The sequence below is a fragment of the Trematomus bernacchii genome, unplaced genomic scaffold (assembly GCF_902827165.1).
Source record: "Trematomus bernacchii unplaced genomic scaffold, fTreBer1.1, whole genome shotgun sequence".
Classification (NCBI taxonomy): domain Eukaryota; kingdom Metazoa; phylum Chordata; class Actinopteri; order Perciformes; family Nototheniidae; genus Trematomus; species Trematomus bernacchii.
In genome coordinates this window covers 53,814-125,902 of record NW_022987784.1, presented here as the reverse complement: position 1 = coordinate 125,902, position 72,089 = coordinate 53,814, and the positions used below count along the sequence as shown (strand labels likewise).

Sequence of the window (72,089 nt, the reverse complement as noted above, 5' to 3'; positions counted from 1 at the left end):
TTTTATTTGAGTTGTGAGTTACTGTAAAGTTGTATTCTGTGTTGCATTAAGGGTCATAGTGTCCATCCATCTATTTCCTTCAGGATAAAAAGGTATTGCATATATCCTTCAATACAGTACAGATCCTACATTAATGTCCATTTCCCAAACCCCTGTTAGAGTAGTATAGTGTATATCGTTGGGACAATGCATGAGTGTTTAGATGTGCATAGAATATAGAATTGGAAAGATTCATGCATGAAAATGTCTCAAACACCCTATTTTAAAGTTGTAAAACAGAGTTTATTTAAAAAATGATGTTCGTGTAAGGAGTATAGCTTTTGAAGAACACAGCTGTGGGTTTATTCTTCAAGCTCTTAAAAATGTTTTGTGTGATTTACGATTGTTTTAATTTGTACAGAATATCGACCCCAGCTGCGTTTTAGAGCCTTTCCAAACTGTTGTCGGATGAGTAAGAGAAGACAAGTAGGGTGAGAGCTTTTGAGCACATTTAAAATAAGTTGAAAACAATAATAGCATAAAATGACTCATGAACGTAATGAATTTCTACATTAAGCTCAAATCGCACACACAAGTTATAAACCACTGAATTAAACAGAATAACTACTACATGTCCGGTAGGCAGTTGAATGTCAGGCGTTGTCTCAAAGGAGTTTAACCAGAAATTGCCCTTTGACCCAGGAATCCACCGGAGCGAGGAAGCAGAAGGTTTGGTCACGATCCACTTCTTCTTCTTCTTGTTCTTCTTCTACTTCTTCTTCTTCTTCTGCTCTTTGTTTGGACACATCCTTCATTTCCTCCCTTGTTTCTCTCACCGTCTGTCTCATCCATCTCCCTCCTCTTTCTCAAGTAACAGGATGTGAAGAAATGTTTGTGGATCAGCGAGATAAACCATCCATTTACTTTAATATATGAAACAGGTCATTCCTTACAGCGATATAAGCTGTGTATACATTTTGGGGAAATTGCTGCCTGTATATTTCCGAATAAGGGATCAGCCAGTTCTCGGAAAAGAAAGCGAGAACTTAAATATAGTATATATAGGTATTTGGGTAAGGTTCTCTATATCAATGTAAGCAACTATTTTTGGCGTCAGTGTTTTTTAAACAGTTATGTCAACGCTTACATTGGTAAGAGTGTGTTCTTTTATCTGAACAGAGAAATTACAGGAACATGTCAAATACATTTCCCATACATTTGTAACTGTTTTAAAAAAAATGCTTTTGATTAAATTAAACTTCTCTGTGTGTGCTATAAACCAGAATAAGAAGTAAGACTAGAATCTGATCCGTATTTAACGGTTAAAATCTAAATTAAAAGAGTTGAAAATGAAATTAAAACAAAGTTTGGTTATCTACATGATTCTGCTAATTGTTTGAATCACAGGAAACAAAAATAATACTTTTAATTTATTTATCTTACTGTAATAGTGGCCAATTGTCCGAATCAGCCACTTAAAATCTACAATACGTCACACTATTGACTCTGTTATCATTGCAAGGGGTTATTCAAGGCCTTTTTTTTTTTTTTTCCTGTACAGTATTTACAAGTTCCCATTTCCCATAACTTGTATGATTAACCCCTGAAAAGAAAAAGTAAGCACAAGAGAGCAGACGTTTTTGTTCCCTTTTTCTTTCTTATAAACGCCCGTGCATTCAAGTATAAATCTAAGCTATCCCTGTCACACATGCCATGCTGCCATTGGACGTATAAGGCTGAAAAGAAAAGGAGAATGTGGGAACTGGAGGTTTTCTGCCCTGTCAGGGTCGCCATCTGCTCTTTATCCACGCTGGCACCAAGCCCTGGTCCAACCCTTGGCACCTACACCCACGCTCACACACCCACACACACACACACACACATATTGCATGCGTTGCATACGTGTAGCTTTGCAAAGTAGAGCAGTCGTGCTATGAACTGCAGAAGTAGTAAAACACCTGCATCTTAACAACAAATATGAGATTGTGTTTATGTTAACGTGTAACATGTGTGTATGTTTGCATATAGTTTCCCAACAACATTTTTATTTTTATTTTAAATAACTCAAAGCAAGAGTAAGTGTTATTTTGTGAATGTCCTCGCCATGAGTGTGTTGTGAAAGGGCTTGGGGGGTGCTTGTGTTTGCTTGTGTGTGACTGAGTGTTTATTTGTGTGCAAAACAAAGAACATGTCTCAGTGTTTGAGTGGAAAGACAAGAGGGCCGTAAGTATTTTGTTTGTGTGTGTGTGTATCTCAGTGTGAATGCTAACCCGAAGTGATTGGCTTTTGTTTTTCCAAGGAGTGGGTGGGGAAGGTGCGTGACAAGCGTGTTTCTCCCCTTTTGGGTTACTTGGCTCATTTGGAGCATGGGTGTGTGAATGTGTGGGTGTGTGTGTGTGTGTGTGTGTATGGTGATGATGTTGGTTCCCAAAACAAAACCAGCAGCTGTTTGTACAGGCTCACACACACAAACCCATTTATCTGTTGTCATCTTCGACCCACCCTTTCCTTCTGTAGCCATCTATGTACACTTTAAAATCAACAAAAGTTCAATATTATTTGAAGTAAAATGAATATAATTATCAGAAAGCACAATACTGTATACTGTAGCTCACAAGGGACTCTATATTCCATTTGAATTAGATGATGCTTTCATCAAACGCATCTTACAAAAAGTACAATCAACCACGAGGAAACAAATACTATAAACAGCTAGAATCCTGCACAAACATTAGCCTAGTAATAGCCAAACTATTTTATTTTTTATTTATAAACATTTAAATAGCTCAGGTGTAGTAAATACAGGGGGGTTTTAAGTCTTCAATGGAAGATGTGTATTCTTTCAGCAGTCCTGATATTAACGCTTCTATTGGCTAGCGCGCCAACACATTGCACGTGATAGGCTAAGGGGCGGGACATCTTTCAGAGCAGTTGTATAGTATAGAATCGGAGGGATGAAACCCCTCTTTTAATGGTCACATATGCAGAGCACACAGCACACACAGTGAAATGTGGCTTCTGCATTTAACCCATCCTAGTACCAGGAGTCTAGTACTAGGAGCAGTAGGCAGCTATTGTACAGCGCCCGGGGAGCAATGGGAGAGGGGAAGGGGGTTGTCCAGCGCCTTGCTCAAGGGCACCACAGCAGGGCCCAGGAGGTGAACTGGGACCTCTCCAAGTAGCAGTCCACACTCCATATTTAGGTCTGTTCGGGGACTTGAACCGGCGACCCTACGGCTCACAGCCCAAGCCCCTATATGACTGAGCCACTGTACCTATATGTTCACTTTGTTTTATGGGGTTTTATATTTTATAGTTTTGCATCGATTCAGTTGTCTTGTGTCTTATCTGTCAGAGATAAATCATTATTTATTTTATTTTATTTGTATTATCATACCTTTTACCTCCTTGTGTCTATTAACCTGATACAATGTTATATTTTGCTGCACGTACCTTTTAAAGTTCTTAACAAATAATCTGTGGGGAATTTCTTGTTGTTTGTTTTTCATTTGTGTCATTTTGTAAAGCACTTTGAGCTGCATGCATGTGTTGTATGAAAAGTGCTATATAAATAAAGCTTTATTATTATCTTTCAGAGCAGACTGGGCTCTGATTTCAGACAGAGGGTGAAAAGGGAGCAGCACATGCAGTATGATAATACAAAAAAAAAAACACTTCAAAAATGAAAGAATAGGGCCCCTTTAAACCCTTTAAACGACACCTACAACCCTCAATGTTTTTGCTCATAAGTCATTTCCAGTTCATGTTCACTGTACAGGAACGAGCAACAGAAGAAGAAAAGAATGAGCGCTCACTAGTACCATGGTGACAGGCAGAGTTGGCATGGCAACCAATGAAGCACAGCTCCCTGAGGATTACAGCTGTTGCCACATCTGTGACCAATCACAGTATTTGGCTAAAACTTCCTGTCGTAAAATGGCTCATCAAAAACTCACACGTGAAGGCGTGAGCAGTTTTGGAGCGGTATGACTTCAGCTATTTTGAAGAGAAATGACTTCTTTTTTTTTTAAGTTCAGGAAGATGTTGTGCGGCTGCTTCAACAACGGCTGCTTCCTGGTAATATTTTGTGAAGCTACAGTAGACACAGGATTGAAGGGTTGTTATGTAGAATTAGGACAAGAGAACGCATGAATACAAATATGGTAGCACGTAACAAATATTATTTCATATCTGCAAACAAACAGGTCGAACCATAACATCAGCTAAAGTGCAATGTAAATCTGAATATATTGGATTTACATAGAGACAAAATTGCGTTGTTCCTGTCGGCCAGCGTACATGTCAGATGACGTAGTATGAACAATCTATATGGATATAAAAATACGTCACAAAATATGTTAAGTGTGTTAAGTTAAAGTTTACCGGGTACACACACAAGCATTTATATATGCATGAACTCTGAGAACCATTTTGGATAAGCAACATTTTTGAAAAACCTTCAAACACAGAAAGTGGATAGAAAGCTGAAACAAAGAGAAAACATTCCTTTTGTTTAAATGTAGATATCTTGATGTGGTAGTGTACCCTCAGCTGTGATCACTGGGAATAATCTGGTTAAAACAGATAATCTCATAATGTGGTTTAGTGTTAAACCCTTTTAACTCGCAGTTTACATGTGGTCTATAATTAGATTCCCTGCAAGGCTCCTACAAATGTGTTTAATGTCATTATCAGTATCAAGTCTTCTTTGAACTGTTTCATGCAAAGATGTACTATCTAAAACAAATGTCTTATTTAAAGTGGTCTCTCTTAGATTTGTAAATGATCCTTTCCCATGTTCATGTGTTTATTGGAAAAGACAAAAATGAATGTTAAACTAAACATTCTTCTCCATCCAAATCCTGCTGCTTGATCCCGTGCCAGTTTCTTAACAATGCAAACAAAATGCATTTTTCATGATTATGTGCTAAATAAAGCAAAACCGTGCCATTGCCATCAGAAATCCCTGCTGTTAAATCTGCGTTACACTTAAAAGTTTCCTTAACCCAGACAACATTATTTTTTTAAAGTCATTTGCAACTCTACGAAATCAGATTTCAAAAGCGTGTGTGTTGGTTAACCAGATGACTACAGTATAATAAATCATACATATTAACCAAAGACAAACAAACAACAGAAAAACAAGTCTCTGACAAACCACATGACAACACATCACTGTTGTTGTTGTTGTTGTTGGTGTTTCTGTGTGTATATGGATGTGTGTGTGTTTATATGTGGCTTAGGAGTCAATCCTTCCAAACATGACTGTCATTAACCCTTGTCGCTTTTAAAGGACCACCCAGATGTGTGTCTGTGTGTGTGTGTGTGTGTGTGTGTGTGTGTGTGTGTGTGTGTGTGTGTGTGTGTGTGTGAGTGTGTGTGTGTGGCCTGCAGACTGGCATTGTGTTGTGTGTTATCTATCCACTCCAGCCTGTCCATTTGTACGGCTAAGACAACAATCCCCTTCAATGGAAGAGAGGACTGTGTTCTATCACCATGGTAACGTACATTTCTCATAATGTAGGGAAACATGTGACAAGGAAAATGTCATCAGCAATAAAAATAAAAATGACAAACAGCAGCGGTGGAGAAAGTATTCAGATCCTCCAAGTTAAAGTACTTTTACGGCTCTGTAAAAATGTTCTGTGACAAGAAGAAGTCCTGCATTAACAATACTCAAACATATCACTTAAGTAAAAGTACATTTGAAGTAACCAGTAAGAAAAGCTGTAAGATACGTTTAGTACAATATTTCCCTTTGACTTGTAATGAAGTAGAAATATAAAGTGGCAGTAACGGAAGTACTCAGGTAAAGTACTTGCACTTACGAACTTACACTTGTTCCTGTCCACCACTGTATATGATGATATGAAACTGGGATACTGCAGTTGCAACCTTCCTCTGCCCCTTTGTTTGACTTCTTGTCTGTCCCCTAATGTGACACTTCCTTGCTTCATTTTCTCCTAATGACCCACCAGCGGGACACTTTAGGGGCCCACATGCCCTCCTGTTGGCCCAAAGACCTCTTTGATTCGCTCAAACGCCCTCTGATTGTCCCATCTGGCCAACCTAAATGCCCTTCTGGCAAGAAAAACTTTGCTTTTCTTGAGGCAAAAATGAAACGTTCATCCTGCACATGCATGTCGTGACCCTGCCTCATTTGTGTGTATTTGGCCTTTGCACTGCACAAGGAAATTGGCTTGTAGCAACAGCACACCTTAACAATTAAGAAATGTGTAAAATAAGAAGATAATAGCCCACAAAGAAAGACAATAACTAACAATCTTTTAGGAACTTAAATTCTAAAATGTGGCATTCATGGTCATGTGTAACTCTTTTAGCACACACAAGCAAATTATAATTATTTGACAATGCAATTTAAATCTTCAAAGTCTCAGAATCTTCATTAGAGTGTCACTGGCTCTGACAACTAAAACACAATGTTCCCCCTTTTCAAAGGATCTCACAGCTGACTTCAGAGGTTTTTAAATCTCTCGAAAACGGTGTGACTGAAGTCCTTAAAGCCTCTTAGCAAAAGATTATCCCTGCTCAATTTAGTGAAAGGAGAGATAACACTGGTCACAACTGGTTTGTCTCAAGAAGGTTTCAGAAATTATGATTCAGTACCTATGGAAAATCTTGTAAATAAGAAGCCTGAGCGTAGTGAAAAACTTAGAGTGTAAAAAGTGATAGTAATAGCACTTAGTATACAGTAAAATAACTTTTAATCATGTGAATTACTTTTTAAAAGTTTTAATGTTGATCCAAATTGAGAAAATCTTTGTGTTTGGAATAGATTTTGACCGTTTAAAATGTATATTCATATCAGGTCAAATAGTAAATAAGGACACGCTATATATTTTACTGAACGCTACAATTGATATATTGTTGTTTATTATTTATATTTAGTATGTTTAGAATGTCAAGGATGAGCCCAGATATCCAAAAAAAGAAAGAAAGAAAATTATGTTCAGGAAAATTGTGGATCTTTTTTTGATTACGCCATTTTAGGAGACATCCAAGTATGTTTACATGCTGATTTTGAGCCCTTTTGCATCCTCAAGCGTGCCTTTATAGCAGGCTGTGAGTAAAAGGAGAGTATTCAGTTCATTTCCGGACCCTCACCTTGATTTTGTGCTTAAATATGACAGTGTAGCAGTAACCAGAGCACTTTAAGCCTCCTGCAGCTGCTGAAACGTACAAAGAGTCCCTTCTTTGTAACTTTATATTCAACACACTGGTCCTTTGCAGAGGATATGTACAAAGATGGAAGAAGAAAGAGCATTACATGGGACTTTCAAAGGGCAAGCTCGGCCGCAGGACCTCAGACGCACTCACACACACCTCTCACACACCTGTGCAAACTCTCCGTCAGACTTCCTCTCTCTAAGTCACACACACACACACACACACACACATTTCCTGTGGGCCCAAACACTGCCCAGTCTGTTCTCCAGGGCGTTGGCTGCTGGGCACTTGGTCAATGTGTACCCAAGTGTAATGCTTCAGCACTCTAGGACTGGCATGGAGACAACACAAACACACACAGAGAAGGACATGGATATAACATGGTTATACACATAGGCCTACTGTGTGAGGAGAGCAAGGAAACAAACATCTTTGAGGAAAAAAGTGCTGACCTGCGGGTTTCATTTGAGAATGTTTACTCGCAGATCAGATGAACAGTGTAGCCGTTAATATACCTCGTTTCCCGGCTTTTAGAGGACAGATAGACGAACAAACCAGCATGGACTTAGTAATAAGGTTAAACTTCACCAGGTGTTGTAGTAGGCTAAAACTAACAACACATAAATGACTAATTAAGCTCTTGTTGAAATGAAAACCCTTACATATCATCCTTTTCTTTATGGCTTATTATCTTAAAGTTGGTGAATTAGTGTTGCGGACTAGCTGACTATGATCTTGCCAGCAACATGCTAGCGCTAGCCTGTCACAATAGCTGTACAGTTAGCAAGCTAGTTATCCCAGAGGCTTACAGGATGATACATTTACACTATTTGTTCGATAGAGACATATTTGTACCGTCGACACTGTATATGCAATGGTAGCTTCCCCAGTTTGTATCTCTCCATAGACAATTCGATTTTTATCAAATGCAAGATTTCTCATGTTATAATTCAACAATGTTGCTTCATTTATTGCTAGATTCAGGGATTTGTTTCCCTTCAATCTAGATATCAGCAAGTTAAACACATGTGTTGATTAATCAATGTTAATTACTTAGGCACTTTTAGCACTTCCTAGTTGTCTGGTCAGTGATTGGGATTATTGTCCTTAAACTTGTAGACTATGAGTAAAACAAGCCCTACACTGTTCACCCAAAATGGAAGTGACAATCAAAACACACTCAAATTCAATCTGGCACTAAGTCAATGTTTCATTTCAGATCCAATGTGTGCTTGAGTTTAGTGCCAGACCATTGGAAAACACACAATTACCCAACAAAGTCCTGTTCGATACAGCGCTGTATCCACACAGCTGGGCAGCTGAGAAGGAAATAGGAAAGAGCTGGGGGATCTTTTAGACACACTTGATCAAACACACACACACCACCTCCACTGTTTACACACCCTTAAGCAAATGTCTGAAGAACGACACAGACGTGAAAATCTAAACAAAAACCTTGTGTTGTGGTCCACATCTCACTCAACATCGACACAACATCAATCCACACCACACAGGTGACATAACACACCATCTGCACACATGCCACACACAATGAACATACACACACACACACACATACGCACCACACACACACACACACACACACACACACACACACACACACACACACACACACACACACGCAAAAACATGTGTTTAATGCAATAGATTTAAGGGAAATAATAAAATAATGTACAATATACATGTTTGATTGGAATATATCTTAGGCTATGGTTCTTTCCTATACATTCTATACTCTCCTCTTTTTTATGCGTCTTCATATACCTAATTGGGCTTTATAGATGTTTTGTGTCAATCCATAAAGTGTGACGAGATGTATACAATGTAATTATGGATTTTGTTGATGACGTAGGGGTCTCAGAAAAGCCTGTATCAAAGACAAGCTGTGTTTTCTGAACTAACTTACTTTGCTCGTAAATCGGATTGTGATTTAAGTCATCGTTTAAAAAGTAGCCCTAACTCCTGACTCATTGAGTTAAAGCTCCAACACATTTATGACTGTTCCCTTTGCCAGGACACTGCACAAAGACCATGAGATATTACCTGACATGTACAGCATGTTTTACTATATATTATTAACTAGTAGTAAATTCCAAGGCACATACCAACAGGAACTCCAAGGTCATGCTAATAACCATTTTTATCTGTCGTCATTTATTCTCCAAGACAAAACGAAAACAAAATGATCTGATGAAAAATGGTTTCTCCATTTGTTGGCATAAAAATTGTGAAACAGAGGTCATTTACAATGCTTTTCAATTGAACAAACTACAGTTCCATGCACACACACACACACACACACACACACACACACACACACACACACACACACACACACACACACACACACACACACACACACACACACACACACACACACAGACAGACAGACAGACAGACAGACAGACAGACAGACAGACAGACAGACAGACAGACAGACACAGACACAGACACACACACACACACACACACACACACACACACACACACACACACACACACACACACACACACACACACACACACACACACACACACACACACACACACACACACAGACAGACAGACAGACAGACAGACAGACAGACAGACAGCCAGACAGACAGACACAGACACAGACACACACACACACACACAAACACCAACACACAACACACACACACACACACACACACACACACACACACACACACACACACACACACACACACACACACACACACACACACACACCACACACACCACACACACACATACACACACACACATACACACAACTTTAGTATTCTTGGCCAAGAACAGATTTACTTTTATTACTACATTTTATGTGCCAAAGCTTCTGCGATGATTCATAGCTGCATCAAACTCACTGTGAAGGCGAAAGGGACCGAAAGAGTAATTTCAATGTTTTAAATAAACAAAAATACAGTTTGCAACAAATCTACATACCATAAAAGATTATAAAACACTGACCAACTTCAAGTAGGCCTACTCTTTACCGTAAATAGGATGAGGTTTGTTTGAGTGCATACAATCCTCCACATCCATCTCACAGTATTTACCCGTCTGCCAGTCCTCTACTTCCTACGGACCAACACAATCTCTGCGTCTGACCCGCCCTCTGAACTCTCCCCTCGGCATCACCTGCCATAAACGCCCAGCGTTTGAACAAGGCATTCTTAGTTGGCGTTAGGCAACAATCTGTATCAGGAGGCAACAGCAGCCCTCAGGGGGAGCTGGAGCCGACCCCCTCTCTGCTTTATGGCGCTCATTTAAAACGACCGGCAACCAAAGTTGTGATGATTGTGTGTGTGCGTGCGTGTGATGATTGTGCATGTCTGTGTGTGTGTAAGAGCTGATTTAGGGCTGGAGGCAATGAGAGTAGACCAGTGCTGGAATCCAGCTGGCTCCACCGCTAGCTAACCATCAACTAATAATGAGTCTCTGAGACATAGAGACAGACAGATAAACAGAGAGACAGAGGGATGAAAAAACAGACAGACAGACGGATAAACAGAGAGAAAAGACAGAGGGATGAAAAAAAACGACAGACAGACAGATAAATAGAAAGATAGATAGACATACAGAAAGATACACCCCTAGCAGACCATAACTTTTGAAAGAACTTTTGAAAGAACATACATAACATTAATCTGTTTGCAACTCACATATTCACATATTCCAATTACTGTTTCTATTATATTCTATTTTATTTACTTGTACTATTTTATCTGTTTTATTGTGTTGCACTGTTGGAGGAGTCTGTGACCTAAGATTTTCATTGTCATAACTACACTATGCACACATGACAATAAAAGCCTTGAAATTTGAAGAACAGAACAGAAAAGAAACACAAAGAGATGGACAGAGCACAGAGAAAACATTCACAACCGACTCCAATAACTTGCATATAGACTCTTATTGCACTATTTCACTTTTTTAAACTATTTTTCTTTTGTATTTACTATTTACTTGCACTATATTTTTCTGTGTATCTGTGTTATGTGTTGCACTGTTGGAGAAGCATGTGACCTAAGATTTGTATTTGCATAACTACACTAGCTATGTTCGTATGACAAAATAAAGAACTTTGAACCTTGAACCTTGAACCTTGAACCTTGAACCTTGAAATGTTATTGATGTGTTCTCACTAATGTCTTATGTTTGAACAACAGAAAACATGTATTGCTGCATTTTTGCACAGTAACATCCAATGCAACATGATACCATATATGACCCTAAAGATCCATAGTAAATGCATGTAAAAGATCACAGGATGTGTTGAAACAACATTAGGTGACATTTTCTTTACATGAAAGCTCAGTGGATATTGTGCTTCCCACATCCTTATGACTAGAACAAATGATGGACTGACAGAGAAGATAAATATACAGTTTACAACACCATCCTGCATCATTTTAAAGTATTGAATTTGCCAACAATCTTCACGCTGATAGTAAAATCAAGTTAACTGAAAGATATTATATTGTAGCTTTAAAAGTTGTTTTGGTCAACCAAGCATAAGAGTTTAAGTTATATTTATCAAACTGAGATACACAGACAGTAAGATTTAAGATGTTGACTGTAAACGTACTCAAATGCAAGTCGTTTTGCTGTAATTAAGTGTTTTTTTTACGCTAAAAATAACTTTTTTCACTAATTTTCTGAAATCAATCTGCTAATTTAAGGTTTGTTTTGGAGAAAGGGATGGACATTTTGTTTATTATTAGAGAAGAAGTCACAAAGATGTTCAATTAGTTTGGTAACCTTTTCATATTGTCTTTAAACAAAGAGGAGGGGTTTGATAATTAGTGCTAGAGGTCAGATGCCAACACACAACACAGCCTTGCTCCATAATAGGAAGGAAGAGTTGCTGTAAATGTGTTACGCACTCAGCAGGGGACATCTGTTGGAGTTAAGGGTGGAGGGGGGTGGGGGTCTGACTACAGGAAACCAACCAAGAGCAGGAGAGAGGATAACATGACAAATGTATATATTTGTTTAATGTGTATTTATGTACATATACTACATCATGATTATATGTATTTGAATACTGTGGACCTTTTTGAGGCCAATATTGCATCTGATACTTTAGTGATGCTAACAATTAACTTGAACTGTAACTCACACTTGCCATATTGATGCCTTTAAAACACCAATTATGACCATTAAAATTGTCCCTACATGTTACATTTGTATCCCAAAAGAGCAGGTGTTGTTTATTAAAAATAAATGAACAGAGGAAACCAGCCACAGCTCAAGAGCAGGAGAGAGGATAACATGTGTATAATTTGTTTTATGTATATTTATGTACATGATATTATGTATTTCAATACTGTGGACCTTTTTTGAGGACAAAACTGCAACTCATACTTGTCATATTGATTCCTTTAAAACACTTATTATGACATGCAGTAGTCAAATGTACGGTAGACTAGATGTGCCATTAAAGTTGTCCTTACATGTTGCAACTTTTTTTGAGGGCAGGACTTTTACCTTTCATAATTGCGTATCCCAAAAGAGCAGGTGTTGTTTATTAAAAACAAATGAATATCTAAGCTAATTTTTCAGCAGTTCTCAGTTGACATGGCTATATAGGATGATACTTTCATGGAGAGTCCAACATCAATGGACAATGGATAAAACAAGATAAAAAAAGAAGCGACCATGAGGTGTAAAAAAAAAAAAAAACGACATGGTAAAAGATGGTGCAACATTATATCTTTCGTTGAGAGACAGTTCAGATTTGTTTTGTTAACCTTTGTTGGCTTATCTCTCCTGTAGGAGCCATTCAATGTGTATGAGGCTTTGGTTTCCATTTAGCAGCAGATGGTATGCATAGAGTTGGGAAGATGCCTTTAATCATGTAACCTAACACAGCATATCCACATGTAGACATGGATACTGTTTCAAATATCGGTTGAACCTTGAAATATCACCACTTATCCGTTTGAAATGGGGAGACGGTATTGTCTTAGTACAGTGGATTTCTCTACTGTAACTGATTCCTGCCAGGTGTCCAGGTGTCCAGCGACAGGTTAAAGCTTCTTCTATTGTCTGTAACACACATTAAGTCGAGATGTGTGATGTTCACCTTCACAATTAATTCCCTCTGCGTGATATAACCTTATTGCTCTTCTTCTAAAAGTGACCTTGACAGTTTGAGATGTAACTCTGGGTAATCCTCACCCACTATGTGTTGTTTGTCAAATGAATATCAGTTGTCAAATTGAGTCTACAGGGTTAAAAATAATTCACACTCATCCCAACATCATAAAAGCCAAACAACTATTTATTGGTAGCTGGTGTAAATTCCCGATGTATCCCTTTATCTTGCACTACATTTACAGTTATGATGTAAATGTGTTTTGTTCAGTCCCATTCAGTAACATTGAAGCAGGGATGATTTCTTTGTGTTGATCACCCTGAACATCTGGCTTTTCTTAACTGATAATAGTGTAATGCTTTTGTGAACCACAGAACTTAACTCGCTTTAACCTGGAAAGAAAATAACAAAAGCTGTGTCGGAATTTTGGCAAGGAGAGATAAGATACGTTGGGGTTAACAAAAAGAAAATTCATACAATGATTGCTCCCTTGAAAGGAAAACAGGATTGAGTGATGAGGAGAATAGACCCATAAAAACGTGTGGGTTGTTAACACAACAAGAAACGATTTCACTTTGTCAACAAATTACAAACCAAAAAGCTTTTTCTTCATTCTTAAGCATTTTTGGATGTCTGTAAAAAGTGAGAAACAAGATTTATTGCTCTTTGGGGGTCAAATCAATGGTAGTTCAAGCGTACAGTGTAAAGTTTAGCCATTTCACATCTGCACAGACAATAGTGCCTGCACTGCTTTTTTTTCTGCCTCCCAATCCTCCCAACCCCCACTGACTTCCCTCTTTCTTCGTGTGTGTGTGTGTGTGTGTGTGTGTGTGTGTGTGTGTGTGTGTGTGTGTGTGTGTGTGTGTGTGTGTGTGTGTGTGTGTGTGTGTGTGTGTGTGTGTGTGTGTGTGTGTGTGTGTGTGTGTGTGTGTGTGTGTGTGTGTGTAATCTCCCCTCTCAGCACAAAGCTGCCATTGGTTGGCCAGATTTGTTGGAGGGAAAAAAAGAGCGAGTAGCAGCGAGAGTGAAGCAGGGAGATAGTGCTGACTCAGGCACTCGGCACATTGTTCTCGTGGTCTCGTAACCCTACACCTCCATGCCTGCAGCCAGACAGCCCATTGGCCAGCCACAAGTGCTGGAGCCAGTGGGACTGCGGTGTTAAACAGCACCAACAAAATCTTATCTCTTCTTCCATTAGTCCCACAATGAGAGAATTCAGCAGCCAAAAATCACAATGGAGACAGGGCTATTCAGGTTGTGATGTCTGTGCTGCATCTTGACTAGACAGAGGTATTTTGGTGATAATCAGTACAATTTATGTAAGGGTATATACCTGTTTGTTTTACTGCTGTGACAATTATGCACACTTAATAACCAGGGCTTTCTTCAGGTGTAGGCGTGTCAGTCAGATCAGTTTTTTTTTTATCTGTGAGACCTTGACAATGACTTTTTATAGTTAAGTAACAGTTTTCTGCGAGCTTGTTGGCTGTAACCCCCAACGCAAATTGTAATTACTTATGGGTACAGGTTGAAACACGTTCGACCAAAGACACATTTTTGTATTCTTATTTGTTTTTCTTTAACACCATTTTTGGAGACCCACAAAAGGATTTTTGTTATTTACAAGAATGTGTAAGACATTTTCTTTTCTATTTTCCTACCTTTTTGACTTTTTACAACCCACCATATTTGTTTTGCCGTTTTAGACGCACGTTTCATGCTGACATTTAAGCCCCGGCCACACGAGGACGATAACGGTCGCATCTGCTACAGTTCACTATCAGATAGACGGTTCGGCCACACGAGGCCGACATGGAAATGCAGAAAACGATAACGATAACGGCTCCCAAGGTGGGTAGATCTGCGGACGGAACGCTCTGGGGGTTCAAACGGCTCTGTGTGTACGCCCTATACGCCATAGCCCTGCCTCTCCCCACCTCTCCTGCTCACCCCCGCGTCATTGCTGATGTGTTTCGCCAACAACAACAACAGTGTTCCGAGTGATTCGAGCCAGGTCCCGGTATCTCGCAGGACAGTGCACCCAGCAGGAGCCTCCAGCAGACCCCCACGCACGGTTCCCTCGTCCCTCGGAAAAGGCGGAGAGGTGGGTGTTTTTCATCTGCTGGTGGACTACTCAGGAGCCAGGCTCAGAGTTAGTGGCAGTGGGTGAGTTGCACCTGCCTTTTACAGCAGGAGCCCACGCTCGCCTCGGGGAGGGAGAAAAAGATAAACAGAGGCCGCCGAAACAGCCAGAGCTCTGCCTCTCCCCACCTCTGTTGCTCACCCCCGCGTCACCGCTGAATCCACCGCGGAGAATAAACAGAAGGGCAACCAGGCAACCATGGCGACCATGCTCGGGAGGTCTTATTCGCTGCTTTTGGTGTATTTTGTGGCGGAAGTACAGCGCCACTTACAGGGACGCGGGAAGTCAGTCAGAGTTGGGGGTGCGGCGCGGGGTGGGGGGGCGGGGAGCCAGTAGCATCTCGCAGCGGCGGAACTGTGACGCGCTGGGGGGGGGGGGGGGTGCTAGTAGCGCCTTGCAGCTGCAAAACTGTGGAGCGCTTACACCAGGGCTATTCAATTGGCGGCCCGCGGGCCAAATCCGGCCGTGATATTTACTGGCCCTTTGAGTATAATGTTAAAAAGTAATCAATTTTATTTTTTTAAGATTCTTTTTTTTTTTTTTTTTTTGTGCCATAGTGCCTTTATTCCAGAGAGGGTGTTACATTGAGAGATAGAGGGGTAGACAATGCCTGAAAACTTCGACGGGCTCGGGTTTCGAACCCACCTACTATACTGTAGTGACAACTCCTGTCATTGATTGCATCTCTGCGTGAATGATTAGATCATTTCACCTAAATGAAATCAAATGAAACATGTAGGCCTACTGAGTTCTGAACTTGCCATTTAGATCTATAAAGGCCTTGGAGCTATGTTGTTTGATTGAATTAAACACAATATATGCACTCCACTATGCTGTTGTAGTATTTACTGTATCTGAAGCTCTTAAATATGATTGCTCATATTTCAAGCCATCTTTTTCCCGGCCCCTTGCTTTGGATCATTTTCATCAACCGGCCCCCATTCCAAACTAATTGAATAGCCCTGGCTTACACTGTAGGTGCGTCGCGTTTGGGGGTGCGGGGGGGTTGCGGGTGCTAGTGGAGCCTCGCAGATGGGGGTGCTGCAGCCCCCTCAGCACCCCCCCTTCACGCCTCCATGGCCACTTACAGGCCCGGCATATGTACTACAGCGTTTCCAGCGGGTCGAGCGGTCTCGTGTGGACGGACACGTTTCATGAGCCGATTCCGTGTGGACGGAAGACTTTTTGGATATCGAATTCTGTTCGTTTAGTTTTCGTTTCCGTGTAAACGGAGCCTAAAATGGCAAACTCATTACCATGACAAAACATTGTTTTTTATAGTCCGTTTATATCTGTCTTTCCAAATTAAGAACTAGGAAAGCACTCAGACAACGTGGACCTCTTTCCATACATAAAAAATAATGGGTGACCTGCCCCCGTGATTTGGATCTGCTCCAAAATATAATGGGTTCTTTGGTCCATGCTAAACCCTTCGATGTCCTGGAGTCTTTCAGGATGTTTCTACTCTAACAATTTACCAAACTAAAAACATAACTTAATTGGCGGAGTAAATCATTATTAAGAGAATAAAACAGCAGCATCTAGCATCTCTTTTACAGTGATGTTTTACGAAAGACAAACCTTAGTTGCAGATTAATTTCCCCGAACTATTGATGAGATTTCCAACTTCCCCTTTGTTCTGGTACAGAGCACTGGCAGACTTTTAAAAGTGTAAACATAGCACATTTTGTCACGATACCACAGGATAAATGATACAGGGGGAATGTTCCCCTTAAGGAAAAGTAACAAATCAAAGCTTGACAGGGGAGGAAAGTGAGAGTTACAGCAGCGCCAGTAATGGGATCCTCAGTTAACTAGGCCATTTAGATCCTCAAGGTGATAAAGAGGATTTGTCTGCTACAGAGGGTTAAGTTCAGTGAGCTGAAACGTGTTATGAAGGAGCCAAAACTTGGTTGTACAGCATATTTCATGTAACTTTGCATTGTTTCCTTTGGTCTGAGGGGTTGTTTGTATAGATGATAGTGCTGACTGTTCCACACAACAGGCACACACAAAATAAAATAGAAATAAAGTTACTCATAATACAGAAGGGCCTCTCTCAGATTGGTCAATTGTTGATGCATTGAGTATCTTATTCCGCTCTGAGCAGATGAAACGACTCAGATAAAGTACAACTTCCTTACATTTGTTCTTATTCATGCATCGTCAATTCCTTCTCTTTTTAACCCTGCATTCAATTCCATAACAAGTTAACAGGGATACATATATACATATATATATATATATATATACTGTATTGTTGTAAATTATTCACAGAGGCACAGGACTAAACAGTCAAAGTGTTGCTCAAGGGTCAAGCTCACATAAGTAACTTAAATCTGCACAAGACAACCTGAGATAAAGGAACAGATGTGTTTTTCTGTCAATAAGGTAAGACACAATTCTTCCTTCTCTGAGGGCAGTAACCTGCCTGTGGGGGAAGTATAGCTATGTAAAAGTCTCAGGCTGATTATATTTCTGCGAAATTTCTATTATTAAACAGCAGTTTGTTGTAGTATTAGGAAAATGTTAAACCGTATTCATAAGAACCAAATTATAATATGTGAAATGCATCATGTTCCAGCAAACTTAAAATGTTATAGTTTGTGTGATTTTAAACAATCTGCAAAAATGTGTCAGGGAGAACCATGAGAGCTATATTTCTGTAGGCCTATGTAGAAATGTACGCCTTCAGGCACTGATCAGCCTACACGCATGTTCACACGGATATATCCACCCTCGTTGGCGTTCTTTACGTTCTCAGCCGTGAACAAATCACATACAGAATCACAACGTTTCCACGCTCCCATAGCTGCGACATTGTTTGCCTGTGACGCCGGACAATTAGTTGCTTTTCCCATGTGAGACAATTGATTCCCCTGAGCCTACGTTTATTAGATTCCTCCCTGGTTGTATGAATATGGAGGAGGGCTGGCGCTGTGGGCACAATGCCCCTCTCCTGTCCGAGAGCACACATCCAGCCTGGTCACGGATTGAAAAAGTTCTGCCCACGATCACTGCTCCGAACAACAGGGCTCTTTCAGCTGCAGGGCTGCCCAGACTCTGAATTGGCAGAGTAATCTTGTGCATTTGTGTGCACCTCTACTGGGAATGCTAGACAGTGGGTTCAGTGTCATTTTAAAGCAAAATGATGGGACGGTTTTAACGTACAATAACAACTTAAATATGATGTTGATGCTACTATGAAATGCAACAAAACGAATGTGCCTTTGTACCCCAAACTTCTCTGCTTTCACAATGTATCTTAGCCTTGACTTAGTGTTAGCTTTGTGTTAGCACGGCTAAAGTCATGCTAACTGCTAACAGCATTGGATGCTTGGAGCACTGGGAGACAGTTAGTTGCTTCCTGAAAAGTTTAAATAATTGTAAAATATGCCACAATATGTTGCTTTAATCCTGATCAGAAAAACTTCGATACATTTCCTGAATCTGTAAAGGTGATGAGACATTTTGGCAACTGGCTAGACTAGTTTCCCTCAGACTATAGCGCTAACAAATCAACAGAGTTGCTGTTTGTCTTTTGGCTATCCTTTCAAGTGAAGTTCAATCAAGAGGGATGAGCTGTGAGTGAAAAGGCCAAATTTAGAATTCTTTGAAGGTATTTACACTTTGAAAACTGAGCAAAGCTTGTCATGTTTGTGTAAAAGGCTGTACATACAAACCAAAGTGTGCTAATGTATTTGCATGCAAATAAAAGCTGGTACCATTGCATTTACGAGCTGTCAACACTTTCTAGATGGCTGATTTCCTAAGCGTCAAAATCAAGGTTTAAAAATGAGATAAGTCTGTTCCCCTTCTTTGGATTTCTACACACATCTTGGGTTCTAATCAGCTGTTTACAAAATATTTCAGACAGTATTGCTGAGACAGCAGACGTATCAATGCATCTTTGGAAAGGTCTAATAAATAAATAAATTAAGCCTCCCTAGGGGAAAGCTCTTTCAAAATGATGACACATTTGCATTTGCATTTATCAACCTTTGTCTTACTCAATATCATGCTCAGGATGAGTTTGGCAGTGTTTCGCTATGTATCCTAAACAAGGAAACAACACCTCCACGGAGCTCAGCGCGATTCACAACGTCCCGACCAATCAGAGCACACTGTGCTCACAGGGAGGGTGGGGGCTGGAGCTTTGGGAGCTACAACGAGCCGTTAAAGGCAGAGAGTGAAATTCAGTGAATACACGTAGTTTACAGAGATGCTGTATGAGAAACCAATGTGAGTTTGGAAAAATGCACAATATAAATCTATTTTAGTAGACCTCAACAATGGAATTATGATCAGTGGAAATGGCCATGACACCTCTCCTTTAAGAAAAGGCTGTGCTACAAAGTACTGCCAGAGATAAATGTGGTTAATGTCCTGCTGCATGTATAACTGGATGTACGGTAACTAGGTTACAGCAGTGCATGCTAAAGAATCCCTGCGTAACCTGATTTCTCGGAGTAACCCGGTGCACGTTTGAACCCCAGAGTCTCCTGTGGTTTATTTTCACCTCCTACAACCTGTACCATGCACATTACAGTCACTGTGCTCATTTGTCTTCTCTCCCCTTCCCCTCCCCTCCTCTTTTCCTCCCCTCACCCCTTGGTTCGGGGTGTACAATCAGCTGTCTGGCCCCCTTTTTATCCCCATGTTCCTTCAAAGAGTCAAAGCGGGGCCTCACTGAGGTATTAAATATCTTTATTAAACTGCTGCTTTGGGGGCTCCCCCTCCCTGCCCCCCTGCCTCTTCCTTTTCTCTTCTGTACACCCCGACTATCCCCACAAACTTGGCCCCTGTCAGCTCCTCTTCAAAGGCTCCTGCCATGCTGCTTCTGCCGGCTACCTGCTGCGCTGCAAGATCAGGCACAAAAGCCTACGTTGGTCCCCGCTGCGTTAAACCAGGCAAGCTCCACCACACTCGGCCGGGCCACATCTGACGGGGCGACTTCGACCCGGCGGAGTCCACTGGATCAGGGAGTTGAGTGAGACGGAGGAGGAGGGGGGAGTTAGGATAGTAGGTTAAAGCCGGAGTGGATTTCCTAGGCCAGCTGTGTCATGGTTTACTGACTGCCATCAAAAGAGGGGCTCCGGAGTAACCATGTTGTCCCCACACACACAACACATGCACATCCTTTTTGTGGTTTCACTCATGCACGTAGTGTCAATGTGTGAAACTGTGAGGCTTTGAGCATTCGCTGCTATGCTATCTGAACAAATATCCACACTCTTTAACAGATGGTTGCTACAAATTTGTACCTTAACAGCCTGACACCTCCTCTCTCTGAGGGTGACTACACTCTGGGGCGTTCCTCACTTGCATTATGCTTAATCCTTAAACCGTGAGCAAGTCATCTGCCAGAGTGACATCACAGGAAATCACATGTTTAGCTTCTATCAAATATCACAATTGCATAGCATAGTGCTGGAATGTGATGTTATCAGCAATTATATAAAATAAAACAAACATTTGGTTTGTGGGCAGCTTTCTACACTGTGGAACAAACTGTTCAGTGGAAATGTGTAAACTTAAACAAACTTATTCTAATGCTATAATCAATTATTTTCAGCACTGGTGTAACACTAACCCAATCACTGTGGTTGGACATTCTTACTTACTTTGCATATTGAGACATTTTGAGTTTTTTTCTATTTTCAGATTACCTGTGGCTGTGACAGTTGATGACACCTTTATCTGCATGAAAATCTCACCTCCAAATATGTGCATTCCTTCTATTTGGATTGAGGTCTGAAAGAAAGATACCTTAGCTTAGTAAACTAATCAATTCGTTTTTGTAGGGTTAGGGTTACCAAAACCTTATATATAATGCAGTTTAAATGTATGGAAAGGTTATTTTTAAGGACAAATCACTATCATATCAACTGAATTTGTTGAACTTCATTGTGAAAAAGTATATAATACCAGAGGTTTGATCTTTTCAGACTTAGGCCCCGCTCACACGGGAACGTTTGCGTTTATGCACAGTATGCGTATTCAAAAAAGTCTTCCGTTCACATGCATTCGTTTCATTTAACGTGTCTGTTCAAACGAGGCCGCTGGAAACGCTGTAGTACATATGCCGGGACTGTAAGTGGCGCTGTAACTTCCGCCAAAATACACCAAAAGCAGCGAAGAAGAGCAGCCCAGCAGCCCCGCCGCAATGTTGCCATGGCTACCCTTCTGTTCATGCCCCGCGGTGGATTTAGCAACATGTAGTTCATGTAATTCTCCATGTCCACTTGTTGCTGATGGTTGTGGTAGAGGAGCTGTATATTTTTGCACTAATATCTGTAGCATGGTCAGTAGCAGTAGCACTAGCAGTAGCTACTGACAGGAGGAAGTGTGTGTGGTGATTGCTGGTATTCAGCGGGATATAGTAATTTCCTCAGCATATGGATAAATGCAACGGGGAAGTTAACTGAAAGAAACCGAATCTGTGGATATTGCATCGACCGACCAAGAAGCACGTCTCCGTGGAGAGGACGCGCTCAGAAAGAGAGATATTCTCTACAAACACCGGGTGAGATCGCTCCTTTGTCAATATAATGGATCAATGCATGAAATCTGACTCTGTTTATTTTGTTTAAGGAGTATATTGGGCGTTAACAATTCTGGTTTGCCTTTTATAATATTATTTCATTCAAGAACCCCTTGTGCGTTTAATGAACACAGCTATTTTTGATAGTTGCTACAGCAGTGAGCAGGAGAGGTGGGGCTATCGCTATTTTTTCAGGAAATATTCGTATAGAGGTGATTACACGGACTCGGTTGACCCCCCAGAGCGTTTCGTTTGCAAATCTATCCACCTTGGGACCCGTTATCGTTTGTGGGGTCAGTTTCTATCGGCCTCGTGTAAATAATAGGGCTATACGCACGCGAAACTATGCAGATACAAGCCGTTTTCTCCTCGTGTAAACGGCGCCTTATTCCCCTCTCCTTGCACCTTCGAAATCCCTACTCTGCATCCACATTAACACACATCTGTAATTCTGGTTGATAAGACCTCCGTTAAGTTCTTGTTGGGCACCAATAAGAAGGATAATGGTAAAAGGCCCCGCCCCAACAGGTGCGACAATACGAACAGGTGAATCAGAGATATTAATCAGTCAGTGCAAGCCCCCTGAGTCTTGAGAGGAGATCTAATCAGCCTGAAAGTGAAAACACCTGTAAGGGTTAATCATGTGGGCGGGGGCTTTATAAAGCTCCTCTTTGAGAGTCAAGCCTTGTCAGATCACTGATAAATTATCTTCATGGATAATTCATGCAATCCTTATACAGACTCCAGTATCTGGCAGGTAGCTGTCACCTTGTGAAATATGTGTTACCTTTCTTATATTCTTGCTAGACTTTGCATAATGTACAAGGGTATCCGACTAGCATAATTTGAAGTATGATAATTATTCAATTTATATTTAACCCTTAAATGGTTTCTGTATCCTGGGGGATATTTACATTTGACAGGTTGCGTCAATGCATAAAATGGTTGTAATAACAGTGTAATTACGGTGTTATATTGGTGTTACATGAGTGTAATAATGATCTAATAACAGTGTAATTTAGGTGTGATAACGCTACAACATGGGTGTATCATGGGTGTCATATGTGTGTAACAATGGTATAACATTGAGGAAATAGGTGAGTATTAATGTGTTATATCGGTGTAATAACATTGTAATATGTGTGTAATATGGGTGTAATATTCCTGTTACATGGGATGCAATATGGGTCTAATAACAGTCTAATATGGGCACACCCATAATTGGGTGTAATAACGGTGTAACAAAGGGAATGTAATAGGGGTGTATAAATGTATAAAATGGGTGTAATAGCAATCGTTAAATATTTTCTATGGGAATCCCCATTTAGCGGTTAAAAGTATACATTTGAGGTAAATCGAGCAGTCACAAAAACAGAGCCTTCCACTTAAAAATGAATATGTAAAGTTGAAATATAAAATCATTTTTTTGGGATTACATTTTGTATTTAATCTTCGTACAGGCTATATTCACCGTTGAGAACAAATTAGGTGTAGAGCTCTTACAATTTCAATGTTTAAGATATTTAAGATAATTAAATCTCAGTCAGCTCCTCCGACATCTCAGTGTGTAATACAACCACCCAATCAGTGTCACTTTTTGCAGCCATTTTCCCCCTGTTGACAAACTTCTACCTTTGTGAAGTGGCTGCTTGTAAAACTACACTTTCAAAGTAGCCTCCCCCACACTGCCGGTTGCAGCGCCCTCTTTGTCTGCCACAATGTGAGCTGAGGAAACAAAGGCACTATTGCGGACCCTGACGTTTTTTTGGAGCCGTCTGTCACTCATACCCATTGTTGACGTGTGCAGGGCTCACAGGACAATGGCACTTTGTGTGAGGGGAGAGCTGACACACCCTGCTCCTCTTATATCTCTACCTCTTATCTGTCTCTCTGGCACATTTCTCTACAGTACCCTCTATTTCGTTTGATTTTGTTTTGCCTTAAACTGATTTTTTAAAGATCCTTGCCTTAACAGGATTTTTTAGATATGTTCTGTTCTGTTCTGTTGTGTCAGATTTTATTTTCGGCTCTGTGTCACTGTCCACATTTTTGCTAAGTTTCTATTAGTTTTCAGCAACATGAAAGCACTAAGATGAATGGAAAAAAAGAATCTCAGTAACACAGCGACAACTCTGCTAGTTGGGGAGCTAACGGCAAACAAACACGTTAGCGGTTTGCCGCTATCCACACATCCACTGCTACACTGAATTTCCTAGAAAGCACCTGCAGGAGCTGTATGTTAAAACCTAAATGTCCAAATAATTTGAACCGGACATTAAACTGACTTTTCCTTGCCAGCCTACTAGTACCAAGTCTTTGTCATGTCCAATTGAGCTTATGTGTGATTCAAAGTTCACGGGTTCACTTTACACGGAAGGCACCTCTCGCCTAAACTAAACAAAGTATTTCCACCAACCACTGTTGTGTGTGGCATGTGTGAAAGGGACCATGTCCGGACGTTATTCTCTGGACATTGTCCGGAGTTAATATGAGAAATTGCTTTAGTTAAGTTAACTAGTCACGGCAGCTTCAGATTAAATGATTTTTTCTACAACATTTCTCAGTTTGAAACACTTATGTGACCGGTCATAAAAGTAGCGGTTAAGGGGTTTTGTTAGTTCGTTTTTTCATCTGTGTTCCTCTTTGTGTTACACTGTTTTTCTTGGTGTTTCTCCCTGTTGTCTCTGCTCTTTCGTGGTTCTTCATTGCTTTATTGTGTTTGGTTTGCTGCCTCTCACTAGCCAACAGGCAACTGAACAAATATGTAGCAACATTTGCTTCAACCAGCTAGGAACGGAGGCTTCTTCCCGAAATCTTTCAACACAAAATAGACTTAGTAACATTAAAAGACATGAAATTGTAAGAGATTTGTGAGACAAAAATAGCTTTATAAAATATGTTACTGAAACAAATGGGAACACTTCTCCAATAGGAAAGTTGGTTCTGCTTTATTGCAGATGAAAAACGGCTATAGAGATTGATGTATTTCTTTATTAGACTCCATAACAAAACGTTACTTGACAGTTTTGTAGAAAATGATCCATTCTTTGTTTCTGGCTTCAGTTTCTTTGTTTCTCTACAGTCCTGTAACTGGACCAGTAGGTCAGGACGAATAAAGTTGGGGTTTGTTCGAAGACCAGAGGCAGTCTAGCTGTGTAGGCATCACAATCCTGCCCTCTGACCCAAATGACATCATATGACTGGCTCTCGTGCGTCTTTCGTGAACCGGGAAGGTCAAGATTATTCAGTGGACTCTCAAACAGGCAAAGAGTAAGTGTTGAGGAGTGAGAGGCTCTGGACAATCATGTGTGTTTGCTCTGAGAGGCGCTGCTTTCTGTGTGTATGTGTGGTCAAAGCCATTGACATTGAATGAATCAGACGTGTGTGGGTGAAAGAAAGACATGCATGTTGCAGTATGTGAATGTGTGGTTTGATCTTTATTGAAAAACTTGGTATTTCACATAAAATGAGCTATGATCTTTTTGTCCATGGCAATGACATAATTCAATAAGCTATTCATTTAATTTACAAAACATTTCCAATGGCCTGGGTTAACTTTCAACTGGATAAAAGTCAAGTTGATACAGTGGTGTACTGTTTACTGTCTTCAACACACTTATCCTTTTATCCCCCATCTTTTTTTCAGAATCCAATTATTTTTATTTTACTGTATGAAGCACACTGAAAATAAGAAAGCATACGTCAAACAATAACAATGACTCAGTTGTACTAACAAGCGGTGGAGTTACCCATAGCACTATGTATGAAATACAACAAAAAGTACCCAACATAAAGGCAAATAATAATAAAATGTACTATAAAAAAAGGTCATACAATATAATAGGAGGAAGAAAATACCCACTAAAGGCCCTGACACACCAGGCCGAAATCGGCCGTTTTCGTTAGTTGGACGACGAAGCGTGCCCTGTTGCCCAAACTCAATTTGGTGTGACACGCCTTATTTGGCCTTTCATGGCCAACGCACGGCCGATTCAACATGTTGAATCGGCCGTGCGTCGGCCACAGGCAGTCGGACAAAGAAATCACTCTGATTGGCTGTTCAGCTAGCGAATCAGTGCATGAGAAGCGAAACGGTTGCTTGAGAATGTCTTCCACAAGCAACACTCCAATGGCTGATAGCTCCAGTACCACACGAAACATGTTTTCGATGGACGAGAGTGAAAATGGAACGCACACGCTATTTGTTGTTTGTTTAGATCACGCAGTCTGTTCTTCTTCTCTGTCTTCCGGTTGTTGCCTCTTTTGAATGACGAATACACACTACCGCCGCCTGCTGTTAAGGAGAATTATTGCCACTCACGCATGCGCAGTTCGTACGTGCTCGGCTGAAGTCTTTGCGGTGTGTTCCAGTGCGACACACGGCCAAGACGCAGGAGAACACGGCGACGCAACAGTCGGCGTCGGCGAGTTCTCTGGTGACTGCTTGGTGTGTCAGGGCCTTACGGTACGTCCACACAGCAGCGTTAAAAACATCTTCCAACGCTTCTGCCCATTCACTTTGAATGGGGTGACGTCACTTTGCCCCACTTTTTCGCCGAACTGCATTGTGGGAAGCAGAGCGGAGCTTTCCAGGCATCTCAGGCTTCAAAAGTTGAGCAATGTTCAACTTTTGAAGCTTCTGAAGCTTTCGGTGGAAGCGTCAGCCAATCAAATCATATGCCAGTACAAGCTCTAGCCAATCAAACCACTGCTTGTGTCTCAGGGTCGAGCTTCAGACACGCCCGCCGGCAAGCTTTTTCCAAAGCCGCTGTGTGGACGGGCCGTTAAAGTTAAAGGTCACCTATTATGCAAAATCCACTTTTTCATGTCTTTTCTACATCAACATGTGTCCCCTCTGTGTAAAGAGATTCTGAAAGTTTCAGGAAGAAAGATTCCCTCACTTCTTGTCCTGATCCATTTATATAAAAACCTGTCTGAAAATGAGCTGATCAGATTTTGGCCACTTTATGATGTCATAAGGATTTTTTGGCTTGAGTAACCATTAGCCAATAACCAACCAAGCTGTTCGACAGCGGTGCGGTATGCTAATAGTAACACACGCCAAACATGCTAAATCATATCAGAAGGCATTACCCAGATTTGGCAATCACCGGAGCCCGGCAAAAGACAACAGCAGTTCAACAGCTTATCCCCGCTGTTTTTAAGAAGCCAATAGACATGAAAGCCGAGAGACCAAAATAAATAACGGAAGCTATTGGCATATGTTTTTCAACGGCTATGCTGCGCCCTTATGCAATAGTAGAGGACCCCGGCTTTTATTGATTGTGATTGAAAGGGATTGAAACACCATCTTATTATTTATTTTGTAATATTTTCAAGACATTCTTTTTAGTTTTACAGCTTGATGGAACCTTTTTGTTTGACATCAGCCATTATAGATAATACGGCCATCTGAGTGTGTGTGGTACTGTTTGTGGTTTGTTTTTAACTGTGTAATAAAGTTAATTATTCAAAATGTTAGAGTTCCTTATTTTTATGCAAACCGAGGTACATACCGAACCTTGAATTATGTGAACCGTTACACCCCTACAAATCTCTCAAAGCTTTTGTCTGACTGTTTGTGTAACAGAGACGTATATGTCGGACATCTGACTCCTGACCCAACACCTGACCAGGAAATACAACACTCTGCTGTTGTTGTTGTCAATAAGACAAAAGAAAAGTACACCACAGGTGATGGCTCGTCCATGATGTAATAAATAAGTTTCCCTTCCTTGTAATTTCCTCGTCTTTCCCTTGTGTCATTGTATCACATGGTGGTTTTCTGGGAAATCTTACCACACCTGCTATTATGTATATGTGAATCATGTCTGTTCAACAAGGAAGAAGTGTAGTGTGAGGTAAATGTGATCAAAAAAATTATGCAATGGTTTACTATGGACTTTGTAACTCAGTGTTAATTTCAAAAGCTTTAAAAAGTTGTGTTATCCGAAATGTTCAATTGACAAATCAAAAGTTCCCAATTGTCTTTCCTTACATCTCCTCCATAATCTCATTTTATGTTCATTGCACACACACACACACACACACACACGCACACACGCACACACGCACACACACACACACACACACACACACACACACACACACACACACACACACACACACACACACACACACACACACACACACACACACACACACACACACACACACACACATACACACACACACACACACACACACACACACACACACACACACAGTTTCTCAAAGCTCTATTTCTGGCCAGAGGCACGAGGAGCTCTCAGCGGCTTCTCCTGGCCTCTCGAGTCAACAGGGCCAAGAGGTCAGAGGTCAAAACTGCTTGAATGATGCCCAAGGAGAGAAGAGAAGGAGGAGGTGGTGGTGCAGGACAGCAGTGGGGGTGGGGGGAGGAACAAACACCGGGAGGGGGGAGATTTTTGGCGGGAAAACATAGACAGACCTGGAAAGTCACCTCTAGCAGACAGACGGTGAGTCAGAGTCTCAGCCAACAAGCAGCCTCTGAATCACACTCACATGCTCATACACAAGCATGGAGCTCAGATATAAAGGCGCACGCACGCACGCACGCACGCATGCAAACACACACACACACACACACACACACACACACACACACACACACACACACACGCACATACACACACAGACAAACCCGACACCTTGAAAGCACACTCAAACAATAGCCGCACCCCTTGCAGTTGCCCCCCTCCTGCACACACACTTTGAGATGATGTCACCGTTCTCTCCCTCATTGCTACACAAGCATGATTCAACATTTTGTGTGTGTGTATGTGTAATAGTTGTAGTATTCATGAGGTGAAGGTTCACATTGTGGGTCTGACGTTACTCATCATTGACTAATCCTCTCTGAACTATATTAACAAAACAAAATTACACAGAGCGGGAAGGAGGGTTAAATTGGAGGGAAAGAGTGTTTTTGTGTGTGATTATGTCACTGTGTGTGTGTGTGTGTGTGTGTGTGTGTGTGTGTGTGTGTGTGTGTATGTGTGTGTGTGTGTGTGTGTGTGTGTGTGTGTATGTGTGTGTGTGCGTGTGCGTGTGCGTGTGCGTGTGTGTGTGTGTGTGTGTGTGTGTGTGTGTGTGTGTGTGTGTTTGCTAGGCACAAAAAACAACCTTTGTCCCCTGCCATTAACACGTGCACATTACATCACCCCTTAAGTCTTAAATTATACACACACCCAGTAGCGCTCCTGCTAACTCATAGAAATCCAAGCACCTTTCTGCTCTGTCTCTTTCACACAATTACACAGAACTTGTAACAGCTTCCACCACAGGTATTTAAAAGTGTGCGAAGCCTAATCACATGCATGTTAGCTCCCTGGGAAAATAAGGGTACATTTAGAGTCCACACACTTCCTTTAAATGAGCAGTGTAAAAACACGTTGCCATCACCTCCACTTCAGTTAAATGATTAGAGCCCGGGGCCAAATTAAACATCCCCTGGACCCCGGCCTGGGAAATGAACTCATAGCTAAACCCATGACATGGCCCACTAGACATGAAAGCCCTCATAGAGCGGGACCATTCAGCAAAACGGGGGCTATGGCAGAGTGGCAGCGGGCCCGTACGGATGTGGCAGGAGGGCGTGATGGCAGCACCGTCCCAGCATGCTCTGCCAGGCAGCGTGGCGGGAAAAAGGATCAGGCGTGTAGTGTGATGCCAGCGCAGGTGCACTGAAACACACGCAAACAGTCACAGCCTGGCAGGACGTGGAAAGACACGTGGCACATTTCACACTCGACAGTATGTGAGTCTGTGTGCATGGAAGTACAAAATAGTCTGTGTTTGAGTATGGTATGTTTGCATGTGTGTTTTTTTTATTACCATTCATGAAATTTAAGGGGAAGTGAGATCTAAGGTGGGTCGCACCAGGTAAGATGTAGGCTGCTACTCCGAGGAAGAGAAATATCAAACATTATATCAGGAAAAAACATCATGTAGCAGTGCATGAACATAAACAGTATAATTATTTTTGGAATGATTGGCGTCACATCAACTGTTCGGGCTTGGTGTCAAAAAGGAGGCAGGATGTGTTACAGTATACACCTGATTGGGATCTCTTTTGCCCAACTTCTCTGACGACTGAGCTGTTGAAATATTCATGGCATGGCAAGAGGGGTTGGCATATAGGGAATTAAAGGAGTGGCACAAGAATATATGCTGATTTATTCGCTATCAGTCACATATATCAATATACGTTATGTCTGGCAAAGCAACCTAATGAGGATTTCTGAACTCAAAAACATTGTTATTGTGGATAATTAGTAAAGCATTAAATATAAATACCAAATGGTGGGATTAGAAAACTATTTTAATTTTTATTTCCAAATCTTTGCACATTCTTTAATTGAAAACATACATGGAATAGATGGTTAAATGTCACTGGATGGTTATTTCTTCAGACAAGAAAAAACATCATAGATTTTCTCAGATAAGCGGCCAATTAAATACAAGCGAAACAACGTCTCCATATCAAACAAGCTTCTGTTTTGCTTCCTGTTGTTGTGGTAACGTCAACGGTCCTTGTTACTAGCTGATGATTAGCAGAAAGTTAAAATAATTTACATGTAGCAACATGGAACATAAGAGGCCACCGAACAGAAAATGTACTGAACATTCTAAAAGTGAGTGGGGACCTGAGTGAGAGTGTATACACATACACATCCAAAGTGGGCAGTGACAAGAAGAAGCAATATGTCACTGTAGAACAAGCTGTAGTAAATGTCAGGTTTCTACAATAGTCAATCTGTAATTTGAGATGAACTATGACTGAAATATGACATCCCATGTGGAGAACAACCAATCATTACAGCGATGTACAATACATCTGGATCCCTCTGTTCCCCAGGCGTGATGTGGTTGAAACAAGAGGGTTTTTAAATCCCACACAGACACTACATCATGTTAACGATAGGGAGGCTCTCTTCAAACACTAAAATACCGTTTTTCTTACACAGAAACCGAGAAAGGGTGTGTAGCACAACCCTGACTCACCACGTTTACAGATGGCTGCTGCCTCGCCACCTCAGATAGACTCGTGCCTTGATCAATGATACACTGATTGTCAAGGCTGAAAACTGAAAATACTTTTACTTCAGGGAATGATCATGGTTTAGTTTGAAATAAGGTTAGGGAACATTGTGGTTTGGATTAAATGTCAACTTAACTAAAGGTTACGGGAGCTTTGCCTTCATAGTCACTGAGACAGTGATTGTGAGACAAAGTATGACACTAACTTTGTAACTTAAAAGGTCAAGTATTATTATTAGCAACCAGTGACTCTTTTGCAGTTTCCACAGGAAGTGAAAGTAGTGGGCAGTGGAGAGAATGAGTATATCCAAAAAAACACACCTCAGGACATATTATGTTGTTGAACACACATATAGAAACATTGTATCTTTAGTAGGAATGTTAATACATATATATTTTTTGTGTTTGGCCCCAAAAATCCAGTTTGAACTTAAATCCTTAACACTTACATGGTTCTTCTAACAAGTGTGGTTTGTGAGCTTAAGGTCAAAGAGGTCACAACATGTGAACATCTGTGATTGTGTGTGTGTGTGTGTGTTTGACTTTACTTTCTTTGCAAGATCTCAGTTATTCTAGTAAAGTGACATGTTTTAAATGCTTGTCCAAGGGCAGAAATAGCCATCTTGTTATCTCCATGACTTATCATTATGGGCCTCAGGTTGCGTCAATCAACACCATGTCCGCCCCCTGAGATCTCAAAAAACATATTTATCATTCTCCGAAGTAATGGCTTCCCCAAGGGCACTTTTACTCTCCACTCTTTGTCTTTCCAAACTCACTTATTCCATCACACACACACACACACACACACACACACACACACACACACACACACACACACACACACACACACACACACACACACACACACACACACACACACACACACACACACACACACACACACACACACACACACACACACACACACACACACACTACTGGTTTATGCGTGAACCTGCCATTAGCGCAGCTGTGACACAGCACGAGCGAGCATTTGACCTTCAACTCGTTAACGGGACAGTGCTCAGACCTGTGAAGAGGCAGGCCCTCCAGGAATCTGCATCTGGTGAAAACACACACACACACAAACCTACAAACACCCCCACAACCTCACACATTAATTGTATAATTTGTTTCGACCATGTCCTTGGCATCAGTCCACATTGTGAAGGGCATTGTTCAATTTGGATTTGTCGCTTTGTTTGCTATCTCAGGTGAGAACAATAGGTGGAAGGGTAAAGAAATAAATGTCTATTGACCACCCTGACCCAAAGTGTGCCCTGATTGGTTGTGACCCCTCCTGTGACCTCCTGGGTTGTTGTGACACATTCGGTCACATATAAAAATGTGAAAAGGGAGTTGTAATGGCAATGTTGACTTTTTTCCTGTTGTGTTGCCATTGATAACAGGCAGGTGGTCGTAGTAATCGTACGGAGACACAATACAGAAGATTTTCCAGGCTGTATATGCAGTTTGGTTTGTGGTTTATTGAAGTTGTTGAGCATTACTAGGGTTTTTCAATTCTGCAAGTGACTGATGTTCAGTCTCTGGGATGTATCTCTATAGGTCTAGTAAGAACTGTGTGCTCCCTCTGACTGTGCCTAACCTTTCATGTCACCAATGCCCCCCATTATCTATCCCTGTGCACATAATAACCATCACCAAGTATCCAATATATTACTGCAAGATACAACTAAACATGATAATATGACAGAGAGAGGCTCTTCACTCTGACAGGGGAGAAATGGCCCTCCACTGCCCCCTTCTGGTGTCTGTAACACTTAAGGAAATAGAGTTCACTATTTTCTTCTTCAGCAATTTTCATGATTTTAGAAATACCTCAGCTCAGGATCAAATCAAATTCTTGTAAAGTTTTTTTTTTTTTTGGTAAAAATACAGATATTGCTCTTTTATCTCAAATGAATCGCTAGTGTCTTTTAGTCAGTGCACAGCAGGTCACTTGAATACAACATTAATTTGTCTTCTCTAATGCATTTACTGAAGAGAACTAATCAATGAATCATTATTTACTCTGTTTTATTTTTTATTTTATTGGAACCTACAGACCTGTTAAATGATACACACACACCTACACACACAGACACACACACAGTGCACGCAGACACTTGAGGAATGAACCCTATTACCTTTACATCAAGTATGAAAAGGGCTACTAAAACAGCACAGTCACAGTTTTACACAGAGTTGCCTTTCAATGTTACAATCCATACACAATCTGTGCCTTCACGCACACATGGACACACAACCCTACACACACAGACACAAAATGTATACAGACACATATACACCCAAACAAAGAGGCAGTTCTCTCCAGAAGGGTGTGAGAATATATGTATACAAATATAATAATAAACCTCTATGTGTGTTTCTGCGCTCGGTGCAGATCCAGGATCAGCCCGCGGATCTCCTCGCGCTTCTGACGCACGCGTTGCTGTGGAAACCAGTTCTCCAATCGCAGCGGCAGGTCGAAGTGCACCACAGGGTTCTGTATGAAGCTCTCCATGTATTGCAGCAGGTAAACTCCACAGTCGCTGCAGTTGTTTTGTTGAGGAACTCTGCAGCCACTGCTCCTGATCGACTCCCCCAAAAACACCCTGGGTGTCCCCCGCCTCACCCCTCACCATACTTGCCAACCTTGAGACCTCAGAAAGCGGGAGCATTTCAAAACCACCACGGGGGGGTGGGTGGGTGCTAGTGGATCGCCGGAGCTGTTAGATTAACATTAACATGCTTATTGTTGTTGTAAGTGCACTGCCTTGCGGCCTGTAGCACCATCCTTGATGGAGCATATGGAAAGGAGTGAGCAGAGGGTAGAGTTGTCGATTCTTGTTCTTGTCCGAGTGGAAACAGTCCTGAGTAAATCTGATTTTGTCAGAAATTGGGAGAAATATGACCCCTGGAGGAAACCGAGAGAGGGCAATGAAATCGGGAGGGTTGGCAAGTATGCCCCCCACTCCACCTGCAGGTAGTCTCTGATCAGACTGCAGACGGTCTCTTTGTGCGACAGCTTCAGAGAATCCATCACCAGAATGCACGGCCGCTTCAACACCGTGTCCCTCCGCCAGCTCTGCTCCGTGCACTCCGGCGCTTCGGACTGAGGTCTCAGATCGTTGGACGAAGGTTTACCTGCAGCTGCAGGACAGGTGAACTCTTGGTGCTGAGGCTCCTCCAGGCCGGGGAAGCAGACCACCACCAGGAACCAGTGAGCTTGTTGGGTGATAGGCACGAACAGGAAGTCTTTGGAGAAGATGTCCACGTGTCGGGTCCAGCTGGGGCCTAATTTATAACGCGTTTCCACTACAGCGCGGAGCACGGTTTAAGAGGGCTGTGACGTCAGCGGCCCGTTTTTGGTTGCGTTTCCACTTGGCCTAGTACCGGCCGGCGGGTCCTAATTCACAGTTTTTCTGACCTCATAAAATCGTGGGTCTAGGGCCAGAGACAACGAGGCTGAGTCGGGCTGAGACTCTAAACTAGAGAGAGAATCGCTGGCAAGGGGGCTACAACTACAACAAGATGGACATATTTGACCGTGATTTAATTGTAATACACGTTTCAAAATGATGCCGAAGTAACAACATACTGATACCGGTTAGTAAAAACCATGAATTAATGCTTTGACAAGTCTGCAGACAGACGGCAGGCGAAAAACCTTTTAAAATGCGTGTTTTCTAAATGGAGATTGGCTAAGCTAACGCAGTATATGCTCCGACCGTCCACACTCACAACAACGGCCTATACAGACATAAATAAAGCAGCGACTGTATTCGCCATGACACAGGCAGTCTGTGGTTTGTACTTGTTTAACTTTTGTCTAGTTTCTGAACATATATGAGGAGCTGTGAGCTCTGAGTGCTAACAGCTAACGGCTGTGTTGTTTTTCTGGGGTTCTCATTGAAGATGACGTCACGGCTCCGCCTACACTGCGTTACTATAGATACTACCCCAGTTCCTAAACTGTAATGGAAATGCGCCATAAAGTGAGCCAGTCCTAACGAGGCCTAGCCATACCTAGCGAGGCCGAGCGAGGCCGTGTAGTGGAAACGCGCCATTACATTGCCCTCTCCCGCCTTGCGTAGGATTGACGTGGGAAGGTTGCTTACGTAGTACAAAGCAAACAAATAGGTACAGAAATGTTCCGACATTTTCCGATTCACAAAACATTGCGTACCGGCGAGGGAAGTGCGTACGGCACTTCCTACGCCTGTTTCCCTTTATAAATCACAATCGACTCGTAACGCCCATATTTGCCTATAAATAGTCAAAGAAACGCCCATTAATTCATTCATTTTGACTGACTGCATGAAGAAGATCGCAGGAAATGACGATAGAACAGCTAAAAAAGACATCTCACACCGTGTCAGATTTTGGTTATTTTGGGGAGGTCGAGATAAATCATATTGTTTGGTGGATGCAGTTTGAACCAGAGTAGCAGCATGGAAGTCGGATCGTCACCAAAATAAATAAATAAGTGGTCCGAAAAAAGTTAATGACAAAAAAAATACACCTTCCTCAGGCAGTGTGTTTGTACCGGGGACAGGAGACAGCCACTTGATGAGAAACTCTATGAAATGATTGGGGAATCCCTCCGGAGTGGAGTCATGACGACTGGATCTGAATTATTTTGTTGTATTTGGTGGTTTGTGTTCCAGCTTTCGATCAGCAACTATATATCCATAATCCACCAGTTAAAGGAAGTACAACTAATGTGTTGTGTTATATTAGCTGTACAATTTACCACATATGGTGTTCTTAGTTTCCATACCTCCTGTGTTTTACGAGCGACTTACCAAGTTTTGGCAAACGGCATAAAACACGATTAAACGTGATAGTATATAAAACCATGCTCGTATCTACAACCTATAGAAATGCAAAACGGCGTCAGTTTAGACGTAATTCTGTCCTCCTGCTTACCGCATCATTTATGAGAAAACATTTCATAACATTAACACAACATATTCGAGGTGGTTTTAAATAACATATCCGTATTTATTTATTTCTCCAAGTTACGTTTGTGTGTGCACTGAGGAGTCTCAAACAGGCGTTTGTTTAATCATTTTAAGATTGGCTTTAATCAATGTTTGAAAATGAATTCTTCATATGATAAATGAGAGGTAACATTTTATTTATGGTATTATTTCCACATATTTCTCTCCATTCTTCCTTCTGCCAACGGTGTCGCAGTTTCTCGTCTCTCCCGTTGTGTGCTTAGTGCGTACGCATGGGTTAGAGTTTGCGTGGAGGACCGCACATTTTCCCGTCAAGTTAGTATTTTATAAATCGCAAACATTGCGTAGAAACTGGCGTACGCCATTTTTTGAGCGTATATCCCTTTATAAATGAGGCCCCTGGTCTTCACCCCCTGGTCTTCACCCCCTGGTCTTCACCCCCTATGCTCTTCCATGCATGGCCCATCATCCATCACCCTTCTCTTCAGTATGTGTTCTCTCTGATCTCCATCTTTCCTGTAAACTCTTAAAAAGCTTCCTTTGGCACTGATGTTGCGGGGTTGCATCTCTTAAAAGGCTTCTTCAGGCACTAGAGTTGCTGGGTTGGAAAATGGAGACTGGGTGAACACCGATATGAAATTCAAACCGGTCAGTATGGAACATGTATATGTCATTTTGAACTTTGCATTTAAAAATGGTGTCGGTTGCTACGTTTGGACGGTGTTCCTAGGGGGAACCCCTTTTTTAAGTGGGGGGGTGTTACGACCCCCTCCACTCCACTAGGGGTCTCTGCCTTTGTGTTCTGCTTGCTGGCTCTTGTTTGTGTTTCAGTGATCAACCTGAACCTGATGAGCCACACCTGAGGGGGGCTCTCTGACTCAACTTCTCCTACTCCCAACTCTGCGCGTGTTACAATATCTGACCTGTTGTGCTGTGGGTGTAGTTCTACCGTATACCGGTCCTTTTTGTATATTTTGAAATCTTAGAAAGTTAAACTAAATGAACCTGTCTTCTAAGACACGCTTTGATTTGTTTAGGAGTGAGACATCCTCTTTTTTGTTTGAACCTTTTTCTCCTGTTTACTGGTAATAGTAGGTAAGAAGCCTGTACTTTATTTTGGTTTATTTTGGTTTATTTGGCAAGTTTAAGGAATACTCTGTAAAGACGATTTTTGTTTGTTATGTTGGGAATGTCTCACCTCTTTTTTAGTTCATTAAATCTCAAAAAGCTGATTTCCTGTGTCACATTGACCTGTTCTTGGGAGTGGGAAAAGTCGGGAGAGAGCAAACTTTGTGCTGCGCTTAGGTTCCCCTAGGCCTGGGCGTAACATAATTGGGAAGTGTGTTGCTACACTGAGGTGGCCTGTTGTCTGTGTGTGTATATATAAGTTCATATCCTGCTTACACATGTTTACGCAGACTAAGCTGTGATTTTGGGACACTGATTTGACCAAACACTAAAATGGAGCTTTAAAAAAAAAGGTGGTAAATGTTAACCTTTTTGCGTTATAAACAGTCAATTAAATTGTGAAATAAGCTTTCCACAAAGTGTTTCCAAACAGCATCAGCATGAGAGTTTCTGTCACCTTCTCTTTAGTCAATTATTTTCTCTTTCAAGAAGGCAAACACTAGATACAGGCGTTAATATTGGCACATCTTTATGTTTCAATACAAAATGACATTTTGAGTTTTAAATGTTAATTGGCATTTAGGGGAATTCAAAAAAATGTATGTAAGCACTAATATTTTAGAAAGAGTCACTTTAAATGCATGATGTGTTGAAGGGATAAAAAGTACTTTCCAGCAGTCTAACATCGCCTCCTGTTGGTGAGAGTGGTCAGTACATGAAGATTCAATTGCCTTACTGAATCAATGATCAGGGATTTAATGAGGAAGGATGGCAGTAATCTAAATACCCTAAATTAAATGTGAGTATTTTTGAAAAACACATGACACACTGTATTGATCACAAGGAGTTTTAAAACTGGTTAATACAAATAAAAAATAAAAGTAATTAGGTCATTTGAAGAGGAAGAGCATCCGTTAGGGCAAACAAATGTAAAGATGTGTCTTGGTGTGTCAAATCAAACCCTCTAACAGTAAAGTACAGTTTTCTTATGCCTCCAGTGTCATTTTTGTATATTGTTTGTTTGATAGTAGAAACATAACAGATATGTAACACAGCTCACAACAGAAGTAAATAAATAATCATAATCACAACTTGTTACAGCCGGTAAAATGCATTGTCTATTTCATCTGTACATTGTTCATCCAAAAGTCCAATAATCAGTCGGCAGATTACAGATTTCCGATTTGGATTGTGTTAGTGCTACAGCTAAGAAGATAATCTGTGATTAGTAGGGGATTATAGTTATTTAGAACAACTTTTCTTTTAACTGTTGATCACATCTTGTCACTATTCAGTTACAAAACCAAACAAAGTACTGCACTTCAAAACCTTTTTGATAAGGCCATTTTTGATTTTAAAACTCAATTATTGTTGAATTGGGAAGGACATTTAAGATAAAATAAGAAGTACTTTATTGATCCCAATTTGGGAAATATTTGTGTTGCAGCAGCATAAAAAGACATGGCATCGTACAATACAAATTAAAAGACTAGAAATAAACAAGAAAGTAGAAAATATACATGTTGAATTACAAAATATACAGTAACAAATAATAAAACAAGTTATTTTATTTACATAAGTATTTTGCTAATGGCATACTGTGAGATGTTTTTGTGTGTAAAGTGTAAAGATTAGTTATTTTTCACAAATAAATACAGAACACTGTTTGTAGGCATTAAACCGTCCTTACAGAGTCTTGAATCAAACCTATAGGGAACACTGATGGATCATTAGCTTTGCTTCAAGATAGAAAGTGATCACCATTCACAGTTTACCGCTCTTATCTCAAAGTGGCCAGGAGTAAACACACACACAAATTATGCAATCTCACACACAGACACACACTCACACACTGACTGTGGGACTTTCTCGCAGGCTAGGAGGGCTGATAGTTAAGGCCTGTATTTGATAGTAAACACAAACTGACGTCACCAAACACTGAGATTAATCAGCGGCAGGCAGGAAAGGACCGACACCTGACACACAGAGGTGTGTGTGTGTGGTCTTGTTTGTGTGAGAAAGAGATAGAGAGAGAGAGAGAGAAAAGAGTGTACTGTATGAAAGTCAACCAAATTCTAACAAAACACAAAGCCAATACACACTCAGACAAACTGTCTGTTTTAACTGTGTTAAAACATATTTTGATAGAATAGTTGTTGTAAACGTTCATCACTGTTTAGTCCAGGTCCAACTTTGCCATTCTGTATGTGCCATAGTCAGAGGTGGAAGAAGTACTCAGATCTTGTACTTAAGTAATAGTAGAACCAGAGTGTAGGAATACTCATGTTACAAGTAAAAGTCCTGCATTCAAAATGTTACTCAAGTAAAAGTCATAGCATCAAAATATACTGAAAGTGCCAAAATTAAAAGTACTCATTCTGCAGATTGACCCATTTCAGAATAATATTTAATATATGTTTTGATTATGATTATTAATGCATTTAGGTATTGTCACAGCTGGTAAAGGTGCAGCTAGCTTTTCTGCAAAGTAACTAAAGGTATTGCATTAATGTAGTCGATTAAAAGTACATAATTTACCTCTGAATTGTAGTAGGGTAAAAGTGTAAAGGTCCCATGTCATGGCCATTTCTACTGATCATAATTCCATTGTTGAGGTCTACTAGAATATATTTACATTGTGCAATTTTCCAAACTCACATTGGTTTCTCATACAGCATCTCTGTATAGTATGTGTATTCACTCTCTGTCCTAAACGGCTTGTTGGAGCTCCTGACCCCCCCTCCCTATGAGCCCACTGTGCTCTGATTGGTCAGCTCGCCCACTCTGTTCTGATGAGTCTACCACCGTTACAGCAGAACATCAGTGATTATGTGTTACAATGGCGTTAGCAACCAGAAAATGACACCAGCAATGACAAACAGATGAGAATGCTGCGTGGGGTCTGGGTGCCGTGTTAGTGGGACATTGCGCGGCTCGCTGTTGGAGCGGACAGTGTGAGCTGGCTTGCTGGTGTTGTTTCCTGGTTGCTGCGTGGGGTCTGCGGGGCGGTGGGACACGACGAGGCCCGGCCCGAGCTCGGCCGGAGCACACACACACACGGGCCGGGCCTCGCCGTGTCCCGCTGTCTAAGGCGGAGTCCAGGCTGAGAAATCCACGGAGCTGCAGCTGAGAAAAATAAGGCTGGCCGAGTGTGTGTGTGTGAGGAGCTCCGCGGATTGGTCCATTTGGATCGTCGTTACGTCACTTGGTTCCCGGAAGAAAAAAATGGAAAAAGAAAATCTCCAACGAGGCGTTCTGGGGCAGCATAGACACATCTTTTCTGTGTTAGAGTTTTACTCGCCACAGGGTGTACTTTGCAGACAGTTTACATGCAGACAGTTTACATGCAGAAAAAGCTACATAACACACAAGGGGACGGATAATAACCGGAAAAGCATGACATGGGACCTTTAAGTAGTAAAACATTGAAATACCCAAGTCCCTAAAATTTGTACTTAAGTACAGTTCTTGAGTAAATGCTACTTAACTCCGCTTGCCATAATTAAGTGCACTCAATTCTCTGTACAGTTAGGGTCATGTGCATAGTTTCATTATTACCTATTCATGCATTTCAATTGTACCATTGCTCCAATTGCACTAAAATATTCCACTCTTTTATGTATTTTTTTCTTCTTATGTATATTGTATGTTGTAATTTTATCATAATCAAAAACAGCCAAATCCATGAAAATGTATTTCAACTATACACTGAAACCTTTGGATGTTCTGTTTAGCTTATGGAGTGCCAGAACAAATAGTTTTAGTCCCACATCCCTTTAATATAAACATGAATTCACCTTACGGCCTCACAGTCTGTTTTCTTTGACGGGGTTGACCTCACAAAAATAACAAGAAATTGTTCAATATGTTTCAGTGGCAGTCTGGAATAAATTATGGCAATATGTTCAACTCATCGAGTCCATTGACACAATAAGCTCATTAAAATGTACAATGCAAACATCAGCACAGCTTTCCAAAGCCACTCAGTGCTCTGTCAGTCATCTGTCATCCATTGTTGTGCTCTTAATCCCACCATTGATGGTGAGGTTCATTTCCACCAACTGGGACCCAGAATTAATCAGTGGGCTTAAATTAGCCCAGGGCAATTAAAACACCCAGCAACTGGTTAATTAATTGACCTTGGTGGTCATTTAACAATTCATGGAATCAATAAGGGATCAATGATCAGCAGCGACCTTTCATGCTCACAGCAGATGGGCTCTGGCCACTTAGATGAAACCATAGCTGGATAACAGTGAGATGAACTTTGCTTTATCTCCCAGACAGATGGATATGTATAGCCCTCATCCTCCATCACCTCCGTCCCCCCTCCTCCCTTCTCATCCTCAACTCTCCCCCTATGGCTATGGGTTTTATTCTTTAACCCTGAGGATACAGTGAAGATAAACCTGAGTGCTTAAGTGCTTAAGATGTGTGTTTTCTCTTGTTGCATCCCAAATAGAGACTTATCTTTAGGTGTTGTTTCTTTTATTTTGATAAGGGCTGCAAGTAATGATTCTTTTCAACATGAATTAGTCTGGTGATTGCATGCTTGCTTGGTCTAATCATGAATGTCAGAAAATTGTGAAAAATACTGAAACATTTTTTTCTTGTTTGGTCAGAAATCGACCAAAATGTATAGATTTAAAAAACTGAAAATGTTAACCTTTGTGTTGTCTTCCCGTCAACTGCACACATGTTTCCCCTGGTTTGACTTTTTCTAAAGCATTTAGTAAAGATCATAACCCACATCTGTGTTACACCTTGTTCAGACAACTTTGTTTTATAGTGAATAAACCTCATCAACACAAAATGAAACATTATTAAATAGGTAAACACGTCCCACATGTTTGAGTTTCAGAAATATCCCTGTATGTTCAACTTCTGTCAGGACTCTGTTTCAAAAGCTTTTTTTTATGGTAGCACAAACAGACTCAAGTTAAAATATATTAAAAAAATATAAATTTTCTTGCCAAGAACTTCGTATGAAAAACATGTTAGATGAAATAACCTCCTTTCCGACATAAAGACATTTATAGACGGGTCGAATTTGACCCAAACACAACAGGAAGTTTACATTTTATAATAATAAATGTTGATACATAATTATAAATGGTATTTTAGATTAAAAAGAAACTCAAACAAGAAGTCAGCTGGGCAAACTGTAATTTAATTTCATTATTTTTTTCTATTCTTCAAAATGTGTTTCTAATAAAATCATTCACCATTAAAGAACACAGGATTTAAAGGCTGTTACAAAACCAGGTGAAAGGCTGTACAGGAAGTCACCAAGTTACAACAGGCATTATTGTGTTATATTATTTATTCGATTCTGTCTTATCCCTTGAATATTAAAATATTATTCGTGTTGGATTACTTTACATACACACAGTTAGTCTTCTCTGTAATTTCCAAAGAAATAAACAGTTTAAAAAGTGTGAAAAATTATATATATTTAAATATTTGTAAACATAATGTGACTGCTCTCAGTGTGACATCAGCCTCTCCTCATTTCTTTGCCTCTCTCTTGAGCCGAGCTCCTCTCCTGACCCCTGCATGGCCAGACTTCATGAGGACAAAGGAGCTCTGCTCTCTAGTACATCCACCTCCTCCCTCCTTCTCCTCCTCCTCCTCCTCCTCCACCTCCTCCTCCTCCTCCACCTCCTCCTCCTCCTCACCTCCTCACCTCCTCCACTTCTCCTCGTTTAAACTCCCCAGACTCCCCCCATCCCCCAAACACACCCAACAACGCACACCATCCCCCACACACCATTTCCATCCTCTTCAATGTCTGCTGATTAAAGTCACAGCGATGGGTTGTGGAAGTCAAAACGTTGGTTCTTACACTGGTAATACCAGCGGAGGGAAAATACAAAACTGATTTCATCATATGACATTTTTTTTAAACATTTCACATGATTTAGGAAACTAAAGCCATTAAACCTAAGACACAAAAAATAAAATAAATTGCAGTAATTAAACAGTTTAACCTAATTTGTAACTGAACATGTTTTAGCTTATTTGAAGTGAATGTGCCTGCACGTTTCCTGCTGAATTTGGTTTATTTAACTCATTTTTGGATAAAAACATCAGCAAAATTAAATGTAAATAATGTTATGATGTATGGAAACTAATTAATTTTAATCATTGTACATCAGATTCACACACATCAAATAAATATAGTCTTTTGTTGATCGTGACTCGTGAATGGACTACAACTTTTATATGAAAGAAAAAACTTAAGATTAACAACACATATTTTGTTTCCCAAAATACAAGGAAATCTTTATAATAAGTTACTTAAATAACTACAAATCTTGTCAGAAATATTGCACATTGTTCTTAATGATGTATATTTGATCTTTTTTGAACAGCAACGTAGCTCAATGACATGGAGGTATTCGACATCTCCTGGCTTTCGGTAGAGAGATACTTGTTAAGCATTTTTCATACTTCAGTGCAAACTTTAAAGGCAGACATGTATGCGCTTTAATTGATACTACAATCAAGGGTCTGCATACACCTTGCTCACACGAGAAACCTTATGCCAGCAGACAGAAAAGCTTCTTTGTTTGTGTATTTGGCTGAACAAGCAAAAGTAAAAAGGGGAGTGACATCCTAATGAGAATAAGACTAATGGTGTGGAATACAAACACTATGCAGCACATACATTTTTAATATGTTGGTTACATTCACCCACCTGGGTCTTTGCACCCATCATTGGCCTTTAGTGGGATGCATTCATTGTCCCTTTGGCAGTGATGTCATTGCTGATTGGTCTACCCCCACCCAGCTCCTTACACACACACCCTCACCCTCCTCTCTCCCCTGTAGCACCGGCCAGCTGTCTCTCCTGCTGCTCTCAGCTGACAGAGCACGGAGGAACTAGGGATGGAGGGTGGGGGGTGGGGGGGGTCGACAGCTGAGCAGATGCAGAAGCCCCTCCTGGGTTTGCCGGGGACAGGCTCTTTCCCAGCCACCCCGCAGCCGTGCAGCTGCCCAGGCACCAGCTGTCCTGATGAGCGCACCAAACAAACCCAGGACTTCCTCACTGCTGTGGTGGTAGTGCAGCAGCTCTGTTCCAGACCAAAACATGCATCGAGATGCACAATGTCTCCCCTTTGACCCCCGACTGCTGGCTCGCACACAACAAAACACACACGATTAGACATCGACCATCAGATCTGGGCATTTTTATGCAAACAAATTAATATAATTGATTCAACATGAATTAGTCTGGTGATTGCATGCTTGGTTGCTCTAATGAATGTCAGAAACATTTGAAAAATACTGACTTTAGATAGATAGATAGATAGATAGATAGATAGATAGTACTTTATTGATCCCAAATTGGGAAATTGTTGTTGTTACAGCAGCATAAAAGGCAAAATATACAAGAATAGAAAGAAAAATAAAATAAAATAGAAAATATACATGTTGAAATAGAAAATATACATGCAGATATTATATATACAAATATATATATATATTCCAAATATATGACATTATGGAATATGGAGTATAAATATTGAACAGATTATATGAGTAAAATGTACAACGTGGTTTTATTTCTAGAGAAACTATGGAGCAGAGAGTTGTCTTCCAGCCAGAGGTGATTTATTGTTTGGTCAGAAATCAACCATCGACATTTAGATCTTGGCATTTTTATGCAAACAAATTCATATCATATTAGCTTCTCATAAGACAGACAAAGGAGACATAAAGAAGCAGTGTATAAATATGAGATTTTTCAGATTTCGTATATCAGCAAGGTAACATGGGAACACCAGCTTTACTTCCCAAGGCTTGGCAAACATTTGAACACCTAAAGCAGGCCATTACTGGTAAGACAAGGACATTATATTTCAAATTTGTTCTATAATATACACTATACTTACCTTCTGCCAATGTATGTGAATGTGCAACTTCTAAATGTATTCTCTTTTTCTGAAAAAAATCCCCAAATGTTTAACATTTTAAAGATGCGAATATTACAGTCTGGCTACACAACCCCTGTCAGTGACTGTGAGAAACTCACAAGTTACATAAATGTCATTTTAAGGCGCAAACACAATGATTTTCTGAGTGTCTATTACACGCTTAAACAGTCTTATTCTTGTTTTTGTCTCAGTTTTGGGAGCAGTATTACACGTCCTTATGAAAACACGTTTAAGATGATATACTTGTTATATTCAGTTGCATAGTATTCAACACGTTATGTGTAAAACCCTACCAGAATTCACCCACTTCCAAATTAAACACACTTCTGTTTTCTTTCATTAAATTGTTTTCCCATACCCAAGTTTCATGTTAATCTTCATCAGTATATTTGTTCATGATTTTCCTAATCACTTGAATGTTTGTGTTTGGCACACATAAGCTCTGAATGACTGAATGTTCTCGCACTCCTCTCTTGGTCCAGAAAGCTGAATCACTTAAGCATCATCCACATTTCAAGATTGTGTCTGAAACAACGAAGCACATTACAGGCAACAACATTTTGAGATTTGTAAAGAAACCATATTACCATTATCAGGGTTCATACACTTTTTCACCAATGACTTTTCCATGACTTCTCCATGACCTTTACCTAATTTTCCATGACCAAAAAAATTACTCTTTCTCAGCGGTACCACTGAAAATGGTTTATTTGAACATGGAACAGGAAAATAAGGTCTGCATATGAAACATGTTGTGCCTATCTAAAACAAATCAAATAGGCTTACTAGCTTCTACAGGCTAAAGCAAATAAAATCTCTCACCAGCAAAATACCTCGTCAGTTAAATGCCATTTTACGTTTCATTACTATACGATACAGTATGTATTATCATTATAGTATTACTATTTCGGCGATTAGATAAAACATAAATTATATTTGATGCAACTTTAGTTACATTTCCATGACTTTTCCAAAACTTTGGGAAAAATATTGTTTTCCATAACTTTTCCAGGGCCTGGAATTAGCATTTTGAATTTCCATGACTTTTCCAGGTTTTTAATGACCGTAAGAACCCTGCATTATATAATTTAAAGTATGTGTTTTACTCCACTTTGACTTTTTATCTCCATTCAAAAACATAACCCTTGAACAGGAGTTACACGTTCCCCAGTCTGACCTTAGCTTATCCACTTAAGTTACACTTAATGTTCCCATTAGCACAGCTGGATAAACAGACCTGAAGTATGGACACAAATACATCAGGGTAAAGATACTTGATGGCTGCCAGACTGCAGGATTTATTTCCACTTTTATTTACCAAAGATAGTTAAATCACATCTTAGCCACGACACATTCAAACATCTGCTATTTGTGTAATCAGCAAATGTATTTGATACTTTTATACCTAAAATACAATTTATTTTCTAAATTATTCTCTTTATTCTAATAGGGTGATAACATAACATTTGTCCCTGTAATGTTATCCAGTAAAGTACTTCTGCAGCACATGTTGAGCCTTAGTTAATTTACGTTTATATTTATTCAGATCAATCACTAAAGTTCATAAGCTTTGAAAATACACTACTGGAGGGCTGTTGCTATGCTGGGCATGTTAGGTGGTGATGTGGTATTATTGAATATATACAAACATGGTTTTATGGTAGTTTTCATTAGCTTTTACCAGTATAAATGAATATAACAATGGGATAAAATACACATTTGAACAGATGTAATATTTGCCCGGGATTATTAATCTGAGCTTGGATGATACAACTGGAAGCTTCTGTGTCTCGATCTCCTCATGTGCGTGTTTATGAGTGTGGGGAGGGGTGCAGGGGCTGATCAGATGACCAAGTAGAGAAGAGTGAGTGTGTGTGTGTGTGTGTATGAGTGTGTGTGAGAGAGATGGAGGGAGGCGGGGGCCCCAGATGGGTAATGGATGGGAAGTGTGTGTGCGGTTTGGAGTTGGCAGAGACACAGCTACATGCCTCTGGTGGGAGAGTGAGGGTCAGAGCTGTTAACACCAACGTCCGTCCAGCTGACACTAAACCCAATTATTCTGTGACTTTATATATGAAAAAAAGTGAAACAGTAAATGAAATTACAGGCTAATTTGATGTAATGAAATTGTACATCAAAATGACACTGTAATTGCATTTCCTCTCCAACAGCTTTGCCTACAAGTCCGTTTGATGAATGTCAAAATAACCTTCCACCGTTGCTCATCAAAGGCAGCTCACTCTAATTGAATTCATTATTTATAATTGAATCCAGTCACTGGGCAGGACAGATGGACTTTTTTAATACATTTGAAACCAGAATGTTGTGTTTGTTCTCCCCATTTTCAGCTAAAATGAAATATAATAATGGTAGAGTTAGAAGAAGAATGTACACTTAGCAGGAAATGCTTCTATCATATAAGTAAGACCACTATGGGATGCAAAGAAACCGTGCACTCTCAACCAAAACATGTCAAAGCAAAGCACATGGACACATTTTCACAAAGAACTCTAATCCGACATCCAGATAATTAATTATTTCTTTATTTATCACTGACAAAATCGAGATTTGAAATGAAAATCAGAGGTTTTGAAACACATTTTAGAAACTCTCCGGTGTACCACACTAAATCAACGTATAGACAATTGTCTGATAACAGAATTTGAAACACTAAAATGTATATACAACTTCATTATTATAATTTGAAAGGCTACTAATGCCTCTGGGATCAGGTGGCAGCAAACACTGACCAGCAGATATCTGATATCTAGTAAAAAAAAAGGCGTGTGAACTGTCTGGCAAACTGATGCGCTAATGCTACCCTCCAGATAGTAAATACAATTAAACAAAACCAGAATTTCATGGTAGTTTTCACCCATTTTCAGGCTAAATAATGACATATGTCCAGAGTTTAAAAACAAATTTAGGCTATGAGGAAAATGCTTTTGACAAAGTTATAAGACCATTATAGGATGTAAGAAATCGAACCAAATAAAACCAGTTATATATTATGTATATTTTCCACTTTCTTGTTTATTTCTTCTTTACATTTTTATTGTACAATGCCATGTCTTTTTATGCTGCTGCAACACAAACATTTCCCAAATTGGGATCAATAAAGAACTTCTTATCATCTTATCTTAAAGTCAAAGCACATTGACACATTTTTTGCGGATAAACTTTAATCAGACACAGCTACAGTTTTTCTATTTTTTATGTCAGAGAAATGGAGATTTGAAAGGAAGGAAAGTCAGGATGCCTGGAACCACATTTTAGCCACTGTGAAAATATTCAAATGTAAATAAGATCATTTGTTTAAAGGGAGAGGGAGCAGTCAAAAGTGATATCTGATATCTTGTAAAAAAAAAAGGCATATTAACTGTCAAGCATCTGACTTTTCACGGGGAAAATACAATGAACAGAGAAAGCTGTCGGGGGTTTGCGGATAAACTTTAATCCGACCTATAGCTACAGCTTTCCATTTTTTATGTCATAGAAATTGAGATTTGAAAGGAAATTCAGGGGGCCTGGAACTTCATTTTAGCCACTGTGAAAAGATTAAAAATATAAATAAGATTACACTTCTTTAGGCAGAGGGAGCAGTCAAAACTGATATCTGATATCTTGTAAAAAAAAGGCATATTAACTGTCAAGCAGCTGACTTTTCACGGGGAAAATACAATACGTAGAGAACAGAGAAGGCTGTCGGGGGTCGGGGTGTCCTCAGGGTCAGGCCCCCGCTCGGCCCTCATTAGATCAGGAGAGTCTCAGCTGCTCCTCCCATCCATCACAGAGCCCCTGAACCAACACTTGAGGGACTGACCATAGGGAAAGGTGAGCTTCTGTCCCCTCCCTCAGTCACCTCTTGCTGTCGTCACACATCAGCAGCCCTCCGACTCCTGGCTACTAACTGTTAAGAAGTGGGCGGCAGCTGCCTGATGGAGCAGGCTTTGGGGTTGTTTCAGGGTTTAGGGGAAGTTTGTAGCCTGGAACCAGCCTCTAATCCTCTCTACAGTAAATTAAGAGTTATTTTGCCTAAGGGGGAGAAATAAAGCAACACAAAGGCACATGCAGCACTTTTATCTGAGAGGAAAAGAGGTTTGGAGACCTCAAAGCAAAAAGGAAAATGGATGTAATTTAGCAGGAGGGGGCGGCGATATGAGTCTTTGTTTGGTCCAGTGTCACTGATCAATAGCTTCTCATGCTTTGAAGTTACTCTAGGATTTGCTTTGAATAGCATTATACTTGAGGCATTTTATTTCTAAGTTTATGATCCTGAAATATGTGTTTACCAACCTTTTTTTGATAACAAATTACATGGTAAAGAGGACTTTCCTGTGTATGCCTCACAATAAAAGCGCCAATATAAGCATAATAATGATAACATCACGCATCAGTCACAAAGTGCTTTACAGGGGAAAGAAAAGGGAAACATGTGAATACGAGTAAAGAGTGTACAACCCATAAAAAAAATGAAGTTATTAAACTGCAAAAAGGAGAAAAGAGGTATTGTTTACTCTTCTGATTTCATAAATTCTGATGACAAACAAGCAAGATTACTAAAACACAATCAAAATTGAATCCCCTGCCGCTGAGATATCTTAATGTGTCTAGTATTATTTATGAATATGTGTTTGTATGAATTTGTGTATGTATATATATGTATATATATATATAAATATATAGAGACCATTGTCCTAACTTGCCTGTATATATTATATATTATTATATTATATATTATATCAATTATTCAAGATTATAAGTATACGTTTATATTGTATGTTAATGTAAAAAAATAAAAATAAAAATAAAAATAAAAATAAAAAAGGGAGAAGGGGTCGGATTAAATAAGTGTAAACTTCTTCCGACCCCTTTTCGGACGTGTAATTAGCTAAAGCTTTGTTGTTTATTGTTTATTGATATCAGACAATGATACTGCAGATTATCCAATTATTATTTAAATGTTTCGTTTTGTTATTGCATTCATTTGTATAGTACTGTATCATGTCTGTATCACCTTTTGTTTCATTTGTATTTTCTTTGGTTTTACACGCTCGAAAAAAAAAAATAAACTAAACTAGTACATACTCTCTTGAGTCTGGACTGTTTCCCATAATGCAATGTCCAAGTGTTTTCTAATGGGTGCTCCCTGATTATAGACTAATTTAGCCTCCTTGTTGCAAAAATAGTTTCATATTTTTCAACATTGTGATACAATTATCACAATGTTTAGGGTTCTGGATAGTGCCACTAGGGGGCGCAATAGTGAATAATTGTGAAATGATAGGGTTTTAAAGCAGAAATAAATCCCCTAAATTGTGTTTTAATGTAATCCTCCACTCGTAGCTGAGAGATGCATTGAGATCGACATTTGAATCAATGACTATTGTTCTGTAACTCGGTTTTCCGGGTGCATTGATTTCATGTTAAGTAGGTATTGATGCAATTGATCTAATGTAAGGCCCACATTAAGAACAGTTGATCAGCAGCTGGTTATAAAACAGGTGGATTCTTCTCTTCCTTTTGTTTACACAACAGATTATAACCCTGTCACTTCATAACAGAACATGAAAGGATCTCATCGCCTGTCTTCATAGAGCTCATGTTGTTCAGCGTGAAGTCATGGCGCTTCTGTTTCAGGACTCAAATGTTACTTCTCATGGCTGTGGGTTGGATTTAGTGTTAGCTTTAGCGCCAGCAAGTGACAAAAACTTCACGAGTGACAGGATCTGACTGTTCAAAGGAAGAATCAGTCGGGCCATTTGTAGGACTTAACTTTTGCCAATTTATTACAGAAGTTTGTAAGGATATCTGTGAGAGACGTGAGAGAATTTACACAGAAACAGAGCAAAGCAGGACACTTGTTTTAACTGCATTAGCACATGAAAGCACTATCATATACTAGTAAATCACCCACTAATAGCTTGTTAAGTTGCATGCTGGTCCATGGCTGTTTTGGCCACCACAGACTTTTCAAAAATGTGAGGTGCAGCAGGATGTGTAATTGTCAGGAGGGCTGACATTGAACATACAGTATAAAGGATCTGTGTGACTGAAATTAGGTAATCTGTCACGATGAAAATCAAATTTTAGCCCTCTTAAACTGAATAATCAAGGTAGAGTACAATATATGAGAGAGGATTTGATCAAACACATAAGATATTGTTACATTTGGTAGGAGCTGTTATCAAAAACAGTAAGACTTGCAAAAAACGACCAATAAAAACACACACACACACAGTTTTTTATCAGCCTGTGTTGTTGTTTGTTTGAGTTTGTGATGCTTCCTGTTGAAAAAGGTAAGTTTGCATTTCATTTGTTTACAGTCTGCACCTTGTCTGCCGTTGTTTTAAACCTTTCAAACCACTTAGTAACTTGAGGCTTCACATATGTTAATCTTACATTAAGCACTTAACACTGTCAACCCTATCCTATTGTTGGTAATGTTGTTTATATAGTGAAATTAAGCTAATGTCTTTAAACGTATGTGCTAATTATGGATTGATGTTAACATTCATGTGATTCTTTTTACAAGGAAGAGACAAGGAATACACAAATTCATCCTTCAATAATCAAGCGGTATTAGAGGAGGAAAGAGTGTGTGAGCAAATGTGGGTGATGACAGGAAATTAAGAGAACGTGACATAAAGAGGAAAAACCCATGCATACAACTGTTAAAGTGTCGTTAGGACCTCACACACAGACAAAGGGCCTCGAACACCTCAGCTGTCTGTTGACATCTGAGTGTCAGAGCCAGAAGCTAGAGGTCAAGATATCCAGAGGTATGCAAACAACACAGAGGAAATTAAATCCTCTCACCACCACAAAGGGAAAAATAAAGTGTTGGATGCCATCATCATCTCTGAGTTATTATTTGTTCTTCCCCCATTTCAGTTTGAACGAAAGTAATTTGAGCCATCTGGTTTACAAGGGGACAGAAGACAGCCCTGTTCCACACATACACCCTGCTCACACTGTTCGCTGTGTGGCAGTTCCACATAGGTGAGAAGAGGCCAGATGTTGCACAGTAAACACCAGAGGATGTCACTCTTGGTTGTTTTAGAAAGATGGAACATTTGCAGCTTCTCTGAACAAAGTGTTCACGGCATCTATTGCACGTCCGTCCTTCCTGGGAGAGGGATCCCTCCTATGTTGCTCTCCCTGAGGTTTCTTCCATTTCCCCCCATTAACTGTGTGGTTTCTTTCCTTGTACGATGTGAGGGTCCAAGGACAGAGGGTACAAACTGTGAAGTCCACTGAGACAAATGTAACATCTGTGATATTGTGCTATATACATAAACATTGATTGATTGAGAGTGTAATCTATAGTACAGAAACCGGCTGAGATTACAATTCAGCCATTTAATTGCCTGAAAGTGTGTTGTTCTTTGTTTTTAAGTCCAATTACTGTATATACATATCAAATGAACACCTCCTGTGGTTGGTTTGCTTGGTGTTTGTTCAGAATACCTTTATTCATCCCACAGAAGGGACATTTACAGTTGTTACAGTAAAGAGCCAAAGATAGCTTAATATCTCTCAAGAGGAAAATCTTGAAGTCTTGAATGGTAGAAACTCCATTTTATATGCGAATAAAGACATTTCCCTGTATTCTTTCAAATTATAGTGTTTCAATACAGCCTTAATTTAAATTATGATGAATTGAATATATTTCAAATAATTATTTTATAAGTTTAATGTAATGTTCTTCTATTTTATTTTTCTGCTTCTTTTTTTTTAACATGCTTTATTTTTTTAAATGTAATTTCCTCTTTAATAATTCATTTTGTGTTATGCACCAAAACACCAAAGAAAATTCAAATGAAGTATGTGAAAACCTACTTTGCAATGAGCCGGATTGTGAATCTGATCAAAATGAAATAAAGTGTGAAGGACAACTTGCGACATGATCACTTTTGGTTCAATAATGAAGTCGTCTACATCCCTCCATATGTTCTGGGAATGACCGCCTGTTGCTCGTTTTTGGAACGGGGTCTCCTCTAAGTTGTCCGACATATTTTCTTTGACTGTACCTGTATCTGTGTCTGTTTTTCTTTTGAATGACTTATCTCAACTGCTACTGGGTACCAGAAAAGACCTCTCTATGCTGGCCTTACGGCTGCCAAGAAATTGGTTGCTATGAGATGGAAACAACCCGACAAGCTCTCAGTGACCTACTAGTTACTAACGTTTCTTGACGTAGTCTACATGGAACTGTCCACTGCACGCGTGATTGGAGTTAAGGAGTCCAATATCGGTTTATGGGTGTCGACAGCTGAACAATTGAAGGAGCGGATCAAGCAATCTTAACTGATATAGTTGTTTGCAGTGATTGGTCCTGAGGTCCTGGGATTGGGGGTGGGAGGGTTTATTTTTATCCTTAGTTTTGTCCTCTTGTCTGATTGTTGTTATTGTTTATTTTTTCTGTATTTTTTGTAATTTGTGTTGTGATTGTACATTGTATTTTTCTAAATGTGTGTGAATAAAAACATTTGATAAAAATAATGAAGTCGTCTTTCCCCCAGTATTCCCTCTTTCTTGTTGTATATGGTTGTTTTATATTTTCAGCTTCTGTACTGGTAGGTATTTGTTTTGAATGTGTGAGAGCATTGAAATATGTAAAATAATAAAGAAAACATATCTAAAACAAACAAATCTCTTGTATGCAATTTGATTTAAAGTGGACCTATCATGCTATATTTGAATAATATAGTGTAGGACCATACCTATATAAGGCATATTTATACTTTTTTTTTTTTCCAAAATACCAAACAGATCATGCATTTTAGCCATGCCTCATTTCGCTCAATTTGAAATATTCTAGCTCTGTTTTTGCAAGGGCAGATTATGTGAGAACAGCACCATCTACAGGCCTGGCATATGTACTACAGCGTCTCCAGGGCTTTCGAACGGCAATGGCCGTGGCTGTCTCCTCCTGATTGGTGGAGTTGGCCCAATAGCCGTAGCGCCACCGTCCTGACGTCAGGACAGTGTTCAAATCTGGATCAGTTTTTATCAGATCCGTTGCAGCCCCTTTTTTAGAGATTTGGGTATGGAGGAAAATAGAGAGGGTTGTGTTTTCTGACACTTGGTGAGTTCCCTGGAACACCGGGGACACATATTCATGTATAAAAGACGTACAAAAGTGCATTTTGCATGATAGGTTAGCTTTAAGTAAAGGACAAAATTGATACGTTTTAAAGGCATCCATATATACAGTTGTTCTGAAACTCCAGTATTCACTATAAATACCATTGTGATTTTAGCTATCATGATCATTTCCAAATCACAGGGAGAAAGGAACAGATGGAGGCAAGTTTGCATTCCCGAGCATTTTGATAGAACAAGACACCAGATGCTTTGCTTTTATTTGTGCGTGTTCGATCGGTCCTTTGGAGGTATGGTAGCCCGGACAGGACAAAGAGCCAAGGCCAAATATCTTGGCTTTGTAGGGACAACAGCTGTGAGGAACAAACCAGGAAGTGGCTCCACTTCATTAAAGACCCAGCAGGAGAGCAGCAGAGCTTTTTTCTAGCTCTCCTCCCACTCTCTCCATCACTCCACTCCTCCCTCCGGTCTGTCAGTTCATACATAATACACGCCTTTCCTGGCTAATGTTGGTTAGCAGCACAACATGTCTGCATCCCACTGCAATGACAAATGTGTTCATATCATCCCATTTTTATGTTGTTGTAAAAACCTTTGTTTCACATTTCAGTAATACAAAAAAATGCCCTTTGTATGATATTTAGGCCTAATAATATCAACTTTGCCTCACAATGACATGTCAAGGACTAAGATATTGTCAAATTGTCTCATAGATAGATAATAGTAAACATACGAGTCCAACACTCTATTGAAATAGAAACAGCAATTATATTAACTCATGATAGAGCAAAGTGAACGGCTCATAAAGGGAATAAAGTATAAAAAATGAAAATATCAAATGTTTTCCTTCAAAACTGTGCATAGGTTGACGATCTAAGAGTATCACATCTTTCCAATTGTTTTACCCTCACAGTTATCTCACCAGCTGTTGTTTGTGTGTGTATTTCTGATTCTTAGCTAAAGAGGTTTGTAACAAGCTTTGTGACTTCTAAGCTCTTCTGATCTGATCCTCCTTCAGTGAGAAAGTGTTCTCCGCTGCTCTCCAGCAGCAGCTACACTAATCTTCCCCACAGCAGATCCCTGCAGCTTGTGTTTGTGAGTAATCTCTCAGTTTAGTTCCAGGTAAATTGAGTTTTTCTCTTCCTCATCTCACACCCTAATGGACACATGAACACAACTGACAAGTCATCCCCGGGCAGCCAAGTCCAAAACCCACACACACACACTTGTTATGTCCTCTAGGCATCACAGGCCCCTCAGTACTAGCCGCTCACTTCATGATTTGCTCGTTCAGTGAGTGATGGACAGATCCCCCCTCAGCACCACAAAAGAAAACACCTGTTAGAATCTGCTTAATCCTAGCCAGCGGCTCTGCACTTGGGGCCCTCGTCTAATCCGCACAGAGGCACCAGGCCAAGGCCGGGACAGATTAGACCCCCAGAAGCCATCTATCCATCCATGCACACACACACCTCCGAGTCTCCGGAGTGTTTGAATCGGCCCCTTAATCCTCGGACTCGGCGCCCTACGCCCAGCACCCCCCCCCCCCCCCCCCCCCCCCCCCCCCCCCCCCCGCCCCCCAACACAGACCTAATCTCCATGCTACCCCTTCACACACCCGTAGACCTCGCCCTGCCCAGCAATCACTTACCCCCCCACACACTCCTCCACCTCCCATCCCCACCCTCGTTATGGCTGAAAGCCTATTGATTTGTTGATTTCTCTTCTTTTGTCTGCTTCCGGCCGAGTGTGAACGGGACATCCAGGGTCCGGGGCCCAGTGCCAGGACTTTTGGCATGGGAGATTAAGGTCCTGATCTGGGCATCTGTCACTGCCCAGTCCCCCTTCTCCCTTGTGGCTCTGGCAGAGGCCTTTTGCTTAATTTCAAACCCAGGCCTGCTGAATCACATAGTTCAAACCAAGGCCAACATACTTTCCTGTTTGCCTCAACCTTTTATCATTTCAAATAATTATACCTTATTTTTACAGAATTGTCTCTTTTATTAATTTATTTTATACTTGTCTTATTTATATTACTGTTTTAGTTGCAAATGTATGTCATTTTATTGTATTATTGTTTATTTTGCACTTTGTCTTGATGCTTAATGTTTGTGTTCAGAATAGGACAGTGGTGAAGTCAAAGTGTCCTTCGACTACAAAGTGAAATCAGTTCTTTGGTCGTGTGTGGCATATAGGAAGAGATTCCTAAGATGCCGCATGTACAAAGATGACACACATGTACGTGTGTGGACATGTACCAACAAAAAAATATATAATTCCTCTGGCCTAGGCTTTCACCAGTACATAAGAAAACATTTATTCAATAACAATCTCGCGAAAAAAAATTAAATACTGACTACCTCAAAGCAAATGTTGCATTTATGTATTAACAACTTTGACAGAATGGGGCATTATGAAATAAAGAGAAGTCTAAAATCTGAATATGATGTTGTATAGGTTATTTAATTCAGTAACGGATGCTCACATATGGTTTGGATCTCTTACTTTACCAATTCCATTAAAATTGTAAAATATTAATATGTAAACTACTTAAATAAAACAAACAATACCAACATCGCAGAACCCATGAAATATGTGTACATATTGTTAAAGTCACCCAGGAGTCACAGTATGTGCAAACCACTGGCTCACAGATACTGTGTCTCCATCTAGTGGTGAGGAAGTAGAAGTATCTAGATTTTCCTCAAGTCAAGGAGGCTTAATGCATTCTGTAGCTTATCTTATAACAAACAAACTTTATGTTTGTGTTATTGCTATTCATATGAGATTGTGCACTACAAAATGAACTTAACATAAAATAACTGATTAACTGCAGACAACACTTGGAAATAAAGGGTCCACTTCAGAACTGCTTTGGAGAATAAAATGCATTTTGATTGGGTCATACAATGATAATAATTGTTTGATAATGATGGCAATAAACACATTTAATTTTTTTTAATGAAGTACAGAATTAGCACAATGGTTTGACTAAAAGTTTACTTTAAATAGCCTAATTGCTTTCTTTGATGCTCCACTCATAAACTCTTGTTGACAGGGAAGTATTCCTTTAACTGTACTTGAGACCATCACAGCAGGAGTTACATCAAATATGTTGAAAGTTTACAGCGCCATCTGGTGGTTGAACGTGCTTATTTTGTAGATTGACATACTGTATTAATTAAAAGCAAAATCATTAAATAAGAGCAAAATATTAATGTGTTATAAAATATAAATATATAATCCAGAACACATGAGGCATTAAAAAAACAAAATGGTTTGGGGTTTGTATGGCTTTTATTGAATAAGGCACATAAGTAAGGCCTTTTTTTTATGACATTGGAGTAAAACAATTTTAACTATAAAAGAAGCCAAACATTCGCATGGTCATTTTTAAATTCTTCTCAGTATAAAAATAACACGTTTAGCTTGATAACTATATAGTTCAACCCTCCTGTTATCCTCAGATTGACTTTACACCCTTTATCCTCTGGGGTCAATTTGACCCCAGGAGTTTAAAACTCAAGACAATGATCATATTCCACATTTTAACCAACATGTATGTCTCTGGTGCTTTAGGTATCTTAGTTGACTACCTAAATAACCATTTAAATAAAACATTACCCCAACCTTCCCCCCCACAGACCCCTTTATACATCCAGAATGTGACTATCGAAAAATATATAAATCACCATAAAATCTCACTGATTGAAATACAATGTTAAATAAGATCTTTTTGATGTTGTTAAAGGACCAATAACTAAAGCAGAGGGTATTCTTTTTTACAATGATACATTTGCATGTAACAGTCACCTCAATATCATCCTACACAATCAACACAAATATGTGTAAAATATTGAAATTTTTACATGTTTTAAACTACTAAAACAGCCTGGGGTCAAATTGACCCCAAGGAACACCGATGCGTACAAAGTGCGTACAGGACATTTAAAAAAGATCTTCATGTTCATTTTATGTTTACCCATTAGTCCTCACTAAATTAGGAAAAATCATGAAATACTAACAAAAAAAATAATGTGAACCATGGACCCCAAGGATAACAGGAGGGTTAAAAAAAAAGTGTACTGCATTTGAACTGCAACAAAGTAAAACAGCTCACCAAAAGGGAACAACCCGAACTGTTGTGACAACAAACCAGCAAGCTCATCTTTCAACACCACCGCTACGACTTTAACTCGTTCACATCCAGCCAACAGCTTTGGACGAAGAATTGACAAAAATACTGATCTCATCTTGACAACATGCTTAAACTAAAATGTAGAATTTAGATGCAGTATTTTGAGACACAAGAAACATAGTAAAGCTATTTCAAAAGGTTCCTTCAGAAGAAAGAAACGTTGATATTTTTGGTCTTATGTCACAAATGTCATGGAAATGGGAAATGTGTTGTGTTACATGTTAAAGAAGAGATTAAAATACCTGGAAAGTGCTGTTATACGGATAAGATATGATTGTCAACACGTGCACAATTTGCATGTACAAAGGTTCATTCCCATGTACCTCAATGTGAACTTTAAGTTGAGCAGAAGCTGAAGGTTTCCCGCGCTGGGACTCCTGACTGGATCCACTAGTTGGAGATGAGATTGTCACATGGCAGCAGCGGGCTGACACCGACTCTCTTGGCACATTCGTTCTGAAAAAATAAAAAAGGCATAAAGAAGTCCAGTTAGTTAAATCTGAAAGCTCTTTGAAGATGTAAATGGACATTTTGCAAACAACTTCTGAGACTCAGACATTAGTAAATTGATTCAATCGCAATTCTGTATTGTTTCAGTTAGCAGCCACTTTTATTTTGTATAACAACTGGAAGAAGGGAAAAAAGTTGGCCTGTTTATATCCTGTCAGTAAAAAACCTGAAGTTGAAACATTTTAACTTGTGTTTTTACGTTGGGGTTACGTGTCAGAAAACGTATTGGAGAGGAAAGGCAAAGGTACGTCTTGTTAAGGAGAGGTTGCCAGATCAGGAAATTATAAGAGCAATGTCTTCCAAAGTCTTTTTTTAATTTTTATTAAAATAGTAACAAATGATATATAACATGTAGGTCACTAGTAAGTAGAGTAACTGTGCATAGATCCAGGCAAGCTGTTTTCCTTCACTTGTAAGTCTTTAAACTAGGTTAAGCTTTCCAGTACTTGGTTGTTCACTTTATCTACATCATACAAACTATAGCTTTAAGAATATATAAGAGGAAGTCTTAATGGGTCACATCTGTTCCTGCATTTTCTAAGTAACGAATGGTGTGAGTAAAAGACAATATTACATAATTAAACCTTTTATTTGTTTTATGTCCTATATATATATTGATGTTGCACTGTTGGAGGAGCCTGTGACTTCAGTTTTTCATTGCCACATCGACACTGTAGCTAATGTACACATGACAATAAAGCTTTGAATCCTTGAAACCCTCTTAATTTGGACTAAAAAACAAACATTTTCAGTCCATATGTTCCAAGAGCTGGAGTGAATGTTTATTATATGTTTCAGATGAATTCTGTATTTAAAGGGGACCTATCATGCAAAATGCACTTTTGTACGTCTTTTATACATGAATATGTGTCCCCGGTGTTCCAGGGAACTCACCAAGTGTCAGAAAACACAACCCTCTCTATTTTCCTCCATACCCAAATCTCTAAAAAAGGGGCTGCAACGGATCTGATAAAAACTGATCCAGATTTGAACACTGTCCTGACGTCAGGACAGTGGCGCTACGGCTATTGGGCCAACTCCACCAATCAGGAGGAGACAGCCACGGCCATTGCCGTTCGAAAGCGCTGGAGACGCTGTAGTACATATGCCAGGCCTGTAGATGGTGCTGTTCTCACATAATCTGCCCTTGCAAAAACAGAGCTAAAAAATGTCAAATTGAGCAAAATGAGGCATGGCTAAAATGCATGATCTGTTTGGTATTTTGAAAAAAAAAAGGTATAAATATGCCTTATATAGGTATGGTCCTACACTATATTATTCAAATATAGCATGATAGGTCCACTTTAACATCTCTTACCATGTAGTTGACAACATTGATGTGGTAGGGGATCCCGCCCATCTCCTCACACTTCTTCATGTTCATCCTCTCTGGATCTCCAGCAGCCAAAACTGGACAGCTCGGGTCAGCCTGAAACAAACAGCAGCAGCAACATGAAGCTCAAAGCAACTGAAGCGCTTTTTTATTTTTTTATTTATCAGACTGAGCCTGCTTGCAATCATTGGACATCATCTACATGTGTTTCCTCCCTATGTACAGTGTTTATCAGCACAGCAGCAGGATCTACTTACAGGCTCCATCTCCCTCTGGATGGACAGGAGGTCTGACATCCTGTCGGCAAACCCGGGAGCAAAGTTCTCTGGGTTGATTGCAACGAAACACTGACCCTAAAACATAACAAAAAAGTGATGAGAACACAGCGAACTGAACCAATACAAACACAGAAAGAAACACAGAAAGAAGCGAGGAGATGTGATACGGCTTACGTCTCAATGTGTCTATCTTTTTAATTTGGGTTAACTTTCAATTCTCCGTAGTATGAGTATGTTTTACTGTATTTTTTGTGTTTTGCTTTCATTTTTTTCTTTTCTTTTTCTAATTGTTTTATTTTAACCTGTTTTAATTTCTTGTCAGCTTTCATTCAAGGGAATTTCATTAGGTAGAGGTTTTATCTTGTTCCGGCTTTATTTGAATATTATTTTGATATTGTTGTTGTGTTTTCTGAAAAGCACTTTGGGCTGCTTTGTGCATGAAAGGTGCTATACAAATAAAATGTATTATTATTATCTTGTAGATAATGGCTTTCAAAATGGTGTTACAAAACATAACACTTTTAAATAAATACACCGTCATGTTTCTTTGCTCTAAAAATATAATTTTACCTTCTTTGTTTCTGAAAAGCTATTCAGCTAAACATCACTGTATTGTAAAGCTTTCTCTCTTGGCAATAATTGAACATATTCATACTTCTGGTAGTTTAGCAACTTTGACTAGAGGAACACAATATATGAACAATATAACCCTAACCCTCATAAAAATAAATAAATACACAACATTTGAAGACTGTGTGCAAGTAAGTTTAAATACATTTTATGTCTGAAGTGGAAAATAATTCCGAATCAGTTATGATATATTTAAGCAATAGCTCACGACAGGCCGTGGTATATGGCCATTATATCACAGTTAAGGGGCGTGGTTCGGCCCGACGCGAAGCATCGGGCCGAACCACCTGCCTGCAGGCAGTTTGCTTTTCAGCCCAACTGTATACTGTTTATCTCAGACGCGGAGGGATACTGACTTGTTGTGAAAAGTAACTTACAATTCTACCAGTGGTATACGCTCAGTATACCACGGCTAAGAACCAATCAGATTGCTTGATTTGACTTGTCCGTTTTATAAAGCTTAATAATTTTCATGTTCTTTAAAACACAACACAAGTCAGAAGATTTTTCTGTTGCCGTCTGGCAGACGTTACCGCAGCATCCTGGCAAGGACAAGAAGATTCGGAGACAGTTTCTTCCCGCGGGCAGTGAGACTGTTAAAAAATTGAACTGTTGAAACAACTTCAAACATTCATCTGCTACTCAGTAATATGTATCTAATACCTAATATATATATATCATTCCAATAACTTGTATATAGACTCGTACTGCACTATTCCACATCATCACTTTATTTTATTTTATAACTATTATTCTTTTTGTATTGCTCTTGCTCTTATTGTTATTATGTTATTATGTTGCATTGTTGGAGAAGCCTGTGACATAAGATTTTCAACTACATAATTACTCTGTAGCTATGTCAGATTGACAATAAAGAACCTTGAACCTTGAGCCTTGAAAATATTACTAACTAACATACCAGGTTGGCAACACGGTCTGTTACTTTCCACGTCCGGACATGATTGCTGTACTGAGCACCGGCCAAAATACCACAGAACACTTCCACCATCATCCCCAGTCCATAGCCTTTGTACCCTCCTGATGAAACAACACAGATACACACTCTTTATTTGTTATCTTACATAGAGAGGTTGAATGCATCAACACTTTGGAACACAATACCAATACAGATAAGAAATAACACCTCCTATCATACATTTAACCACTATCCTAAGAACTGGCTTTTAAGCAATCAAAAATGTGAACACTTTTAACTGTATCATACTATGATAGTATTTAATCTGTTTGCATGTTTGTCTGTTCCTATTTATTGTTGTACTGTTGTTGTCTGTATTTTTTTTTATTATGTTTTTATTTTTCTAGTCTTGTTATGGTTATTTTAACATCTTGCCAAAAGGACAATAGTTGAAAATTAGCCTGCTGGCTAACACTGGCACGTTTACAGCAATGTTGATCAATGTACACTGTCCTTTAAATGAATAAACAAACAAAACAAACAAAAATGCAACAAATGTACTTTATCATATAAAGGGGTGTATCGTGCTGAAAAATGTTTGGTGCATGGACAACGTCTTCCCTGATTCTGTTATTCCTAGATATTTGAACTGATAAGATATAACAGAGGAAACATTTTCCGAGAAAACTGAAAGTACAGGATAGATAAATACACAATTTAAGGTAGGACTTGTGTTTCTTATGAGTGTGTTGTAAATGATTGAAGAATTGTTAAGTGTTCATTTGACTTAATGATGGTTGAAAACAGTATTGATTTTTGTTTCACATCTGTATTAGATTGGTACTCAAATGAGATGAGTTGTTTGTGTAGCTATAGTATATAAATGTGTGTTTGACTGTATATGTGGACCCAACAAATAATGCTGATGTTGGTTCTACAAGGGACCCTAATAAAAAGTAATATAAAAAAAAGTAATTGATCCTGGGATTTTCAAATTGTGTTTTTCAATTAAATGTAAGCACAGATTTCTGTCAGAAAATAGTGAAACATCAAGTTGAATTTGTTATCTGCACATAACTGACTCAATCAGAGTACAACTTTATTAGAAACCGTACAATTCTTGCTGATTGTGACATAAACTGTGTGTGAAAATTAGGAAGGAGGATGGATGACAGGAGGATTATTTCACCATATCTAACCGTAGACAGAACAAAATGAAAAAAGAAGGATGTTTCAGCAGACTTTTTTAGCCGCGTTCACACCGGAGTACTTTTCCCCGTACTTTTCGCGTTTAGTTCCGTTAGTACCCCTTATGTCGCGTTCACACCAAAAAGAGTACTTAGTGCCGGGAACTTTTACCCCCATTTTTAGTGCCTGCTGAGAGATGGTACTTTCCTGGGGGAAAAAAGTGCCCCAGTTCTGATTGGCTGGGCGAATTGCAAACCACGCCCCGTACAACTCTGAAATGTTTTGTAGAGCTGCCATTTTATTATCCTCGCATTAGCATTATTAGCATTAGCATTCGCCCAGCGCACAAACACAGAGAGACTAACTTATGGCAACACAAAATAAAACATGGGAGCGGTGGAGATGAGGAGGTGTCGGCGTTCTGGCGATTTACTCGGAAGGCTTCAGTAGCAGCTGCTGGGAGTCCCAGCAGCTGCTACTGAAGCCAGTCCTCAACTCCTCAACCTCGACTTCGGGTGGCAGTATACACCGTGAAGTTGTTTGCGGCCTGCCAGTAAACCCAAAGCAGAATAAGACGAAGTGACGTCAGCGGCTCATTTGCGTAATCTTCCCTCAGGGAATTTATTCCGGTGTGAACGCGATCTGTACTAAATGCCCTGGGGTAATAAGTGCCGGGGCACTAAGTACGGCAAAGTACTTGGTGTGAACGCGGCTCTTGTGTCTGACCTGTGGCCTCGCTGCCTCCGATGGGCACCAGCCCTCCTCCGCTCAGGACCCTCTTGGGGTCGGTGGTCAGTTTCCCCTGGGCGTCGCAGCCCCAGCCCTCAGGGATGGTGTCCCCCCGCCGCTCATGGAGCTCCACCTGAGCACCAAGAACATTTTGTAAGAAGACTTTAAGTATGTGGCATTTTAAGACCACAGTTACAAAGTACTGTACTTGTCAAGCGCAAATTATATGATAGAAAGTTCAACCAACATTTAATTCAGAGCTCTCTTTTGCCTCTTGTACAAAATCTATTTTCATTTTAGATATCTATTTACAGTAAATATCTCACACATGTGGCATTAGTATATGGCCCGGATCAAACTCCATTGGTCCAGGTAATGTCATATGACCTTGACAAAGTATGCAATCTTTTTCCTTAAAATAACCCTTTTTTTTATTTTAAAAACATTTAGTAAACTGAAGACCCCTGATAAAGATACATCATTTATGGATATGGATTATATTCATTGCACTAAAATAACAGTTAATTCATTATTAACTAAAATAGTGAATGCAATATCTACAGTTAGTTTGTGTAAAACTTAATTTTGGATGCGTTTTGAGTAGATTGTTGTTGTTGATGTTATGTTTAGGACTTTTTCAATGAAATCACAATACTTGGTCTGTCATTTCTTTTCAAACAATCAGACTACCTGATTTTAATAGGACACAGTGTTTTCTTCTCATGGTCACTGCCATTGTTCTGTTAGCTATTGGTGGTTTTTCCTGAGTTCCTTTTTTATTTTTAACCCTGGCTGTTTTTAGCAGAGAGAGAAGGCTTTATGAATGAGGCAGCATGTGTTCAGGTCTTTGCCGTGCTCTTATTGTGTGATGACGTTAAACAATAACATGTAACTTAAGCACTGTATAATAATCCAGAGTTTAAACTGTTTAATTTAGTTTACTTTACATACAGGATTGAAAACCTGAGATATAACTGTAAAAAAACAACAACATCCCATTACCTCAAGAAGGCCTTGCGACCCCACGTGAAGCTTGAAAGTATTCTATTCTATTATATTCTCTGTATAAACCTGATCTTACCTTTCCAAGAGCTACTGCTGATGTGGCCATGTCCAGAACAAAGCTGTCTCCATCTTTAGCCGGAGCGGCCACGCTGATGGGGTTGGTGCCCAAAGTGCACTACAAACATCAGGTTCACAGTATTAGGATCAGACAGAGCAGATGTTTATCAGCGCAGTAATACTTTATCAGTCTTATGGAGGTTAACACAGGGTAAAAGGTACAATGAAATGTATTGTACTAGAAAATGGGTCAGGTCAGCATTTAAAAGCACTGGTTGCAAAGGGCACAAGTCATATACAGATCGAATATGGCATGAAGTACAGTTTATTCAGTACAAAAAACATACATCTTTACCACGTGTGGGAACCACCAGTGGAGACGTGTTGGTGAAGGACATGCCCTGCATTGGCCAGATAAGACATACAATTAAAAACCGTTAAGAAAATCACCTTCATAATAAAGGATATTCAATGTAAATTCAATTCATGAAAGGTAGATAACCCTTTCACTCACAATCATGTTTTCCTTCAGAGCTTGCATTGAGTAATATCCAGCAATACCGTAATGGTTGGAACCTAAAACAGAAAAATGCCATGTAGAAAATATATATTCATTGTTGTTATTTAGAGAGATTTGTCGACCATTTTAGACTGGTAAAATTCTTCTTTGATGAACGGAAAATACATTGTATGTAAATCTATTTCCTGTTTGAACCTTTCCTGTAACAAACTTGGCAGTCAGACACTACAGTGGTTCTGGTTTCTCTTTTCTTGCACAAAATGTGCATGTTATATGAGCCAAACATGTCTAAACTACAAACCTTTTAATAGTTAAGACGATCCTTTACTCATGCCTGGTGTTGAATCAAATACAGACCTACATTTGAAACCTGAGCATGTTGTTGCATTCATTATGAACAGGTCTGAACAGGTTTTTCCAGTGGATACACGTTGGCTCTATCCAGTTTCATAATTATAAATGCAAGTTTCTACAGAACCTGACAAGTCCAGCAGACATAGCAGTTACGTTTTTAAAGAATAACCCTACAGTTACAGCAACAACTCACCGTGTGCCACCACCCAGCCGATGCCAGCTTCTTTGGCTTTCTTAATGGCCAGATTCATGCAGAAGTTTCCCACCACAGGACCCAGCAGGTTCTTCCCATCCACCAGAGCTGTGGCGGCGCTCTCCTTCTCCACCACCGGCTCACCGTCCTTGGCACAGATTCCTGTCTGGATGTCCTTAACGTACATGTCTGTTGAAACATATAGAGACAGTGAGCATAACAAATGTCAATACAGGCACTCACACAAGTAGACCTAAAATTATACAGTACCTTTTTTTAATTTATTCCTGGTATACGTAATACTGTACGTGCACAACATTTAACTAATGTGTAGGAGCCATATGTTAAAATGTATAATTTGATATATTATGTGTGTATATAGAGTGTAATCCTTTGTTATTAGTATTATTATATCATTTATTAAAACCATCCGTCGTAAAATTGACGTCATAGCCGACTGCAGCTGCTGGTAATTAGAAGTGAGAAGGAGAAAAGAATCACGGAGCAATATAGTTTTTTGACCTTTGAAAATATGTGTTTGTATTGATACCTATTGTTTAAGTAAAGAGTCAACCAAACTTTCCTGAGACGTATTTTTGTTGGAGTCAAGCTTATTGCTCCTTGTGGATATATGGATGTTTGGATTAGATGGAACTACATAATGCAATAATATTGGGTATTTAAAAGACAAATTACTAGAGTGACTTCAATTTAGAAAACTGCTATTGACCACCATTTTTTCCTTTAACACTAAAATTGTGCTGCCACCTTCAAAACAAGCAAACATGCAGATAGAGCAATAGATTTCTGGCACCCCACTGACCCATCCGGTTGAGTCCGTGGCTGTAGTGGCCCCTGTGGTCCCCCTCCACCAGCACCTCGGCCAGGCTGCGGGCGTGATGCTGCTTGGTGCCCACGCCCGTCATACACCTCTCGATGAAGCCTTGCACCTCCACCTTGCTGATCAGACATCTGCAAAGTGAACATTTCATTATCAGATGATTAGATCCTTGTTTGCTAATTTTAAACTATCACTCAGGTGGTGATGTCGTCAGTGTGCATGGTAAAACAGCAAATATGATAAATGTTGGATTTTGGAGTGTTAAAGAACTTTTGACAATAGTGCTTTGAAAATATTTTGAACAATAACTCAAAGCTAATGTCACTTTCAACTATACAATTAGAGGTTTAGGATTGTAAATACATGTTATTTGCGTTTCAATGTACGACTGCAGTGAAAATTGTGTTTAAGTTGGTTAATAAGTATGACAATAGGCTGTCTGCTCACTTTTTCATCTGATAGTGAATGGGAAATCTAATTTTACTGCACATAGAGCACGTAGGCTGATGTTTGTTCTGTGACTGAAACCAGATGAACAGAGAAAGAACAGCACAGTCTGTCTTTTGGCCTGAAAAGCAAACTGAAATCCAAACCTTTCGCAACACTAAAAGTCCTGTAGGGATGAACCCTTTAATGCCCCACATTTTGACAGAATGTTCCACTGTATGCTAATTCAAAGTTTGAAGTCCACATCTGCAATAGTGATGACACACCCTGTGACAATATAGAATGTAAATGAACGTGTAGGTCAGTAAAGCTCTTCCAGTATATCATTAAATTGTGTCTGCAAATCGAATACAGCTGAACAAATCTGATCCTAGAACCACTGTTTGCAAACTTTCTGTTGACTTTGCGAACAGGCAGGACGTTTTGTACCACATGATGTTTTGGAAAAACTGTCGTCCCTCCCCACAGAGTGTTACACTATAAGCACTGGAGACACTGTCTCTGTTGTTGTCACAGTTTATGTCATGTGACTTGCAGGAAACTGCAACGATTCCACAGAATGATTAACGATGTAAAATATGTATTAAATATCATAGCGTGGGGACTGGCTAAAAGAGGGTTATAACTAAAGTGGTCAGCCAAAACAAAACTATCAGTGTTATGCCTTGACTTCTAATATCTGACTTTTTAAAGCAGACAAGAGTTCCTTTGTTACTTCCTTATTTCATAAGAATTTGTTGGTGTATGATTTGAGCTGTCACATGATTTCCAAATGAATAACACAAGGTCCCTCCTTCAGCACCATATAAAAAGAGTTATAGCACGACTTTAGCAAAGTGAAGATCGTTGAATATAAGGAAAGTTCTGAAGAATATAAAAACATGCGCTCAGATATTTGAACACTGTATGCTTCTCCAAAAAACACAACTTTTGAGAACGGATTACAATAATAATTCAAAAGTTTACCTAAAAGATTGTCACAGGGTAATAATAAGTGCCGTGACTCACTATGATGAAACATGTTTGCATGAATAATCAGAACCAGATTAATTATATTATCATGCTTTCATTAACATTGTGAGAACTCATCGTTAATGTTTTTTAGACTGTAATACTTATAACACTAATAATAATAACTAATAACACATTACGTTCTACTTCCTGTCTTCCTTCTCTATTGTCCTTCTCATTCTCTACTCCTCCCTTGTTTCCTTCATTGTACTTTGGGGTATTTGGTGGTTAGAGAGTGGAAAGTTAAGGAATGCACCATCAGTGGGTCCAGATGTAAAATGTGGAGGAGTCTCACTTCCTCTCCAAATAACTGTGTTTTTCAAAAGGGCTGTTAAAGAAAATAACTGATGCAAGTCAGCTCTTTCGCTCCCCAGAGACAGTTGTGTTAGGGTTAAAATGATTAATCTCCTTTCCACTTCCAACTTAAACAGAATCCATTGCCAAAACTGCAGCATGAGATCCACTTTCTGTTTCCTCACTCTAGAGTTCATGTCTACAGTCTTAATGCATTGAGAAACCAGCTTAAATCAAGTTGTGACACAAACATGTGGTTTTTGTTTATGTGTGTGTAGACCCACACTTCACAGCCCCCCCAACACAATCCATCCCACCACTAACTGCAACAACATATCACAACTGTATGTCTATTTCCTTTTAAATCATCAAAACAACACACTGATTTCTAGCATTTTGCTGCCCTCAAAGCATGGAAAATGCTGCGAGTAAATCTCGTCTCTTTCATATTAAAATATCTTAACTTAACACCAGCTACCAAACAATACTTTTGATCTTTACCCTAGTATGTTTTAAGATAAGATAAGATAAGATGGTACTTTATTGATCCCAATTTGGGAAATGTTTGTGTTGCAGCAGCATAAAAAGACATGGCATTGTACAATAAAAATTCAAAGACTAAAAATAAACAAGAAAGAAGAAAATATACATGTTGAATTTAACCAGAGGCCTGTACTACGAAGCTGGATTTTCGCTTAGCCGGCTAACTTCAGGGAAATCTCGGGCTTTCCGGTCCTACGACGCTGGTTCTCTTTTTAGCAGGCTAGATTTCCATGGTAACTTATGCTGAGCGGCAAACCTGCTCCGGAGCAGGTTAGGTGGCAGGCTAAGAGATCAACTCAGTGAAAGCACTGCCTGCTGACCAATCAGAGCTCCGTGTGCGGAGTTTAAAGCGATCAAGTCATATTACAGGATAGAGGAAATACAGAAAAATTGCCGTTGCAGGAAAGACGGCCGGCCAAAATCAACTGACTGTGTGAACGTGAAAATTAATACAATATCCCCTCCCATCTTCAGAGCAATCTGACTATTATAATATTAGCGTTAAGAAAGCTTACTTAAATATCTGCCATGACATAAGTAACCGGATCAGAGTAACATTAAGTACAGTCCGCGGCACTGTGAGTGCAGACGTCGATGTGTCCCATTATCATTCATATCACACATCATATCACATCATAATGTATCATATATTTCCTTATCTGAGTCAGCTTCTTGAGCCGTATCTGGCCGTGCAACACTCACAGTGTCACATACTGTATGCAGAAGTATTATTTTAAGCAACACATTAAGTTGACGAAACACTCGAGTCAAATTCTCCTAATTAAAGTCAGATCCACTCGTGTCTTGGACGGGGCAGTGATTTCATAAACCTGTTAATGTACGCATTCAAACACTTTTTCTTTTACCAGCTGTATTCACCTTGCAGGTGCAGCTATGTGGCTTTTATCCTGGATAAAGTGTTTAAGTCATGGATGTTTAAAGTTTAACTTCTTCATATTTGACTAATATTAAAGTTCACTTTTCATTCAGGAAGTATGACGCTGCGCTGTCAGTACGCTTGTCCGTGTTTGAGATTGGTCAAATGCTCCAAATACCACCCCTTTCATGTGAACGCGCACCTAACTAGATAGGACACGGCTGGCTTGAGCGATCCACTTGATAACCAGCGTCGTAGTACAGTTTAGCCAGAGCGCGTATGTTTTGGATTGGGCCAACCGGCTAACTCAAACATATCCAGGTTAGGTTGAACCAGCTTCGTAGTACAGGCCTCAGGTATTATATATATATATATATATATATATATATATATATATATATATATATATATATATATATATATATATATATACACATATGACGGATGGAATATTAGTATTAAATATGAAATATTGAACAGATTATATAAATGTAAAATGTTCAATGTGGTTTTATTCCAAGAAGCTGATCTCTCTCCTTATGAGGACACACTTAAACCATAACCGGGTTGTGCCTGGCAGGCATACAAGTAGAAGTATAAACATCGGCAGGGAGGCTGGACTTGGGTTGGAGATAGGGGGATAAAACACACAGCTGCACTAACCAAATCCATATGCATGGAGGGGGCCAAGGTGGAAACTTATGTAATGTATTATGCAAGAAAGAGGTAAAAACTTAACGTACAATGGTTGCATAATGGAAGCATGACACCTTCCAGTCCAAAGAAAGAGTCACCAGGGACACAAGGTCACATTGAGGCCCCATAGTATTTGTATAGGTGCTACAGTATGGACAGTAAATGGAATTCCACAATCTATATAGCATTTGAACTATAGTTTTTTAATTTTTTGTTTATTTAATCGTTTATTTAGCAGGGACAATGCACAGTAATGAACACTTAAAACATTAAAATGTGTCAAGCGTAACATTACATTTGACAAACATAGCAAAAACAAAATACATGAAATGCAAAAAGTGCAAAAGAGCAAGAGCAGCATACACAAGTATTTATGACATGGTAATACAATATAGCAGCAACGACATATAAAGTGCAAGAGAAGATACAAGAGATGCAAAAAGTGCAAGAGGAGATACCCCTGTGTTAAAGTGCATTTAGCGGTGATTACACGTCTGTTTGTTTCTCAACCATTCTTTGAGTTGACCTTTGAAGCTATCGAGAGTGGGACAATCCCGTATCTCAGTTGGGAGGCTATTCCAGAATGAGCTGCCCTTGATTGAAAGTACATTTTGTCCAAAAGTGGTCCGTCTACGGTGGACTTCAGTCTCCTCTGGTTTCTGACCTAGTGCAGCATCCAGTGTCTTTTTTGTGGATGAATTCCCCTAAGGCATTAAGTTGCCATTGTCCATAGCATTCCTGTTTATATAAATGAGGTACACTAGAACATAATTCACATTGAAAGAAAGACATCCACACATAATCTGTCTTTGATTACATTTCTTTTGGAGCATTTATGAAGGGTAAAAGAACAGGGAGGCGTTTTCTTTGCAGGGTCATGTTACAATGGGAGATGTGTGTCAAAGAAGGTCAATACACTACAGGACAAACATCCATGGAAACAGATCCATGTAATAGCTGTTGGTTTTGATGCATTCAAGAACTGCTCCAAAGTATTTGTCCCTAAGATAGAGCATCATAAATCACAAGAAGAAGGAACTTAAAAACATTTTTAATGGATGTGGGGGAGGGTTACATATGTGCTTTTCTGCCAAGCTTTCTGAAATAAATAAGACAGATCTACAAGAGAAAGCACACACACTAGGAGAATGCTGCAGCTGTTCTTTTGTTTTGATATATTTTAGAGTAAATGTTTAAGTCACTTTAGAAAGCAGTATTGTATTGATACTGAGCAGAGTATCCTGCTGAGGTAGAGAGTTTTTTAAAACTGAGGGATGAAATG

At 39.7% G+C, this 72,089-nt stretch overlaps 2 protein-coding genes across 2 annotated transcripts in view; both read right to left on the bottom strand.

Annotated features, from left to right (window-relative positions):
• Window positions 1-33,401: 33,401 nt before the first annotated feature.
• Window positions 33,402-44,311, bottom strand: LOC117497454 (sentrin-specific protease 6-like). The gene is made up of 3 exons (XM_034149441.1): window positions 44,011-44,311; window positions 34,015-34,362; window positions 33,402-33,681 (listed from the first exon to the last, which is right to left on the bottom strand). The coding sequence occupies exons 1-3, from the start codon at window positions 44,309-44,311 to the stop codon at window positions 33,422-33,424; spliced, it is 909 nt and encodes a 302-aa protein (XP_034005332.1). The 3' UTR covers window positions 33,402-33,421.
• A 13,154-nt stretch (window positions 44,312-57,465) lies between these two features.
• LOC117497449 (uncharacterized oxidoreductase YjmC-like) overlaps window positions 57,466-72,089 on the bottom strand; it is a 15,803-nt gene continuing 1,179 nt past the window's right edge. The window contains exons 2-11 of the mRNA XM_034149436.1: window positions 66,922-67,070; window positions 66,099-66,287; window positions 65,546-65,607; window positions 65,379-65,432; window positions 65,051-65,149; window positions 63,967-64,102; window positions 62,056-62,174; window positions 60,486-60,581; window positions 60,214-60,324; window positions 57,466-58,841 (exon numbers count right to left, since the gene is read on the bottom strand). Of these exons, the coding sequence (XP_034005327.1) occupies window positions 58,776-58,841; window positions 60,214-60,324; window positions 60,486-60,581; window positions 62,056-62,174; window positions 63,967-64,102; window positions 65,051-65,149; window positions 65,379-65,432; window positions 65,546-65,607; window positions 66,099-66,287; window positions 66,922-67,070 (1,081 nt within the window). The 3' untranslated portion in view covers window positions 57,466-58,775. The remainder of the gene's footprint in view (window positions 58,842-60,213; window positions 60,325-60,485; window positions 60,582-62,055; window positions 62,175-63,966; window positions 64,103-65,050; window positions 65,150-65,378; window positions 65,433-65,545; window positions 65,608-66,098; window positions 66,288-66,921; window positions 67,071-72,089) is intronic.

Bases quoted from the DNA above. Each gene is read 5' to 3' on its own strand.
- LOC117497454 (XM_034149441.1), bottom strand. From the start codon at position 44,311: ATGTCTAATCGTGTGTGTTTTGTTGTGTGCGAGCCAGCAGTCGGGGGT. The intron at 34,363-44,010 runs GTCAGCTGAGAG...TCCGCGCTGTAG, and splicing joins CCCTAGTTCCTCCGTGCTCT to TGGAAACGCGTTATAAATTA. The intron at 33,682-34,014 runs GGGCATACTTGC...AAGTATGGTGAG, and splicing joins CTACCTGCAGGTGGAGTGGG to GGGTGAGGCGGGGGACACCC.